Source organism: Nelumbo lutea, chromosome 1 (assembly GCF_056320005.1).
Source record: "Nelumbo lutea isolate HS-2025 chromosome 1, American lotus-T2T, whole genome shotgun sequence".
NCBI lineage: Eukaryota > Viridiplantae > Streptophyta > Magnoliopsida > Proteales > Nelumbonaceae > Nelumbo > Nelumbo lutea.
In genome coordinates, this window is record NC_142684.1 from 82,455,531 (window position 1) to 82,527,274 (window position 71,744).

General features: G+C 40.2%; 2 protein-coding genes and 2 long non-coding RNA genes across 12 annotated transcripts; 1 reads left to right on the plus strand and 3 right to left on the minus strand.

Annotated features, from left to right (window-relative positions):
- The first annotated feature begins 16,386 nt into the window (after positions 1-16,386).
- LOC148875734 (formiminotransferase cyclodeaminase-like protein) lies at positions 16,387-19,125 on the plus strand. 4 transcript variants are annotated; one of them, XM_088965199.1, is made up of 3 exons: positions 16,387-16,662; positions 17,580-17,994; positions 18,477-19,125. In XM_088965199.1, exons 1-3 carry the CDS (start codon positions 16,639-16,641, stop codon positions 19,001-19,003), a joined length of 966 nt encoding a protein of 321 aa, XP_088821325.1. In that variant the 5' UTR covers positions 16,387-16,638; the 3' UTR covers positions 19,004-19,125. The 4 variants fall into 4 exon arrangements, with proteins under 4 accessions (XP_088821325.1, XP_088821326.1, XP_088821323.1 ...); XM_088965200.1 differs by having other exon boundaries at positions 16,511-16,662; positions 18,498-19,125; XM_088965197.1 differs by having other exon boundaries at positions 16,652-16,858.
- Positions 19,126-20,430: 1,305 nt separating this feature from the next.
- Positions 20,431-43,136, minus strand: LOC148875735 (beta-glucuronosyltransferase GlcAT14A-like). 3 transcript variants are annotated; one of them, XM_088965202.1, is made up of 6 exons: positions 42,801-43,073; positions 42,611-42,677; positions 41,170-42,077; positions 26,562-26,637; positions 26,345-26,460; positions 20,431-21,485 (listed from the first exon to the last, which is right to left on the minus strand). In XM_088965202.1, the coding sequence occupies exons 3-6, from the start codon at positions 41,768-41,770 to the stop codon at positions 20,938-20,940; spliced, it is 1,341 nt and encodes a 446-aa protein (XP_088821328.1). In that variant the 5' UTR covers positions 41,771-42,077; positions 42,611-42,677; positions 42,801-43,073; the 3' UTR covers positions 20,431-20,937. The 3 variants fall into 3 exon arrangements, with proteins under 3 accessions (XP_088821328.1, XP_088821327.1, XP_088821329.1); XM_088965201.1 differs by having other exon boundaries at positions 42,611-43,136; XM_088965203.1 differs by lacking the exon at positions 42,611-42,677 and having other exon boundaries at positions 42,801-43,071.
- Positions 43,137-49,833: 6,697 nt separating this feature from the next.
- On the minus strand, positions 49,834-55,451 carry LOC148875736 (uncharacterized). 2 transcript variants are annotated; one of them, XR_016106375.1, is made up of 6 exons: positions 54,360-55,451; positions 54,181-54,264; positions 53,930-54,048; positions 53,772-53,829; positions 53,566-53,656; positions 49,834-50,524 (listed from the first exon to the last, which is right to left on the minus strand). It is a non-coding gene; the product is annotated as an uncharacterized LOC148875736 (long non-coding RNA). The 2 variants fall into 2 exon arrangements; XR_016106325.1 differs by lacking the exon at positions 53,772-53,829 and having other exon boundaries at positions 54,360-54,892.
- Positions 55,452-63,935: 8,484 nt separating this feature from the next.
- Positions 63,936-68,145, minus strand: LOC148875737 (uncharacterized). 3 transcript variants are annotated; one of them, XR_016106123.1, is made up of 7 exons: positions 67,926-68,145; positions 67,193-67,470; positions 67,052-67,114; positions 66,588-66,749; positions 65,326-65,403; positions 65,020-65,194; positions 63,936-64,487 (listed from the first exon to the last, which is right to left on the minus strand). It is a non-coding gene; the product is annotated as an uncharacterized LOC148875737 (long non-coding RNA). The 3 variants fall into 3 exon arrangements; XR_016106174.1 differs by having other exon boundaries at positions 67,193-67,439; positions 67,926-68,105; XR_016106225.1 differs by lacking the exon at positions 66,588-66,749 and having other exon boundaries at positions 67,926-68,123.
- Between the last annotated feature and the right edge of the window lie 3,599 nt (positions 68,146-71,744).

Below are 71,744 nucleotides of genomic sequence, written 5' to 3' on the forward strand. Positions count from 1 at the left end.
AGACGTTCCCTATGCCTCAGCTGTAGGGAGCATCATGTATGCCATGTTGTGCACTCGCCCTGACATTGCTCAGGCGGTGAGTGTGGTAAGCAGATTCCAGGCAAACCCAGGGCAGGAGCATTGGACTACTGTGAAGAACATACTCAAATACCTTCGAAGGACAGAAGAGTTTTGTCTGGTATTCGATGGTAGTTCACTGCAAGTTCTAGGGTATACCGATGCCGATTTCCAGTCGGATCCAAATGATAGAAAGTCTACATCTGGGTATGTTTTCACTATAGGATCGTGTGCTGTTTGCTAGACAAGCAGCAAACAGGGGTCCACTGCAGACTCCACAACCGAGGCCGAGTACATTGCCGCAAGTGAAGCTGCCAAGGAAGCCGTGTGGATGAAGAAGTTCATACACGAATTGGGAGCGATTCCATCCAGCACATCACCCATCCCGTTGTTGTGTGACAATAATGGAGCGATCGCCCAGGCTAAAGAGCCTCGGGCTCACTCGAAGTCAAAGCACATCGAGAGAAAGTACCATGAACTGCGGGAGATCGTTGGTAGAGGGGACGTCCTGATTCAAAAGGTAGCATCAGCGGATAATGTGGCAGACCCATAGACTAAGCCACTGACACAGAAGGTGTTTGAGAAACACGTGGAAAGTATGGGACTCCGACTTGTACCAGATTGGACCTAAGTGCAAGTGGGAGCTGTTAGACAGTTTTTGTATGCCCTTAGCTTCAATCTGATTTGATGTACTTTTGTTATTTAGTGGAAATAATTAAAGTGCATGTTTGATTCATGTTGTTTGGTTTAATTCTGTGTAAAACCCTAAAACTAGACATTTATAGAGACTCGTGTTAGTTTTAAATGTTCACAGCCGTTGGATAAGTCTGGGGAGATTTATCCTACCAAGGCTGATACTGGTGTGCCACCAAGTGTTGGGATGGCCTGTCTCAGCCACCAGGGTAAGACCCGAGGCACATGCAGTATGGGATTACTTGAATCCTTGAACCGGACCAGATTTCCAGTATTGCCCTGGACCTTGGATATAGATGGGCAAAACTGAAAAGTTACACCTGACCCCTAGACTCGATTATGACACTTCACTAGGTGTTGGATCAGGCTGCCTTTGATATGCCAATCAGTGAGATCCTTAGCGGGGATCAAAACCTGGGTATGTTGGGGCAGTTTGAGAATTCATCTAAGTGGGTGATCATAGTGACAGAATCAGCCACTTTGTCGGACAAAGGGTAATGATCGGGAATGCACTCTCTCTGATGGAAACCAAACTACCGGCAGTTGATTTCAATCGTTGGAATTTTGTTTTGCAAAATTAATATATTTATATATATATATGTACGGTTTCAAATTGTTTGCAAATGGTTTTAATTCCCGGGATCCATGTGAGAGGAGAGTGCGGCACTGTTCCTTGCAGCCGAGGGAGAGGTCCTCTCTTGTCGGGCAGTGCTTGATCATTAAGGGCTGAGAGGTTAAGTGTAAGACCATTGAGGATAATACCTGATGGGCTAATCTTGCACCTGCCCACAGTCCCTGGGTTTTTATAAGATGGCTTGGCCCAGGGACCACTTAATGTAAGTGTTGGGCCCATAGGGTCCATATGATGGACTCAAGGGGTTCATTGAGTTTTTCAGTGAATTCGGATGGGCCTTGTATTAAAGGCTGGGCCGAACCCATGTGGCTGGTGTGTAGATCAATGCTTAGGTCCCACGCCATACAAAGAAGCCCAACTGGGCAGCAGATTGGAAAGTAATTAGACACTGAACACTTAATGGGCCAGAAGCCCATTTCGAGGTGGGCTGAAATTATCACCCATCCTTGGGGCGAATCTGAGATTAATGTTAGTAAAAGGATTGGGCCTTTAACCTTATCCACTCTTGGAGACCAAATTCAAATTAGATTTGAATCTGGTAACCTCCTGATAAGATCAGGAGTAAGCTCACTTTATCTGCAGATAGGATTAAGATTATCCCCTATCCAAATACTGATTTGGATTGGGATAACTCCTAATTAGGAGGTTTTTTAATCCTGAAGAAAAGAGGAGAAACCCTAACCAAAAAGGAGAGAAATACAACATATTTCGAATCAAGAAAAATCGCAAGAAAGGTTCCTGCGAATTGAGATCAGATCTCATACTCCAGAAAAAAGAAAAAAAGGCAGTTCAGCCTTTTCACCTTTAGAGTTCTCCTCCTGCCGCCGCCATCTCTTTTGCAAGATTAGATCTTTGCAGAAAAGAAAGTCAAGAAATCTGTTCTTGACATCAGTCTTGCAAGAAAGACTGAAATAGATTCAATGTTTAGTGCTTCTAGAGGATACTTGCGTAGGATCCAGTTTGTAGGATGCACCCTGCTGGTTCTGTTCCATCCACAGCTGTGTCATCTTCAGCAGGAACGGATCTTGGAGCATTCTTTGGGCGTGAACACCAACTTTGGGAGATAGTGCTTCTCCGGATCAGGTATATTCCTCCCATTTGTCTTTTGGTACAGATCTAGTTTGATTATGGTTCAAGTAGGATCCTTGAATATTGTATTCTAAATTTAGGGAATATGATTCCTAGTTGGGAGAAGGTAGGAGAATTTTTGAAATTCGCCCACCCATTCCGCAACCTTTATGGCATCCATTAGATGGATCCTACCATTCCTTCAGCAGGTAGGGGAGTGTGTAGGATCTTCGGTACAACTGTCTGTTTATCATGACGTATTTGGCTGCCTGGCGCTCTACCCTCCTGGCGGCATTACGATCTGTTGGGAGGGTCCCATGTAGTAGGGAGCCTGTGAGCGAATCAATCCAGCTCGGCTTTGCTTGAACGACGGGAGCGACCTCCTCTGCCCCGCTGAGAATGCTAGGCCGAGGCAAGTTCTCTTTGTACACAGTACTCATGGTGTTATCTCCCGTGCTGGCTAATCGTGATAGGGCATCAACCTCAGCGTTCTTTGATCTCGGGATTTGCTGGATGAAGTGTGACCGGAAGTTGAGCAGAGCCTCTCTTACTTTGGCTAAGTATGCTACCATGGTTGGCTCGTGAGCTTCATACTCGCCTAGACCACGAGCTGGAAGTCACTACAGACGACGATGTGCTTGGCTTCACTTCCTTTGCCAGATCCAGCCCGGCTAGCAGCACCTCGTACTCTGCTTCGTTGTTGGATGCCGCAAACTCAAAGCGTAGTGCGTACTCCAATTTTGCACCGCTAGGCCCGTGCAGAATGATCCCAGCTCCGCTGCCCTGCCGAATTGCCGAGCCATCTACATGAAGGATCCAAAGTTCTTCATCCTAGTTCAGGTTTGGCCTAACTAGGAGAGATAACATGTTGGTTGCTACTTCACGACGCTCGAGTTCAACCAGCCTGGGAACCCCAAGCTCTCCCTTACTGGGGGCCTCGTGTTCCACCGGCCTGGGGACTTCGGAGCTAAAGGTGCATTCTGCGATGAAATCTGCCAAGGCTTGGGCCTTGATAGCAGTTCACAGTTTATACTGGAGTTCGTACTCGCTAAGCTCAATGGCCCACTTTGTCAACCTTCCCGAGACCTTGGGCTTGAGAGAAACTTGCCTCAAAGGTTTGTTAGTAAGGACAACGATGGTGTGAGCTTGGAAGTATGGGCGGAGCTTTCGGGCTACTATAACCAGTGCATAGGCTAACTTTTCTATCTCTGGGTACCTTGTCTCTGCTCCCTGCAACACTTTACTAACATAATAGACGGGTCATTGGACCCAATCTACTTCTCTTATTAGTACCGAGCTGACTACCTCGTCACTTGCCGAGAGGTATAGCTCTAAAATATCACCCACTTTAGGTCGGGTTAAGAATGGGATGCTGGCGAGGTGTCTTTTGAGCTCGTCGAATGCGAGCTGGCACTCTTTGTTCCATTCAAAGCCTTTTCTTTTTATGGACTTAAAGAAAGGCAGGCAACGATCTGCTGACTTGGACAAAAAGTGACTCAAGGCAGCTAACCGGTCGTTCAGCTTCTGAACCTCCTTTAACTTTCGAGGTGGTTTCATTTCTAGGATGGCCATGATTTTGTTCAGGTTGTCCTCAATGCCTCGCCGGTTAACGATGTATCCTAGGAATTTACCCGAGGTGACACCGAAGACACAATTGTTTGGATTTAACTTCATATTAAATTTATGTAGAATTTCAAAAACTGAATGTAAATCTTGTATTAATTCATGTGAGAATTGGGTCTTGACGACCATATTGTCTACATAACACTCTACTTTTTTGCCAATTATTGGCTCAAACAGTTTGTTTACAAGTCTTTGAAAAGTGGCCCCAGCGTTTTTCAACCCGAAGGGCATGACCTTGTAACAGTACAGGCCAAACTCAATTACGAAAGTAGTTTTCTCTTCATCAGTTGGGTCCATCTTGATCTGATTGTAGCTCGAATAGGCGTCTAGGAAGTTCAGCAACTCATGCTCCGAGGTCGCGTCGACTAGACGGTCGATCCTGTGAAGTGGGAAGCAGTCCTTTGGGCAAGCTCGGTTCAGGTCAGTGTAGTGGACGCACATGCGCCACTTACCGTTGGCCTTTTTCACCAAAACGGGGTTGGCCACCCAGCTCGGGTAATGAACCTCTCTGATAAAATCGGTTGCAAGGAGCTTCTCGACCTCCTCGTCGACTGCCCTCCACCGCTCTAGGGCTAAGTTGCGTTTCTTCTATCTAACGGGCCTAACTACAGGATCAGTGTTGAGCCTATGAGTTATAATGTTGAGGTCTATGCCGGGAATTTTTGCCGTTGACCATGCAAAAACATCTAAATTTTCGAGTAAGAAACTTACCGGTTGAGATCGCAGAGGATCTTCAACAGAAGCACCGATCTAAAGTACCCAATCTGAAGTACCCGATCTGGGTCCTCTGTCGAATCTGGGATGGGGATGGTCACTTCGGTAGGCGTGGCTCCCTCCGCGAACTACTCCGCAGGTCGTTCTAGCTCGAGGTCATCTTCTACCTTGGCCTTTCCTTTGAGGGCGGCTACGTAGCACTTGCGGGACTCGAGCTGATTACCTCGCGTCACTCCGACTCCGAAGCCTGTAGGGAACTCCATCACTAGATGGTAGGTGGAGACTACTGCTCGTAGGGCATGGGTGATGGGCCGACCTACTCTTGCGTTGTATAGTGAGGGGGTCGCGAACACCAGGAACTCGTGGCTGAGCCTTACCACACTAGGCCAGGTGCCGACCTCCACAGGTACAATGACTCTCCCTAAAGGCCTAACCTCCTCGCCGCCGAATCCCATGAGTGGAGTGTTTGTAGGCTTCAGGTCGCTTTCTTGGAGTCGTAGCTGATCGAAGGCTGCCTTGAAGAGAATATCTGTCGAGCTGCCCAAGTCGACTAGGACGCACCTGACCTCAAAGTCATTGATCTTAATCTTTATGACGAGCGTGTCGTCATGGGGGTAATGGACTCCTCGCGCATCGTCTTCGGTGAAGAAAATCGGTTCCTCCTTCCTTGACCATTTTGAGGGGTTAAGCTCTTCCCTGGCGACCTCGTGGGCTGATGACCGAGCTGCTACCGAGGTGCAACCAACGACAATTGATCCTCTGACAATTACATGGATGCTCCTCCGGACTGGTCTCTCATCGAGAGGCTGCCTCTGCGGTTGCTCCACTTGTCTACTGGACTTGGGAGCTTCCTTACTCTACTCCCCGTGCTGACCTTCTTTATTACTATTATTATGCTGTAAAAAATTTCTCAGATATCCGCAACGGATAAGTTCTTTTATATCGTCGTGGAGATTGTTACAGTTTTCGGTACTATGACCGTGATCTCTATGAAAACTACAATACAAGTTTTTGTTCCTAACATTGGGATCAACCTTAAGCCGAGGTGGCCACTTCACATATGGGGCATCCTTGATCGCCATGAGGATCTCGGCCCGCTTCGTATTGAGGGATGTATAATCCCTTTCTGCTACCGAAGCTCGGAAAGGCTGAATTGGCTTTGCCCCCCGAGTTAGGTCCTTCTTCTTCTTGCTGTCACTTGGAGCCGGGGGCTCTGGTTCCCTTTTTCTTTTTTCAAGGGCCTGCTCGCCCTTCTGGTTGAACTCCTCCTCAGTCCCTATGAACTGATCTGCCAGTTTGAGGAACTCGGTCACGGTCTTGGGTTGGTTGACCACCACGTGCCACCTGAACTCCTTGTGGGTAATGCCCTGCTTGGTCGTAGTGAGCCGAACTGCAGGGTCTAGGTCGGGTATTTGCAGGCAAGCGTCATTAAACCACTTGATGTAGTTTCGAATGGACTCTCCTTCCCTTTGGACTATGCTGAGGAGGCTTTCTTGGGTCCTCAGACACCTTTTGCTGGTGACGAAGTGGGAGGTGGAGACCTACACGAACTGCGCTCAGCCCCTTATTGAATCTAGCGTGAGGTTTCGGTACCAAGTGTGGGCTACTCCTTTGAAAGTGGTGGAGAAGGCCACGCGCATGCAAGACTCGCTCACTCTAGCCAAATGCATCTGGGACTGAAAGGCATCCACATGGTCATTGGGATCAAAGGACCCATCATAATTGTCCAGCGGGGGGAGCTTGAAGACCCTTGGCATGGGGACAGCAAGGAGCTCTGGTGATAGGGGGGAGGGAACTGAAAGAAGCGGTGTAGCTTTTACCTCGCTCAAACTCACCTCTACCTTGCCTCTGAACTTGGGCAGGTCGCGGGTGGCAGCTCGGCGACGCCTTTGCTACTTCTTAGCCGGCTCAACGTTGGTGTTATTGGCCTCGGTATTACTGAGCTCGATGGGCCCAGGGAAATGCTCAGATGGCTATCGGTAGCTGCGAACAGAGGGACCTTGTTCTTGGTCATCGGCTAGCACTTCGAACCGGTTTTCAGCAAGCAAAGGTTCAAACTACGAGTGCCGAGGTGATACCGGCCTAACCGGCTAGGAGGCCCCCGACCTAGCTGTAGGCCACGAGGCGGGGGTAGGGGGTCTTTACTTCCTTCCATGGGATGATACTGAGGTCTCTCCTCGGTGGAAAGGAAGTTCACTTTGGCGGTGAGGCTTGGTTGGTTGCGCAACTGGATGCCTAGGAGGGAGTGAAGGAAACTGTTGTTGATACTGGTGCTGGGCCACTTTGTGCGGCACTTGCTGCTGGTGGAACTGAAGTTGCTGGAACTGTTGTATTTGGGCCTACATGGCTCGCATGCACTGCATCAGGTCTTCGAGCTGACCTTGGCTGGCCATCGGAGGGAGGATGATGGGTTTAGTGAAGGTAGTTCCAACGTGTTATGGACGCACGCAAGCATAGGCAACAACACGCACCACCCGGCAGCAGCACTTAGGAGACGCATGCACCATCTGGCAGCAGCACTAGAGAGGGTCCCACATGACAGCTCAGTAGGGTGGGTCCACACTTATCTTGCCACAACATTCTGACGAGATCCTATGCCCGGGCCCATAACATTCTGGTATCAGAGCCTACCATCATGGGGGGACAGGAGCCGTTGTCTTCCCGGGTCCACGAACTAGAACACAAACCTCCATGCAGAGACCAGCATGGAGGTTCGTGAGGTCAAGGATGATGTCAGGAGCTTCGACGCTTGCTGGAGACGTTCTAATCCAATAAAGAAAGAAATTCAGAAAGAACTGCCACCAACAACAGCCATAGGCCGGACTGGGCAGAAACATCCAACGAACATCAGATCGCTGCCCCGACTACCGCTGTTATCCCCAAATACAGTCGGCTAGAATTTCCATCCTACAACGGCACTAGAGACCCACTGGGATGGTTGTATCACTGCGAGTAGTTCTTCCGCAACCAGCGCACCGATAACAGAGACAAGGTCAATTTGGCCGCTTTCCACCTCATAGAAGAGGCACAACTCTGGTTCTACCGTCTAGAATGGGAAGAACCCGGGCTTAGCTGGGAACAATTTAAATCCTATTGCCTCCTCCGATTTGGACCCCCGCTGACAAGTAATCCATTGGGCAAATTAATCAACCTCAAACAAACTGGAACTGTGGCAGATTATCAACGCCAGTTCCAAACCCTTCTCACCAGAGCAGCCTCGGTACGCCCAGACCAGCAAGTCGACATGTTTACAGCAGGGTTAGTGGAACCCCTAAGAGTGGACGTTGAGATGCAACACCCTCCTAATCTATCACAGCTATGAACCTCACATGTGCCTTTGAAAGGAAGATGCAGCTCTCCCACGAGAACCTTAGTATAGGACGATCGGCATCAACATGGACACCTTTGAAGACAACAGGAGTGACTCCCTCTTCGATCACCAGTAGAGAACAAAGGCTTCCTACGGGTAACCCCTCCATATCAGCATCAAGCATGGGAAGTAGCAGGACTGCACCCCCCCTTAGGCAGCTGACCCGAGCCGAGATGGCGGAATGGCGTGCAAGGAGGCAGTGCTTCAACTGCGATGACCTATACTCTGCCAGGCACAAGTGCAAGAAGTTGTTCTATCTTCTGGTAGAGGAACCCGAAGAGGACGAGGACGAACCTGCAACATCAGAACCAGAGATCTCCCTCCACGCCATCACGGGGATCAAAACTTCCCAAACCATGCAACTAAGGGCGTTGATAGCAGGGCAACCAGTCCGTATTCTAGTAGACTTCGGAAGCACTCACAACTTCGTCAGTAAACAAGCTGCCCGTCAGTTAAATTTACCCATAGAAATCAGACCACAGTTACAAGTAGCCATGGCCAATGGGGAAAGAGTTCACAGCTCCGGTATCTGCAAGGACACCGAAATTCAGGTCGGATCAGAGTCCTTCTGTGCTGATTTATTCGTACTCTCCTTGGACGAATTTGACATCATCATGGGGGTCAAGTGGCTGATCACGTTAGGGCCCATCCTTTGGGATTTCAGCACCCTGACAATGACTTTCCACCTGGATGGGAAACCGGTTACATGGGAGGGAACCAGAATAAGAACAAAGGCGCAGCTGCATACACTCTAGAGTGAGGTCTCATGCGCAACGGATATGGAAAGGCTCCTTACAGATTTCTTTGCAGTATTCAAGGAGCCCAAGGGGCTTCCCCCTTTTAGAGCCTGTGACAACCGAATTCCTCTGATAACTAGATCAAATCTCGTTGTTGTCCGGCCCTACCGCTACCCACATCGGCAGAAAGATGAAATAGAGAGGCAGTGTGCAGACATGTTACAGCTAGACCTGTTCATGGGCCGGGTGGCCCGACGGGCCGGCCCGGCCCGGCCCGGCCCCCGGACGGGCTTGAACAGGTATATAGGCCCGCGGGCTTAACCTCAGGCCAAAAAACCCGGCCCGCAATAAATTCAAGCCGGGCTCGGGATTTGCCAAAATAGCCTAGCCCGGCCTAACCTATAACTAAACCTAAAAACCCTAGTTGAATACCCCTCTTTTTTTCACCTCTTTCCCTTCTTTTTCCAACGAATTCTTATTCTCCACATCCTCTTTCCCTTTTTTATATTCTTTTTTTAATATAAATAAATTTTGAATTTATACTTTTTTTAATGTAAATAAATTCTGATTTATATTGATTATTGAATAGGGAAAATTTCTAATTTTTTTTATTAGGTCGGGTTTCGGGCTTTTTATTAGGGCCGGGCTCGGGCCCAAGTTGTAGGCCCGTTGGTCGGGCCAGGCTCGGGCTCGGGCCTCATATATTTCTGTTAATGAAGAATAAAAGCCCGGCCCAAGCCCGGCCCATGAACAGGTCTAGTTACAGCAAGGAATCATCCGCCCCAGCCGCTCCTTCTTCTCCTCTCCAGTTCTTTTGATACCCAAGCAAGACGAGACTTGGAGATTCTGTGCAGACTACAAGGAGCTTAACAGTCAGATGCGATCAAGGATAAATTTCCCATCCCCGTCATAGAAGAACTGTTGGATGAGCTCCATGGCACGCAGTATTTCTCCAAACTAGACCTCCGATCAGGATACTTCCAGGTCCGAATGACTCTAGTGTTGGACAGTCTTGTATGCCCTTAGCTTCAATCGGATTTGATGTACTTTTGTTATTTAGTGGAAATAAATTAAAGTGCATGTTTGATTCATGTTGTTTGGTATAATTCTATGTAAGACCCTAAAACTGGACACTTATAGAAACTTGTGTTAGTTTTAAATGTTTACAGCCATTGGATAAGTCTGGGGAGATTTATCCTGCCAAGGCTGATACTGATGTGCCACCAAGTGTTGGGATGGCTTGTTTCGGCCATTAGGGTAAGACCCATGGCACATGCAGTATGGGATTGTTTGAACCCTTGAACCGGACCAGATTTCCAATATTGCCCTAGACCATGGAGACAGATGGGCAAAACTGGAAAGTTACACCTGACCCCTAGACTCGATTATGACACATCACTAGGTGTCAGATCGGGTTGTCTTTGATGTGTCAATCAGTGATATCCTTAGTGGGGGTCAAAACCTGGACATGTTGGGGCAGTCTAAGAATTCATCTGAGTGAGTGGTCATAGTGACAGGATCAACCCCTTTGTCGGACAATGGTAATGATCAGGAATGCACTCTCTCTGATGGAAACCAAACTGCCGCCAATTGATTTCAATCGTTGGAATTTTGTTTTGCAAAAAATAAGATATATATATGTATATATACGGTTTCAAAAGATTTGCAAAAGGTTTTAATTCCCAGGATCCATGTGAGTAGAGAGTGCGGCACTGTTCCTTGCAGCCAAGAGAGAGGTCTTCTCTTATCGAGCAGTGCTTGATCATTAAGGGCTGAGAGGTTAAGTGTAAGACCATTTAGGATAATACCTGATGGGCTAATCTTGCACCTGCCCACAATCCTTGGGTTTTTATAAGATGGCTTGGCCCAGGGACCACTTAATGTAAGTGTTGGGCCCATAGGGTCCATGTGATGGGCTCAAGGGGGTCACTAAGTCTTTTAGTGAATTTGGCTGGGCCGAACCCATGTGGCTAGTGTATAGATCAATGATTGGGTCCCACACCATACAAAGAAGCCCAACTGGGCAGCAGGTTGGAAACTAGTTAAACACTGAACACTTAATGGGCCAAAAGCCCATTTCGAACTGGGCTGATATGATCACCAGTTCATAGGGCGAATCTGAGATTAGTGTTAGTAAAAGGATTGGGTCTTTGACCTTATCCACTCTAAGAGACCAAATTCAAATTAGATTTGAATCTGGTCAGGAGTTAACTAACTTAATCTGCAGATAGGATTAAGATTAACCTCTATCCAAATACTGATTTGGATTGGGATAACTCTCAAAATATTGGGAGGTTTCTTAATCAAGAAGAAAGAGGAGAAAACCCCAGCAGAAATATCATATTTCGAACTAGGGGTTTGAGTAAGCAAGAAACACATCCTGCAATCTGAGATTTGATCTCTCACAGACTCCAGAGAGAAGAGAGTTCTGCCCTCTTCATCCCTGGACTTCTCCTCCTTCAGCCGCCGCCACTACCTGTTGGAAGATTGGATCTTTGCAGCAACAGGAAGTCAAGAAAGCAGTTCTTGACAATAGTCTTGCAAGATAGACAAAAGGATTCAGTGTTCAAGGTTTCCAGAGGGTTCTTGTGAAGAATCTAGTGTGTAGGACGCACCCTGTTGGTTCCGTTCCATCCACAGCTGTGTCATCTTCAGCAGGAGCAGATCTTGGTTACTTCTTTGGGCGTGAACACCAACTTTGGGAGATATTATTTATCCGGATCAGGTATAATACTTCATGTTTCCTTTTGGTTCAGATCTGGTTTGTTTATGGTTCAAGTAGGATCCTTGAATAATGTATTCTAAATTTAGGGAATATGATTCCCAGTTGGAAGAAGGTAGGAATTTTTTTTTTTGAAATTCGCCCTCCATTCCGCACCCTTCTTGGCGTCCATTAAATGGATCCTACCATTCTTTCATTTAGAATATATAGAGAAAATGGCCTTCAGAACACACCATGGTCACTTCGAATTCCTGGTCATGCCTTTCGGTCTTAGCAACACCCCCTCCACGTTCCAGGTCCTGATGAACGAGGTGTTTGACTCCCATCTCCGCGAATTTGTCTTGGTATTCTTCGACGACATTCTAGTCTATAGAAAATCGTGGGTAGAGCACGTACAGCATCTGCAGATCATTCTTGAACTCCTGCAACAACATCAACTCTTCCTCAAGCGATCAAAATGCTCCTTGGGGGAATGTAGGGTCCTTTACTTAGGACATGTGATCAGTGGTCAAGGGGTCACTGTGGATGAATCCAAGATTCAAGCCATCAAGGAATGGCCTAGACCGCAATCCGCCAAGGCTCTCCACGGTTTTCTAGGGCTGACAGGCTACTACCACAAGTTTGTTCACAATTACGGACTACTAGAGGCCCCACTAACAAATCTGCTCAAGAAAAACGCCTTCCTGTGGGATGGTACAGCTAATGCAGCCTTTGTAAAATTAAGAGAAGCCCTCTCCTCCACACCGGTTCTACAATTGCCAAACTTTGATCTTGAGTTCATAGTGGAGTGCGATGCATCCAGCACCGGCATAGGCGCCATACTACAGCAGCAAGGGCATCCAATCGCTTTCTTTAGTAGCAAGCTGGCCAACCACCACCTTAAGTTGCTCGCCTGCAAACGTGAACTTATTAGACTAGCTAAGGCAGTGTAGCACAGGGGCCTTGAACCGTGCCGAAGATGCCTTGTCCCGCCAAGAAGAAGATATGCTCCTCCATGCAATCTCACAGCCCCGAGCCTCCCTGCTGGAAGACATTCGGAATGAACTGCCACAATCACCCGAATGGAACGATCTGATCAAGAGAATACAAGCCAGAACGACCAACCCAAATTGCTCCGTGCACGATGGTTTGGCACTATACAAGGGACAAATTTATCTCCTGACCAACTGCCCCTTCATTCCCTCCGTTATCTCCAGCATACACAACGCCACGCATGAGGGTATCCAGAAAACACTGCACCGCATCCATGCGGATTTCCACTGGCAGGGTATGAAGGCTTCGGTACGGGACTTCATCCAGAGTTGTTTGACGTGCCAGCAGCAGAAGTGGGAAAACTTGCATCCAGCAGGCCTTCTCCAACCTCTCTCACTCCCCACTCAGATCTGGGCAGATATTTCCATGGACTTCATCGAAGGCTTACCCAAGGTTGGAGGGAAATTGGTGATATTTGTGGTGGTGGACTGCTTCTCCAAGTATGCTCACTTCCTTCCCTTATCTCACCCCTACAGCATGGTTTCAGTCGCCCACACCTTCTTCGCCCACATCTTCCAATTGCATGGGCTACCCGAATCCATTGTAAGTGACAGGGACCCGATCTTTACCAGCACCTTCTGGAAGGAGCTCTTCCGACTGTAGGGAACAGACCTAGCCTTCTCCTCCGCTTACCATCCACAGACTGACGGCCAAACAGAAGTGGTGAACCAAACAATAGAGATGTACCTCCGCTGCCTTTTGGGAGACCAACCCAGACGTTGGGTGGAGTGCCTTCCGTGGGCCGAATACTGTTACAACACGTCCTACCACTCCTCCCTTGGCATGACTCCCTTCCGGGTGGTGTATGGCCGAGACCCTCCCTGTCTTTTATCTTACGAACCCGGTTCAACACGGTTGGAAGAAGTGGATCGCAACCTCCAAGACCGCGATGCCCTCCTGGCCGAAGTCTCCTTACGCTTGCAGCAGGCACAGGCGCGCATGAAGCACGCTTACGATCAGCACCACCGTGAAGTCACCTTTGAGCCGGGACAGTTCGTTTGGCTGAAGCTCCAACCCTACCGGCAGCTCTCCCTCAGGCGTCGAGTCCCCCCTAAGCTAGCCCCCAAATTCTATGGGCCCTTCAAGGTTCTACAGCAGATCGAGAAAGTTGCCTATTAGCTCGAGCTACTGGAGCACAGCAAAATCCATGACACCTTCCATGTGTCCCTACTAAAGTCTTTTACAGGGACTCCCCCTAATCAAGTGCCTTCCCTACCCCCTCTAAAGGACAGTAGACCTATCCTCCAACCTCGAGCTCTTGTCCGGTCACGCATCAATTAGGGTACCTTCGAGGTACTAGTGGAATGGGACGGACTACCATCAGCTGAGGCCAACTGGATCCCCTGGACCGATCTTCACAACGCCTACCCAGATCTCAAGCTTGAGGACAAGCTCGTTGTCCAGGAGGGGTGTGATGTTATGGATGCACGCAAGCATAGGTAGCAGCATGCACAGCAGCACGCACCACTCGGTAGTAGCACTTAGGAGATGCGCGCACCATTCGGCAGCAACACTAGAGAGGGGCCCACACGACAACTCAGCAGGGTGGGTCCACACTTATCTTGCCACAATAGCTCTACTCGCCAACTCGCCGCCAGCTGCATTATCCCTCATCCCTTATCCTTATCTTATCTTATCTTCTTAGTAAGAGTTCTATTTGCCACTAGAAGTAGGAGTTGTGTTACCATTAGAAGTAGGTAATTTATTTAGAAGTAGGAGTTTGAGTTTGATATGGATTACCCTAGCCTAGCCGAATCCAACAAGGAATCCACTTTTGTAATCTCCTATTTAAGGAGCTATGAGTTGAAATAAAGGCATTGAGTTTTCGACCAAGAAAGGTGTAAGAAGAGTTCGGGTGATCTCTTGGACAAACCACCCACTTGGTTGCCACAATAGGGTCTGTATGCAAGGGGAAGGGCAAGGGAAAGCAAGAGTCTCTTCCGGTGGACCGACCTATGACGAGATCCTACGCCCGAGCCCATAACACAACGGCAGAGGGTAATGGAACGGTCACGAGTGCCACCGTCAGGGGCACATTCAGACTAGGTACCCCGTCCATGGAGAGGGGGACAGTGAACTGCCCGATGCAGACGATGGGTAGCTGGAGTTGTTCCTCTAGGGTGTTTTGGCGTCCGGAGTTGCTGGAGGAAGCCATGGTGATGATGAGTTCTTTGAGGGAAGTTTCACAGAAGTTAGAGGAAGGCCTTTTGAAGCGTTCCCACAGACGGCGCCAAATGATGCAACACAATCTGGGCACTCCTAGCTGGCTAAGAGTTGGCTCCTAGCAGTGATGGACGGCACCTGAGAGGAAGAAGAAGGTGAAGGGTTCCCTGGGAGCTCTCCCAGAGGGAACACTCCGATGGCTAAGTTAGATCTCTGGGGAAAACTCAAAGAAGACACAGAGAGTTAAGAGTGTTGAAAGTGCTAGCTTCAATACCTTTGCTTCGTGAGGGTTGGGGTCCTTTTATACCGAAGCTCGGTCACATCAGGTGTAACAGCCACTGCCCTAGCCGTTATCGCCAGGGCAGAGGTGGCGGGTGCAGGCTGCTGCTACAGGCTGCTACTGCAAGGTACGGACTGCGACAAGCATGCCATGCATTTTAGAGACGGTAGGCAGAACGCCACCTGGCAAGGGATCCGAGCACTGCCATCGGATCCGGTAGGTACGGATGTCAGGCAAGCACGGATGTCAGGCAGATCTCCCTACAGTCTGCCGAGCTACCATACATTGAGCTACCTGGGGTGGATTTGTCTTGCACCGAGGTGCTGAGGTATATCGAGGTGCCCGCATTGGAGGCGAGCCTTAAGCAAGTTCGAACAGGAATCTCGACGGTGCTGCCCCGAGGTGTTTCTCCCTCGGGACACTTAGCCAAAAGCCGGGGTGCTCCCTTCTTAGGAAGGGAGAGCTCGGTTCCTGAGAGGAGTTCGGGCCCTGAGAGGGGTTCGGGATCTCCTACACTTGGTGGGCGTCAAGGTTGGTCGGGCGCTAGTCCCCGACGAGTCACTTAACCCGCCGAGCGGCCAATGTTGGACTCGAAGGATCCTTCCCGTCGAGTCACGGTTGTGCTGTTAGACTGAGCTGTTCGTCGAGCCAGGTCACGCACACGTGTCCGTGTGCTATGAGTTCAGGCCAAATCACCCTCCATCAGGTGTGTTGAGAGGATCCAACCATTAACAGATTGTCATTAAAGCAATTAGTGAGCAAAACCCCATACATACAAGTGTAATTTAGTCTAATGAACTCTTTATCCTTTGTACTTTGTGATCATGTTGCATGCCACGCTGGTGCAACTGCAGGCATACTTGGACTATTCGGTAAATGGACCATCATTAAGGAAGCATACAGGACAGGAGTTAGGTTCACAAGCCTATCTACCCATTTCCCAGCTTCTTTCTTGGAAATCTGCGGGCGTTTGGAGAAGAAAAGACAGAATACACTTGCAGCTGGTTGTGCTGCTTTAGGTTCACAAGCTTATCTTCTCTACCAAAAGTTTATGCATGCTATATATAATATGATATAGAGACAAAGTTGTATTCCTTCTTGACAATTTTGTAATGGTGCATGGGTGGTACTTGTACAAAGGATGTAAAATTGGATCGGATTCAACTTGATTCAAATCTCAAATTTCAATGAATCTGGATTATCTGAAGAATTGAAGTTTGGATATACCCTATTCGAATTCTAAATGGACACAATCTTTTAACATTTATGTCTTGAACATGTATAATTTACAGTGATCTAATTAAGACTTTATCATATGTGAAACTCTTCACATGGCGCTTGCTTGCTACTACAGTACTACTCATCTACCACATTAATAATTAAGAATGACCTATATTTTATATTTACTTGTGGGGCCTTGGTTTTCTGTGGATATCCAACGTCATGGTCACCAAGCGTGCACAGAAAACAGAACTAATAATTTATATAAAGGATATCTAGTCATCAATTGTGTTGAAACAGGAGCAGATAAGCGAAGGTCCAGAAATGGATTTGAACCAGATTTGCAAGGTAAGGTCGTCTCTTCTGTATTTTTCCTTGTTGTAGACTCTTTACAATGTGAATGCATTTCTTAGTTTGCATTGATAGAACGCCAAGTTGCTCTTCCAAAATAAAGAAGGGAGGGAGTTCTCAATCCCCTTTCCTCTATCAGTTTTCTCTCCCTTTTTCTTTTTGTCTGGCTAAAAGATCAGAGAAACGTTCTTCAGTAAGTAGTAAATTAAGAATTGATCATTGAAATTATTGTTTTATTTCACTCATAATTAAGTTGCTTACTCTCAGGGTAGCATAGAATAGATTTGGGTTTTAATCCTGTCTTGGGTTTTCTGACATGCTAACAACTACCAGACGATCTGTTTGCAGAAAAATGATGCCGATGGTACTAGTTTTCTTTTAGAATCCTATCATCTAGAGCTAGAGGCTAGAGCTTCTATATCATAAGTTTCCCCTCTTCAGTCTTCGATCTCTTCTTAATTTTTGCTCCCTAACTTCCCAGGCGATGAAAAGGAAAAATGATTGATGATTAATCCTCCTATTCCAAGATCTCTTTCTTTTCTTCATCCAACTCCGAGAAGTGGAAACCTGAAAATATGTGTACAGGTCTCATTCTGTACATGTGTTTGTTAAACGGGTTGAGTAGTCAGTTGTCAAGTGGCTCCAACCCTCATTTACTGGTTCAGTAAAGACAAATCAATAATTAAGTTGAGCCAATTATCAGTTATCAAGTGGCTCCAACCCAAGTGGACCGTCACAATTCTTTGCATAGTTGATAGATACCTACTACGTACAAATCCAGTGATTAATTTACACAGGAAACAAGTTAAGTCTGTTTTTTTTTTGGTTAGTGCTTTGTTTGCTCTGTTTATTCCTCTGATTAAATGACTGCATCTGCAATTCTGCATGCTTTACTTTGCTTGGACTAAATTAAGGACAAGAAGAAGAAGACGGTGCAGCAATCCATGCTGCTATGCTGCAAGCTTTACATCTCTGAAACACGAAACAATTCGGCTCTTGAGTCAATCGAACGAGCTGCCAGGCTCAACCCAGAAACCGTAATCGTAAACAAATTCCAAGATGGTGTTTACAACAGGGTGAGGTTCACGCTTGTTTCTTATGTCGCTCATGATAGCACTGGGAGTCCCATCTATAGCCCCTTGCAGCAGACAGTGCTGGCCATGGTGGGAGCAGCTTATGAAGCCATTAACCTGGAGCTGCACTCGGGAGCACACCCAAGGCTCGGAGTGGTCGACCATATCTGCTTCCATCCCTTGGCTCGAGCTTCCCTGGATGAAGCAGCTTGGCTTGCTAAATCAGTGGCCGCTGATATTGGCAACAGGCTCCAAGGTACGTTCTGCCTAATTACTACACACTGACCCGCTGGCGAATGGGTCCCATTTAAAACAATGGTCATGTCAAAAATAAGCAAGCCCAATCAGATAAGTCTACCGAGGTCGGATGCATCCACTTTTTTCTCCAATCAAATGCAGTAAAATCATATCTTCTGCTCATCCATTTATATATATATATATATATATATATATATATATATATAATAGATAAAAAGAAAGAAAATAGAATTGGTTATTTTACTATTATTTATTATAAGTTTAAAGTACGTCTCGTATCATATCGGCAAACCACTGATATTTTAAATACAAGATCCCTGACCCTGATCAATTTAAAAAATATATAAAAAAAATAAAAATAATATTTTATGATATGGAAATACAAACAGCTGATATCCATGTTCTTGTGTATTATACTTTTAAACCATGATATATTATTAGTATTAGTATTAGTATTGGTAAAATTTTGAATACACGCAGTGCCCGTATTTCTGTATGAAGCCGCACACCCTACTGGCAAGGCTCTTGATAGCATTAGGCGCGAGCTGGGCTATTTCCGGCCAAATTTCATGGGCAATCAATGGGCAGGCTGGGCTCTTCCTAATGTACTTCCTGAGAAGCCAGATGAGGGCCCGACTGAGGTGTCTCCGGCCAGAGGCATCGCCATTATCGGTGCAAGCCCGTGGGTAGCATTGTACAATGTACCAATCATGTCCGCAGATGTCTCAGTCACCAGAAGGATTGCTCGGATGGTAAGTGCGCGGGGCGGTGGGCTTCCAACTGTACAAACATTGGGTCTTGTCCATGGTGAGGATTCAACCGAGATAGCATGCATGCTATTGGAGCCCAACCAGGTTGGAGCTGACAGGGTGCAGCACCGAGTGGAGATACTAGCTGCTCAGGAAGGATTGGATGTGGAGAAGGGGTATTTCACTGATTTTTCACCAGAGATGATTGTTGAGAAGTATATGAAAGTGGTTTCTGATAACTCAGAGCATGTGGGTTGAACTCTATTTCAGCAACTGAACCCATTGAACGCTCACTGATAGGTTCTATAACTATGTACTATATAATAAAAGAATGTCTGCAATGTCAAGCACTACACCATTAATCCAATCTGGTGTTTTGTCACTCCTTTATTGGTCCATTTACTTGATCTGAAAATATCATAAGTTGGTCCTCAGAGCCGCGGCGATGGCCACAGCAAGCCCCAAAACTTTACTATTGGATTTCGAACTCATAAGTTGGTTCTCGGCTTCAGTCAGGGCAAAGTCCATTAGATTATCTCCATATTTATGTGCTTTATTTCATAGAGAGATATTCCCAATGCCAGGTTGTAAAAGACTGTTAGAATGGTGTGGTAACAGATTTGTCCTAATAGAAGCCGCCAATCTCCTCTGTTTGGTGTACTAATGAGCACAATACTTTTGGGCTATGCCTTGCATTGGCTGCCTCACCCTCATATGTTGGTCGATTTTTCTTGCAAAAAAGATGCCATCTCATACAAGTATAAGAGCACGTTGACAAGAAAATACTAACGATATATGGTATATATTATTTGGATTCAACTTTTATAATTTGCACTCAAGTATCAAGTGTAATATAATATGTAGATATATAGATTGGATATAAATATATCTAAAAGAGGCCATATAGTGTAATTTATCTTTAGGTGTTTTTAGAAAGAGAGGGTGTGTATGCACAATGGTTTCCAACTTGAGATATGAAAGAGGAAAGTGACAGCAGCTGCAGTCTTTTGAATTGAAAACAAGGATTTGTTTGTTTTACATTATTTTTAAAGTGAAGAATAAATCCATTTTTTCTGATGGATTAGGCAAAAGGTCAAATCACATAAATCTGTCTTTTTTTCAGCTGAGGGCAGGTAAGTTGATATGTCTCACATAAGAAATAAATCCATATTTGCTAATACATAAGAAATAAATCCATAATGTTACTTTTTAGATTAAACAATTATTATATAACTTTACCTAAAATTAATAAAAACACCGATCAATGCGAGTGTTCTTCAAAAAACACTGTGCATTCAACCAAACAAATGACTAACCAAGACATGAACGAGGCCTTCAGAGAGCGGGAAAAAATCTTATCTAATGCAAAATTTGTACTTTTGTTTCATTTCCACTCCAAACAGTTGGAATAAATTTTGCATCTCATGAAAATTTTGCACTTCTACCTACCTCAGTTCTCTCTAGAACACATCATACATTATTCCTAAAAATATTACCGTCCTACCTACCATCTCCATTCTTGCATACAAGGCTCGAACATCTTATTTCGTTTATCTCAAACAAATAAAACAATACCAAATTTGAAGCAAGAAAAGAACCACATTAACACAGCCTATCTGCAGTTTGCACTCCCATGCATTACGCTAATGTAAATTTGCAACCAAACTTGAGCCAAAATGACATGATGCAGGGAAAGGCCTGTTAAGGCTGTCTGGATTTAAACAACCAATTTTCTTTTTTTTATAACAAAGAAAAAATTTGGCTATCCATGTTTGACAGCCAAACTAATATAAAAATCAGAGTGAAGGTAGTTTGCGTACAACCACCAAAAAGGAAAAAACAAAGGAATGTACAAGAAGCTAGTAACAAGAAAAACACGCTGACGTGTTCACTCTTGATTGGATGCATAGCCCATTGTATATGCCTTTGTTTATAGTAATTCAGGGCCATTTCGGCTTTTTCCGTATAACATCTCAAGTAGAAGACCGCAGTGCCGCACCGACAACTTTTCTTTCTTCATTAATCTGTAATCACTTCTTTGTTGCTTCCTTTGGTTATTGGCTCCACCTCCACATGCCCGAGCCAACCACGCGGGCACGCTTTGAAGCATTCCCACCATTCTTTAAAGCGCCCATTAACTATATAACCAAGTCAATTTACATCAACATCAACCATTTACATCTATTAATGCATCAATGTACACTTCTATTAACTGATTCTGACGTCTGAAATGAACAACGCTTGCTATAAAGATCTTCAGACAAAAGCTTCTGAAACAATTCTTTCAACCTCTCAGCACCTGGGCCTGGACGAAATACTGAATCCTCACCTCTCAAGGAGCAGGGGTCAGCCCCTCCATCAGAGCTTCCAATGCACCATGCACCAGGAGCAAACCTGCCTTCAGACCTACCCAGAAGCTCTTTGTCAATCTTGTCCAAGACTGAGTCATCCTTGGTGAACTTCCGAGCGAATGGGGCCCCACTTTTTACCATGTTATCAAAGTCTTTGATTGTTAACAAGCGAGGATGCTGCTTTGGAGGATTATCCCAAGCAATGTAGTGGAGGTCATGGCTCACAGCAGTTTTGTTGAACTCCTCGGTATTGCAGATGACAGTGTGGAAGTAACCTTCCGGGGAGGAGACAAAATTTGTGTAGTACATAAGGACAGTACGAGGGAGGTTGTCCCAACCCCATATGCAGTATTCAAGGAAGGATCTACTAAGCATTATCCATGCCGAACCTGAAAATAGCATAAAAGAAAACTAAATATCTAGAAATTTTCAATTAAATCTGAAGAAAATATTGATGGAAATTTTCTAGACGACTGAGGTTTGTAAAGATTAGGTTAATCATGTTCTGGCAAGCCACCAGAAGCAGCAAACAAGTAGGTGGATGAACCCAATGGTTTCCACATCAAACCAGCTTCAATAAATCTTGGAGTCTGAGTTACCATAGATGACATGAAAAATTCGATCAAACGATAACAAGGTATATATAGAAGTTTCTTGAAGGCACATAGAGAAATATATTGATGTGGTAGACAAGATTCAAGAATAAGTGAACCACTGGACAAAATCTTTCAGTCATGGAGTTTTGATAAAAGAATTCCACTAGGCAGCAAAACTGGCCCAAATTTTGAGTACTACTGCTCCTTGAGAGTTTCAACAGGAGGACTCAAAAGACAACTCTTTTGCAAGGATAAAGGTAATGAACCTGTTTGTGACTAAGAATACACAATCACCCAAAAATAGAACATTAGAGTGCGAAGGTTCTGGGGATTTTGTCGCAACCTTGTAAGAAGAATGCAATGTACAAGGGCAGTGATACAAAAGATGATGAGAAGTAAAAACAGTAGTGCAATGGCATCATCTTCAACCACAGTAATTATTTCTTTCTTTTAGCTTGCCTCACAAGTCTTAGCTCCCATGATGGTTAGTGTTTTTTTCTTCTATACTTTACACAATGGTTAGTTCAGGTGGTGTGGATTCCACCTTGCCAACATAAACATTCCAGAAGAGATAAGGTGTGTTTTGGGATCCAGACAGGCCAATATCTGCAAATCCCCAATTTTGATTCCAAAAGTTGGGAGGAGCAATTACCTGGAGAGCTTACCAATTTTATACTAGAAATTTATTCAAGGTGAAGACAACTGTTCGGGCTGACATGATGGATACTCATGATGAGGAAAACACTCAGGTTGACATGGTAACGAGGACCAAAGCCCAGGCTTTCTTCTATTTTTTGGTTGTCGATGTGGCTTTCACCTCCATTGGAGTGGCATGCTGTACACTCGACCTAATTAGAGAGTTAGCAGAGTTAGTATAGCAAGGTACACACAGGACCCACTGCCATTAACCTGCACCTCTGAAAAGCAAGGGATACCAAGCAATCAGCTCAACTATGGGGTCATTGGCGACCAAAGCTCAGACTGAGACTACAAAAATTCTAGATAGAAAACTGGAGCTTAGTAAGAAATTGGGTGAAGGAGCATTTCACATGCTCAATGAAAGGAATTGTCAGGAATAAGACCAAGTCATTAGTAACCCTGTTTCGAAGGTTGGTGAGGAACAGCCATCAAAAGCCATTTAAAGTGAGGAAGAAGATAATGAAGAAATTTGCAGCTTTACAATCATGCTTCAGGATATACTGGAAGAACCAATTGCAAGAGAAGGAAAACAGAGGGGAAAGATTGGAAAAGGGCAACCTTGGCTATTAGAATACTAGGGAGAGGATGAAATGGAGAAAGTTTTCTTGATTGGTGTGTGTGTGTGTGTGTGTGTGTGTTTGTGTGTGTGTGTGTGTGTGTGTGTGTGTGTGTGTTTGTGTGTGTGTAAGCATTAAACATGACAAAATGACAAAACAGGGTCATGTAGCTGAACCCATAAGTGGACGAAGCTTAGATGAAGATGACAATGATCAGAGTAAAGTTATACCCCAATTAATTAGCTCTTATGACTTCCTTTTAAGTTGGTTGTTGAGATCATAGGAGGAAGAAGGGTTCCTGGTCAGATTTTAGGTTCACGGTCCACAATATATGAAGCCCAAATATGGATATTGATACAGACAGATAAGGAAAACATGGTACAACCCTAAATTTCCTAAGATCCTGAAATATAGATATGGGTTGTCCCATTTAATATGTTTCCTACAGCCTATATCGAGCTTTTGTATCTAGTTTTCTAATCTAACTGTCATTTCTTAATACTTATATCTCACTATTTTTAATTTACAATATGGGTTACTCCATTTGCCTATATCATGCTTTTGTCTTCAGTTTTTTGAAGATGTGTGTCATTATTCGATGATTGTATCTTGTCCAAATCAACTTAGCTTTTAACATATACAGTTTTTATGGTATGGTTTGTTAAAACATATGATTTTACTTTTTACATATTTTAGAAGTGTTAACGCTACCAAAAAACACTCTAATTGTCAATATCAGATACCCTAGAATTGTCCATGTTGATAGAATAACATAAGTTTAATTTGTGTTTTTCCCTGGTTCATTATGCAATCCAAGTTCCAGTTGCCATCAAGGAACCAAACATAAGATGGATAATTAGATATATGGAGTTATGGTCATAAGTTATGTATGCAAGCAATTAGGGTTCCATACAGATATCAATATGCAGAAAATTTTGTCAAATAATATGATGAGATTAAACTGTTAGAACTCATTTATTTTTATTATTTTCTTTCTTTATGCTAATATGTCATCATATTTACATGTTTTCTGAGTTGTACACACAGCAGGGGTACATTTGTCATTGTACATTTATCATATAAATAATAAAGCATAGGTGTATGCCATATATGTTTTTTCTTTTTCTGGACCACCAGAGGTAAACAGAAAGAATCTAGGGTCATCCTGTCACTGTTGACATCTCCTACGAAATAACTTGGTAAGGCACGTTAACAGGGTGCCACCTGTATGAACTTGATTTAAAAGCAGTGGGACGTCCAGCAAGAGATAAAAATATAGTTTGAGAAAGGAAATTGATTTTGTGCAAAAGAGAACAAGATGAAAACTAGTAAATAATAGGCAAAATCTATGGTGCAGAAACTACACCGTGAAGCAAAAAATGTGAACCATGATCATAGTTGTCAAGGCAAAGCCCAGGCAACAAGGCACCCTTGGAGGCTCGTGTTGCCGAATCTCCAAGTAATTTTGTATATTATGTTATAAAATACTTTTATATTGTTCATTTTTTGATATTATAATTATAAAATAGATATCATTAAACTAAAATCTTCATTTTTTGTTTATATACTAATTTATTTTTATTATTTTCTTATTTGTTTTTTTGGTTAATTAGCAATACTTTTTCCCCTTTTCCCCTTCACCCCCCCCCCCCACCTTTTTCTGTTTTCCAAAGTGCTGGTTGCGGGATTTGATTCCACATCAATGCTGGGACTACCCAGCTAACACACCAACGAGCCAGCCCTCGATCGGTGTTATTTTCTTATTTGTTAGGGTTTAATCAACGCAAGCATTGCTAATTGCTGTATTGAACCCCCAAAGACTTCAAAACCTGAACCAATAAGGAGGAACTTAAAGCTTTGTCTAACCAATACATCATCATCTTTTTTTTTCTTCTTTTCCTATAACAAAAATAGGGGTTCAGCCCCTATAATTTTTGAATTTTCTTTTCTTTCTTCTTTTTCTTCTCATAAATATGTTGATTTTCCAGACTTTAACATGAAGCTTATACTTATGAAAATTATGGATAATTATTAAGGGAATCTGGTTATGGAACCTAGGGAACTACCCTAGTATATATGGTTTTTACTGAAAAAAATCCATCACCTAGGCAACTAGACGACAAGGCACTCCCCTATCACCTAGCCTCGCCTTGGCACCTTGAAAACTATGACCATGATAAAGTGGCAAGTCATAGTTGACATCTTTAACTTGTTGAAGCCTTTAATGGTAAGCACACCTGGTGAAACATAAACCAATGAAAAGTAAGTAGCCTGTGTGGCATCTTTAACATGATTGGGTGAGATTTAACGTGTCACAAATGTTCATTTCTGTACCACAATCAGAACTCTAAATGATATACTTTGATTTTATAAAACCAAAAAGGCAGCCATTGCTACACATAAGGTGAACCAAATTGCAAACCAGTTCCTTGAATAGCAGTTTGCAATGTACAGAGTGCAGTAGCAAGCAGTGAACATGTTATGTCATGTGGATCAATGTTTTAAAAAGTGGAGCTGTGGCACAAGGCCTTCCACCATCCTAAGGTGTGAGGCATAACCAGAGCACAAGTGTAAGCCTCCTGGGTATGGTTTTTCCAATAAAAAATAAACAAAAATAAAAATAGTAAATATCCCATAAAATAAGAAAAATTACGAGAAATTAGACAATAATTAAACCATCACATTTAACTATAAATTGATGCAATGGGATTCATTGGCAACAGGATTCATGTAGCCAGCCTCATATAGTTGGGATAAGGCTAAGATTATGATGATGATTTAAATATACAAATGAAGTATCATCACATGATGTTTCATTAGTCATCAATATATCACTTGCAATGTTGAAAATCAAAATTTCAGATTGCACTACATTATCCAATATAGTTCTGTTGTCTCACATTCAGATGATTGCAATGCTTTAAAAGAAATCAAAGCCCCCACTTCTATTTATAACATTTAATTATAAACATTACAACAAACAAGTTTGGAGGGTTTTTCATCCTTGGTATTATGTTAATAAATAATGGGGAACACAATAAAATGGTGCCCCGTGCCCCTTGTTTATAACATTTTATTATAAAAATTAGCTTAAAGGTACAAGCATGAGTACACCTCCTGTATAAAGTGAACAAAGACGTATGCCTTTATACTGTCTCCAGGCATTTCCTTAGCACCTCGCCTGGAGGTGCACCTCCAGGCATATGCCTTCAGTGCCTTTTAAAACACTGATGTGGACTTAAATTTCAAGCTTGCTTGCATCAATTTCAAAAAGGAATTTCAGTGGAACATTTCATCGTAGCAATCAAGCCAAACGAGTGTCTCTGTGAGGAGAGTTTGATACAATCAAAGGGAGGTGAACACATGCAATTGAGAAAATAGATAACTGTAAGTTACCTGTAAACAATTTGAAAGATGTTGGAAGGGAACGGCGTTGAGTAGTCAAAAAAATATCAGATTTTTTCGATAAGTAAAGACCTGGGTCAATGATGATTGGTTTTGCCCTCTGGTTCCTGAATAAGTTTGTGAGATTTTTATTAGAATACACACTAAAGTTGAATTAGAAAAGAACATAAAATGGAAATGTGCATTTGGTACAGTTATATGTACTTACAATTTCCACCCAGCAATTGGTGTATGTTCAATAAAATTGAGATCCCTGGACAGATTGGCAAAAACATGAAGCAGATCTGTGCAACAAAGGAAATTTTGATTTATTTTCCCATAAAAACAAGCCAAATACATAAATGCCTATGCATGTGTACTTTTCTGTATTTCTAGGAATAATAATGCAATCACCGAGGATTATATGATGAAGAAAATAAGCCAAACTCAAACTTCTACAAGAACCCTTTTTTTTTTATAAGTAACTTCTACAAGAATGTTATTTTTTGGATTATAAGATGCATATATGTATAAGTACCTTTGTGTATTTTTAGGATAAGAATGTAACAAGGTAGGATCAGTGTTTTAAAAGTGCAAGGCACAAAAAAGGCACAAAGGCCAATTTGTGCCCAAGGCGCAAGGCAAGGAGTGCGCCTTTTTGAAGCAAGGCACAAAAATACAAAAAAAAAATGCTAAAGAATAAAAAATGTCAGAAAATTCAAAAAATGCCAAAATTTTCAAAAAAAATATTAACTTAAGTTTTAAAATAAATGTTTAAAAAAACCTATTATCTAAAATTAAAATACATAAACATAACATGTAAAGCATATTCAAATGAGAATTTAAAAATAAAATCGAACATATAAAACATTTTCAAGCAACAAAATGGCTAAATCATTCTTTGCGGATTTCCCAAGATAAGTATATTCGGAATGCCAGCTCCCTAAGACCATAACTTTTCACCTAGAAGTTCAAATAAGTTCTACTTACTGTTTTGAAGATCTCCCCAAGAACTATGATTTGGAATCAAAATCTGGAAAAAACGTCACCGAAGGACTTGTTTTTGGTGGCCTAAAGTTGGATGGCGTTCAGCCTGTTACAATCTAAAATCTAACATAATTCATAATCTACAAATCCAAATGCTACAAGATTGGATTTGTTGGGGAGAAAGATCCATGGAGTTCGTGCAGGCAGGTCAGTGGAGGAGATCTTTGAAGATAGAAGCAAAAAATCTCATGTTCGAAGAGATGAGAATCAAGGGGAAGGTAAGCCTAAAGGTAAGGGAAGCGAAAAAGGGTACAATATTGCTGGAAGGATTAGAAGTGATCGAGTGGCTAAGAGAGTTCATAGCTGGAGCCTGTTCAAAAGGTAAGCAGATAAACTGGCAGGATCTTAGTACATTAGAAGGGAGAAGATATGTTGTTGAATGTAAGAGGAATAGAAAAGGTTTCTTCATAGCTTTGGCTGAATTTTTTGGTAAGGGACGAAGGCAACTGGTGTGTCTACCAGCAGGAAAACAGAACCAAGGTTGGGGGGAAGTTGACTGGTTGCTCAAAGAGTTCTTAGTCCAAAGAGTAGCAAATGATAAAAGAGGCTCCATAAGGGAGGAGAAGGCATATCTCAGCAACAGAAGGGTAGAACAAGGGCCAGTCGTCATGGCAAAAACAAAAGGCCAATGCAGAATGGTGGGAGGTCTAGAGAGAGAGGAGTGGGATAGTAAGTTTGTGATACAAGCCAAAGAAAAGGTTAATGATTGGAGGAGGGTAGCTGACTTACTGGCAACCAGGTTGAAGCTGAAGAGTGTCTTCATAGTAACCCCCTTCGACAGCTGTAAAGCCATCCTAGATCCAATAGAGAATGAGTTGGAAATATCAGCTACCAATGTTCAGGCTGATTTCGGATCATTCAGTCTTTAAATGGAATCCAATATCCAACTCCAAGGATTTTTTTGTCGAAGATGGTGTGGTGGTGCGTGTAATAGGCTTGCCATTTCATCTATGGAAACAAGAAATAGCAGAGTCTATGGCTGTATTGTGTGGAGGAATCTTGAAAGGAGCTTTCTGGGGTGATCTTTACTTAGTAGCAATCCTGCTAAGTGGTGTGAAGCCAGAAGACATTCCACAAAAGATAGAGGTACGAACAGAGGGGAGCTTTGTCTCTGTGTGGTTAGCTTCCTCCATTGAAGTAGGGCTGTGGAAGGAGGCTCGTATGGTAGGAGGGGAGGAGGAAGAAGAAGCATTACGTGGACCTATGAGATTGGTTAATTCTAATGGGAAGGAATGTTTCACTAAAAAGGGCCAACAAGTTCTGGGAAGCCAAAAAGCTTTAGGGCAGTTGGAAGGTCAAACCTGGAGAAAGCAAGATAAGGATATGACAAATGGCAGATCCTTTGCGCAGGTGGTGTCAAGGGAAACAGACAAAAACTTACCAGTGGCGAAAGGGAGAGGGCTGAACCAGTAACCTCAGACAGGGAAGGTTGCTGGCTCGACCATTAAAACAGGGGGGCGTAACTTTTTAAGAGGTCACGTGGGACAAAAAGACTTAGAAAATGGATCCAGTCGAGTGGATCCCTTTTGTGGTGGGTTGGAGAAGGCAACTCAAGTAAAGGTTTTAAAGTTAGGTCCCTATAGTCTTGAGCCCAAGGCCCATTACAAGACAGATGGGCCAAGGGACACTTTAAGTAAGCACGTGACTGGGAGGAGGATGAGCTGATAGACGAGACTAAGTGTCTATCTTCTTCTACCCCGAATCCCTCCTTTCAATCGAACAGATTAGGCGCAAAATCTCAAGACTCTCAGTCTCGAGGCTCTCTACAATGGGTTCCATCCAACCTGCCGAACCGTCTTTCACTAGATAGGCGCAACCCGAGATACCTGAAGCCTAGTGATTTGAACAGAACAGGGTCTAAAGATTGGTTGTGTGAACAAAACAGCAGTGACGATTCTGATAGAGATGAAACGTTAAGTTTGGGAAGTCTGTCTCCGTAAAGCAACAATGAGTTACTTGAAATAGAAAGTTTGCATACAAAGCTGTTGTTTTTAGAGGAAGAGACTGAAGAGGTAGGTGGCGGGAAGACTAGAAATGGTGAAGAAAATGGTTCTAAAGTTGTGAAAACTCCTCCCTTCATCGAGGGAGCTGACCCTGAGTCTAATGAATTACAGGATGTTGGTGGAGAGGGACAAGAATCGGCCGTGAGGATGGATGTGAGTATTCTAGTGTCGGAAACACAGAGAAAGGTTTTCCAAGTGGGTAGGTCATCAGGAAGTGATTCTTTCACTATGTCTACTTCACAACCTTGTCCTAAAAGGGAAAAGGCCTTAAAACCATTTGTCGCCTGTCAGCACTTCAATTCCAGTGATTCTAGTCCTACCCCCGTCCTACCAGGTATGGGTATCAATTCTTTTATAGGTACTGACTTGTTTTCTATGCCTGTAACAGATATCCCAGCTTCCCATCCAAGAGGTTCTGATGCAAGAGAGAGGGTGATAGTGGAAGAAGGAGAGAGGGTGTTGGAAGAAAGTAGTAAGGAAAAGGCGGACATAATTTGGGAGCTGATTTGTACAATGATGGAGGAAAATGAAAAGGAAGGACTCTTAGAAAGATGTTGTAGCCAAAATAAGTATGAGCACGGTAAAATTCTTCCTCAGACATTGGCTGGAAAGGATGGAGAAAAGAAAAATGATGATTGTTGTATTAGGAAGGGAGGGGGGGGGGAAGGAACAAATAAGAAAAAAATATCTGAAGTGGAAAGGCTAATTTCAGACATTGAGGGGGATTTAGAATTCAGTGGTAGAGGGGATAGGAGGAAGGGCCTAAAATGAGGAGACTATGGCCTTTTCATGGGTTTTTTGCTATTTTGTCTCGATGAAAATTATTAGCTGGAATGTAAGAGGGTTAGGGAGTGCAAGAAACAGAAGGGTGATCAAAGACCTACTCTGAAGGGAAAAACCCGATATTGTGTTGTTACAAGAATCCAAAATGATGGAATTAGATGGGAGATGGGTGAGGAGTTTTTGGAGATCTAGAGGTTTAGGTTGGAGCTCGTCTCCTTCTTGGAGAGCCTCGGGGGGGATCATAACACTGTGGAGGGAGGATGTGGTGGAAGTAGTGGAAGAATTGATAGGCAGATTCTCAGTTTCCATTAAGTGTAAGAATGTAGAGAATGGGTGTGTATGGGTCTTAACCAATGCTTATGGCCCTAATTCCTATAGAGAGGAATGAGATGTGGGAGGAACTATATGCAATCAAGGGGTTATGGGATGGTCCTTGGTGCTTGGGCGGGGATTTTAATGTCATTAGATTCTCTAATGAAACCAGTAATCCCCAACAGGTAATTTCAACAAGCATGAGGAAATTTAATGGTTTTATTGAAGAATGTGAACTGAAGGAAATACCTCGGATGCAAGCCAGTTACACTTGGTCCAACCTTCAGGAAACCCCTTTGTGTTCGAATCTGGACAGATTCTTATTTAACCTTGCCTGAGAGACTAGTTTGGAAAACTTGGTTGCTAGAGCGTTACCCAGGGTCACCTCCGATCACTGTCCTATCCAAATAGGTACTGAGTCATTTTCTATAGGACCCAAACCTTTTAGATTCAAAAATATGTGGCTTACCCATCCAGATTTTGTGAAAAAAGTGAAGGAATGGTGGGGTGAGGAGGAGAGGGGGGTAAGATGGAAGGGGATCAAGTTCTATAAGAAATTAAAAAGGCTACGAGCCAAAATAAAATAGTGGAATAGAGATCAGTTTGGTAGAATTGAGGAGCAAAAACTGTGCCTAAATTCTCGCATAGAGAACTTGGATGTAAAGGAATCTCAAAATGGGCTGACCGAGGAGGACAAAGTGTTAAGGAGACAATTGAAAAAGGATTTGGAAGAGTGTTATTGAGGGAAGAAATCAGTTGGAGACAAAAATCTAGATACAAGTGGATTAAGGAAGGCGATGGGAACACTAGATTTTTCCATGATTTGGCAAATGGGAGACGAAGAAAGAATCTTGTGACCAAGCTAGAGATAGGAGAGGAGGTAATTATCAACCAGGATGACATAGCCAGAAAATTTGTGGACCACTTCAAATCGATTTATAGAAGACCTCTGAGTGAGAGAGCAATCATGGAAAGGGTGGATTGGCCAAGAATTGATGACAGAGTGGCAAGGTGGCTGGAAAGGGATTTCGAAGAAGACGAGATTAGGAAAGTTGTCTTTCTAATGGATAGATCCAAGGCTCCGGGTCCAGATGGCTTTACAATGGGCTTTTATCAAGACTGTTGGGAGGTGGTGAAAGAGGATTTAGTTGAAGTCTTTAAGGAATTTGCAGACAATCACACTATAAGCCCTAGAATTAATGCCACCTTTTTGGTCCTGATACCTAAGAAGAATGATGCCAACCACCCAAAAGATTTTAGGCCTATTAGTCTGGTGACAAGCATCTATAAAATTCTGGCTAAAGTGCTTTCATTGAGGATCAAAACAGTCATCCCTTCTATCATTAGTGAAACACAGGGGGCTTTCATTCAAGGGCGACAAATAACAGATCAGATCTTAATTGCGAATGAGTGTGTGGAGGAAATGAAAAGGTCTAGTAAGAGAGGATTCATTTGTAAATTGGATCTTGAAAAGGCCTATGATTTGGTGGACTTGAGTTTCTATTAGAGGTTATGCAAAACTGTGGGTTTAGGGACAAGTGGTGTAATTGGATCTTTGGGTGTCTTAGTACTTGTCACTACTCTATTCTGGTAAATGGTATAGTGAGGGACTTTTTTCCAGCTTGCAAGGGTGTCAGGCAAGGGGATCCACTCTCACCCTTCATTTTTACCTTAGTAGCTAATGTGATTAGTAGGATCATTACTAAGGCTGATAGCGAAGATGCCATTAAGGGTTGGAGAATAGGGAGACACCAAGTCCCCGTCACCCACCTTCAGTTTGCAGATGACCTAATGATCTTTTGTGAAGGAGGTCTTAGCGAAAAGGTAGCAAACCTAAAGGAGCTAATAAAAGGATTTGAAAGTATCTCTAATTTGACAATAAATCTGGAAAAGAGCCGCATAGCGGGTATAAATTTGGAGGTAGGGGAGGTCGAGGCTATTGCGGAGTGTCTGGAGTGTTCCACCTTTGCTTGGCCTATGTCATATTTAGGGCTTCCTTTAGGGGCAAATCTTAGGGAGAGTAGATTTTGGACCCCAGTGATAGAAAAGTTTGAGAAGAGATTAGCCTCATGGAAGAGGAATTATATCTCTTTAGGAGGGAGAATTACCCTAATAAGAGCTACCTTGGCTAACTTACCTACCTATTATTTGTTTGTTTTTAGGATACTAGTTAGGGAAGCTAGGAAACTGGAGAAGTTGATGAGAGATTTCTTATGGGAGCCGGGACAAGAAAAAAAGGATCACCTGGTTAATTGGAAAATTGTGTGCAGAAGTAAAGAAGAGGGGGTTTGGGACTTGGGAGGGTAACTAGAAAAAATCAAACTCTGTTAGGGAAATGGTTGTAGGAGATAATCCTAAGAGTGTTAGCTTTTGGGCTCCGATAGTGGAGTGGTTTGAGAAGAGGCTAGCGGCCTGGAAGAGGAGTTATCTTTCTTTAGGTGGAAGAGTCTCTCTCATTAAATCTACCCTGGCTAACCTTCCTGTTTACTTTCTATCAGTGTTTAAGATACCCTCAAAGGTCTCAAATCTTTTGGAAAAATTAATAAGGAACTTTCTCTAGGAGCCTGGAGAGGAGAAGAGAGATCATAGAGTGAGTTGGGAGGTGGTCTCTAGGTGTAAAACACAAGGAGGTCTTTGGATTGATAATTTCAAGAAAAGGAACATGGCTCTTCTGGGAAAGTGGTTGTGGAGGTTCTCTTTGGAAAGAGATAAATTGTGGACTAAGATTGTGGCTAGCATTCATGGGTTGGAAGATATTGGCTGGGATTCTGGAATCTTGGCAAGGGCTTCAGTTGCTTCTCCTTGGAAATCCATCCACAATCTGCTTCCAGTTTTCTCCCCTTGGATCAGGTATGGTCTAAACTCTGGTAACCGAATAAATTTCTGGGAACATCTTTGGGTCGGGGATTTTCCTCTGAAAGACGAGTTTCCTTCCCTGTATGCTCTTTCAGACTTGAAAAATGAACCCATTTCTTCCTTCTTAGTCCCTTCAGCTTCCACTTCGGGTTTTGGTTGGAACCTTGGCCTGCGTAGGGCAATTAGAGATACGGACCTGGATAGCCTGGTAGCTCTGCTAGCCTCCCTTGAGGGTGTCTTCCTAAACCCTGCTAAGGAAGACACCAGATTTTGGATCCTTTCTAGCTCTGGTACCTTTTCTTGTGCTTCTTTCTTTAAACCTTAACTCAGCCTCCTACCCCCCTGGGGTTGTCCTTTCCAGTTAAGGAAATTTGGAGCATACCTATTCCTCCTCGGGTGGGGTTTTTTTGTTGGGAAATTTTCCTAGAAAGAATCAACACTTTAGACTTACTCCAAAGAAAGAGACCCAACTATTGTCTACTTCCTAATAGATGTGCTCTTTGTAAAGCTAATGGGGAATCTGACTACCACCTCATGGTCTCTTGTAAAGTTGCTAATTCTGTTTGGGAATGGGTTTTCTCCCGTTTTGGGCGTTCTTGGCATCCTCCAGAGACTATCCAAGGTTTGTTTTCTCCTTCTTTTTTCAATTGGCCTAAGAAGCGAGGGAAGACTATGTGGAGGTGTATCAGGGCAGTGGTTTGCTGGTCTTTGTGGGAAGAAAGAAAGAAACGCATTTTTTCTGACAAGGAAAAAACTTTGGAAGATTTGTTAGATCGAATCCTCTTAAGAGCGGTCTACTGGCTAAAATCTTTGGAGTTGTTCTCAGATTGTCCTATGGATGACTTACTAAGAAATTGGAAAGAGATTGCTTTCACTGCTAGATGCAAGAGGACTCTTTGTCCGTTCTGGTCCCCTCCCCCCTCGGGCTTTATAAAGCTGAAATTTGATGGCAGCAGTGTAAGGAATCCAGGGCCCTCTGGGATTGGAGGAGACTTCAGGAATGAGGAAGGGATTGCTACTGCTTTATTCTCTGGCCCTATTGGAGAAGGTGACTCTCTTAGGGCTGAGATCCTTGCAGCGCTTGAAGGAATTCGAAGAGCAAAAGATCTAAATATTAGTCGTTTGATTCTGGAAGGTGACTCGAAGGTGGTGGTTAATTGGTTGAAGGCAGAGGACAGTGGTTTGTGGAACTTTAACAATGAGAAAAAACAGTTCTTATGGCTGGGAAGGGGCATAGAGATTCAGTACAGCTGGGTGAAGAGGAGTGCCAACTCATTTGCGGATGAGTTGGCCAAGCAAGGAGTGAATAGGGAGGCTGTTTTTTGGGCTAGTTTTTAATTTTCTTTGCTTTCCCTGTGCTTTCTGTTTTTGGGGAGCTAAGTTATTTTATATCCCTTTGTATTCTTTTCCCTTTATTCTCTTAATTTAATGAAATTGATGTTATTGATAAAAAAAAATGGTTGTGGCGATGGCCTTTGGAAAGAGAGAAAGTGTAGCATGAGGTGGTGGGAAGCATTCATGGGAGGTCAGAGAATGGATGGGATGTTGGTGTATCGAGGCAAGCTAACCTAGCAGCACTTTGGAATGCTATTCACAACACTCTTCCTCAATTCCTCAATTTTATCAGGTATGAAGTTTGTTCTAGCAACTCTGTCCATTTTTGGGAGGATATTTGGGTAGGAGACACACCGTTAAAGGATTTGTTCCCTTTGCTATTTTCTATTTCTTTGTACAAAAAATAGGTGGTCTCAAAATTTGTCTCACCTTTGGGAACACCCTTAGATCCTACTTGGGATTTTGGGTTTCGTAGAGGATTTAGGGATGATGAAATTGATTCTCTTTTTGCTTTGCTTGGTTGTCTTAATCAGGTTTATTTGGATCCCTCCAAGCCAGATAAGAGGGTTTGGACTCCTAGACCCAATGGAACCTTCACTTGTGCTTCTTTCTTCAAGTCCATCTCTCAACTTTCTACTCACCAACCCTTTCCGTCAAAAGAAATTTGGTGTAGGCCAGTTCCCCAAAAAATTATGGCATTTTGTTGGGAAGTATTCCATGGGAAAGTAAACACTTTAGATAACCTACAAAAGAGAAGACCTTTCCTCTGTATTTCTCCTAATTGGTGTATCATCTGTAAAGCTCACGGTGAGGATTGTTACCATCTATTAATATATTGTCCCTTTTTTGCAGACCTTTGGGCTTGGCTACTTTCGTTGTTTGGGGGTAGTTGGAGTCTACCAACAGAAGTTCACATGCTCTTCAACCATTCTACCTTTTATTGGCCTACAAAAATAGGGAGAATTATGTGGAGATGTGCTCGTGCTGCCTTGATTTGGACTCTTTGGGAAGAAAGAAATCTTAGAATCTTTCAAAAAAAGGAAATGAGCAACCAAGATTTGAAAGACTGTGTTAAATAGGGCAATACATTGGCTGAAGACCTTGGAAATCTTTCATCAATTCTCCTTTAATGACCTTTGGAGAAATTGGTCAACAGTAGCGAGGTGTTCATCTCTAAAGGACAAATCAATTAAAAACCGGCCTCCTCCATCCAAAGGCTCACTAAAGTTGAACTTGATGGAAGTAGCATGGGTAATCCAGGTTTATCCGGAATAGGGGGGTGCTTTGAGAAATGCGAAGGGAGAGATTTTGTTGCTTTACTCAGGTCCCTTGGGATTTGGGAACTCCATCAGGGCAGAACTTTTAGCTGTTGTACAAGGGGTGCAATTTGCAAACCAGCTGGGGGTACAACACCTAATAATCGAGGGGGATTCCAAAGTGGTGGTGGGTTGGTTGAAAATTTCTGAAGAGGCTATGTGGCGATACAAGAATGAAATGAAGAAATTTAGTTGGTTGACAAGGAATATGTTGGTCACTATACAGTGGGTGGGGAGATCAGCAAATACTTTGTCAGATATGTTAGCTAAGCAAGGGGTAAATAGGGAAGAATTATTTTGGGCTCAGTTGTGATTCTTGTTTTTTTTTCCTAGTTTACTTGTAAGATTCAAGGAGGGGCTGCAGCTCGCGCCTCACGCTGGGATGATGTATGAACTCACTCTAAATTTGCTTCTGAATCAATAAATTTATTATTATTCATCAAAAAAAAAACATTTTCAAGCATGTAAAACCCACAATCTCTTTTTTTCCTCAATTGCATTATTTCAAGTAGCTAATGTGGTGTAAAACATATTACATTCCTGATTCTACGAGCCACCTTTGTGCCACACCCCTCAATGCAAGCCCAAACAAATCCATGTTAGGGTCTTAAATTCTTAATTCTCATATAAAAATAATGATTTTATAATTATAATTGCTTTCTAAGAAGATATTTTATTAGAATGAATGAATGAACTATATTGTTCAAAACCCTATTTGCTAATATTGTTCATTGACTTCATTCATTCACCCTAATAAAATACCTTCTCAGAAAGCAATTAAAATTATAAAATCATTATTTTTATGAGAATTAAGAATTTAAGACCCCAACATGGATTTGTTTGGGCTTGCCTCTAGGGCCATGGCATGGGGGTCCGAGGGCGGAGCCCCCGGCCCAGCCGCTAGGTTCAAAAAATGCAAAATATTTTCAAAAGGCACACGCCTGGGCTGAGACACAAGGCACATCGTTTAAAAGGGTTGTACCTAGGACTCGCCTGTGTGCCTAGGCGTGCCTTTTAAATCACTGGGTAGGATTATAAATGACACCAAATGATGAATGTAATGAGAAAACTCAAAACTGCCAACATTAGAATGCCAAACAGTTTTAAGTTTGAGTTAAACACCTATAAATGGTGGATTGTCCAGAGTTGTAAATAGAAAAGGATTGGCTCAATGTTGTTTTGAAGATTTTGTTCTGATCATGGTTCAAAATTTCAATTTCCCTATGCATGGGAGGCTTGTAAATTTCATTCCGATATCTGAAAATTTTGAGGAAATTGGGAAATATTAACAATTGAAAGAGTATGGAACTTATAAAACTTTAGGTGTTAAAAAAGGTATAATTACAAATCTTAGACAGGGTACAAGGCCTAGATGAGGAGGATGTTATGGGCCCGTGCGTTGGATCTCGTCACGGGTCGGTCCACGGGAAGAAAGCCTTGCTTTCCCTTGCACCTTCCCTTGCGTGCAGACCCTATTGCGAAAACTAAATGGGTGATTTGTCCAAGAGACCACCCGAACTCTCCTCACTCTCCTCACTCAAACTCCAACTTGAACTCAAACTCCTAATTACTTACTCCTAATGGTAACACAACTCTTACTTAAGATAAGACAAAGATAAGGATAAAATAAGATAAGGGATAAAGGATAAGGAATGGTGTAGCTGGCGGCGAGTTGGCGGGCAGAGCTGATGTTAAGTGTGGCCCCACCCTGATGAGCTGTCATGTGGGCCCCGCCCTGGGCGGCACGCGCGTCTCACGGTGCTACTGTCGTGCGATGCATGCTGCTTCCGTGAGGTGCGTGCTGTTGCCGTGTGGTGCGTGCTGCTGCCTAGTGCTGCTGTCGTGCAGTGCGTGTTGTGCGTTGCCAGGCGGTGCGTGTTGCGTGCGGCCGGGCGGTGCATGCAGCACGCTGTCGGGCGGTACGTGCTGCGCGCTGCCAGGCAGTGTTGCTGTGTGCTGCTAGGCGGTGCGTGCATCACGTCGAGCGGTACATGCTGCACGCTGCCGGGCAGTGCGTGCTACGCGCTGTCCGGCGGCGCGTGCTGTTGTGCGGCGCCGCCGGGCGGTGCCTGCTGCTGTGCGGCCTGCTGTGCGTGCCGCTGCCCATGACTGCACCGTAGTGCGCTACCGGTTGGTGTGTCCATAACATCACACCCCTCCTGGACCCCGAGCTTGTCCTCAAGCTCGAATTCCGGATACGTGGCTTGGAACTCCGCCAATGGATCAAACGGCTGCACACTATCTCTCAGTCCACCAACAGCATGAACAACAGGGACTGCCCCGTAGCTCAATGCATAAAGCTGGTTCAGTCCACATGGCTCAAATCGAGAAGGCATGAGTAGGATGTCTGCACCCGTAGTTATTCGATGGGCCATTTGCACAGAGGAACCAACCCAACCCCTGATTTTGTCATGGTGTTGACTCTCAAGATGTTTGAGAAGCTGTTCCCGGTCAGGTCTCCCAGTGCCCAACATGACTAGTTGCACATCCTGGTCCACCATCCAAGGAATGGACTCAGCAACAAGATCAACACATTTCTAATGGTCAAGCCTACCAATCAACCCAATCAGAGGAACATTCTCCCGAAGAGGAAGACCAGCTCCCTTTGTAGAGCTGCTTTGCATTGAGGCTTGCCAGTCTGAAAAGTCTCCGTAAGGTAATTGGTGTAGCCATCCGATGCCAAGTAAACATCTAACTGTGGGTTCCCTTCGTTTGCATCAATCACATTCACGATGCCCTTCCAGCTCCCAAGCATAACCATGGCTTACAGTGACTACACGATCTGCTGCTCTCAGGCCAGCTATAAGGACATTGAAGTGTTCCTCATCTCCTGGGTCATATACTTTGAAGTAGTTTTGTGGAAGATCCACGTAACAAAAATCGCGTACTAGACCACGACCTCGGTGTGCTATGTTGTGGATCACAAGAATGCACCGGGTATGCTTACAGAAGAGAACCTCAAGAGCAGCCTCCATATCCTGCTCATCCACCTTATATCTCTTGTGCACTCCTGTTTCTTGGTCTTCCGCACAGTTACCATACCATGGTGCCACGACCATAACTCTATGTCCGTGTCAAGCCAAAGCCTTCGATAAAGCCCCAACAACATCGCCAAGCCCACCTATCTTCAACCAAGGTGCGCATTCCACAGGTACCAATATAATGTTCGTGACATTGTCCCCGGCCAAAGGAGGAGACTTTACAGTTTCATCCTCCGTGCGCTGATCCTTGGGAATAATTGCGGCTGTAGGGGCAGCGATCTGTTGTTCGTTGGATGCCTCTACCCAGTTTGGACGGCAATTGTTTGTGTTGGCGATTCCCTCATAACTCCCTTCTTTGTTGGAGAGGAATGCTTCCAGCAGGCGTCACATCTCCCGAACATCTTCCTTGACTTCACGAACCTCCATACTGGTTTCTGCTAGCCCATGTTCCAGTTCGTTGACCTTGAATGATAGCTACTCCATATCGCCCGTGACGTTTGGCTCTGATACCAAATGTTATGGGCCCGCGTTTAGGATCTCGTCACGGGTCGGTCCACGGGGAGAAAGCCCTGCTTTCCCTTGCGTGCAGACCATATTGCGGAAACCGAATGGGTGATTTGTCCAAGAGACCACCCGAACTCTCCTCACTCTTTTCTTGACTAGAAAAGAGAATGCCTTTATTTCAATTCGTAGTTCCTTAAATAGGAGATTACAGAAGGAAATTCCTAATTAAACTCAAACTCCAACTTGAACTCAAACTCTAATTACCTACTCCTAATGGTAACACAACTCTTACTTAAGATAAGATAAAGATAAGGATAAGATAAGATAAGGGATAATGGGATAAGGGATAAGGAATGGTGTAGCTAGCGACGAGTTGGCAGGCAGAGCTGATGTGGTAAGATAAGTGTGGCCCCACCCTGATGAGCTATCATGTGGGCCCCGCCCTGGGCAACGCACGCATCTCGCGATGCTGCTGCCATGCGGTGTGTGCTGCTTCCGTGAGGTGCGTGCTGCTGCCGTGTGGTGCATGCTGCTGCCTAGTGCTGCTGCCGTGCGGTGCATGCTGCGCGCTGCCGGGCGATGCGTGCTGCATGCTGTTAGGCGGTAGGTGCTGCGTGCTGCCAGGCGGTGCGTGCAGCACGCTGTTGGGCGGTACGTGTTGCGCGCTGTCGGGCAGCACGTGCTGCTGTGCGGCGCTGCCGGGCGGTGCCTGCTGCTGTGCATGCCGCTGCCAATGACTGCGTCGTAGTGCGCTGCCGGTTGGTGTGTCCATAACAGAGGAGGTTCTTTAAGATAACCTCTACCTAAAACTATGAGGCCATATTAACTATTACTATGATTTATGTTATTATATAGTTATTATTAAAAGCTATTTATTCAAATGAAATTTTCAAAAGAGCTTTAAACTCTGAAAACATAATCCAAGTACATCTAAACATCTTTTTCCTAATTTTATGCAAATACGTGGCTTGAGAATTTTTTGCACCTCATGATTGTTTCTAATTGTTTTTGGAAACTTTAGTGAAATTTACTCCGAAGGATTGTTTCCTGTGTGCATCTCCATGTCTCCATATCTTTGTCCTAAAGGGTGAAGAGTTAGACTTGAACAAGTCCAAAATATCATTAAGAGGTAATCATGAATCATCAAAAAGTGAGATAAATTGGTCTTGTATAGCCAACAATATATAGGATCAAAACAGAAAGGTGATTGACATTCTCACCTGATCTGAAGCATAAGATGCACAATATGAGGTGAGGGAGACCACATTTTCCACATAAGTTAGAATGATAACAGAAATATGGTTTTGGTTTTTAATCAAATCTTTATTGTTAACCATCAAGAAAAAAACATATCTTTGTTGTTGATGTTTTAGGAGGAAAGAAAATTTTCTTAGGCACTTAAAATTTAAAGAATTAAGAGATATAAAGAAACTAAAAGTTAAAAGACTGGACAATCAGAACTAAGTAAAGAATTTAAGTTTTACAATGTGTTGTTTAGTAGAAATAGGGTAAAAATAAGAATCTCAGAATTTTAAACAATATAACAAAGAAATGAGGATCAACAAATAAAGGTTAATTAGATTTTTGGTTTTGATAAGAGTATGGAAATAGATGTTATCAAGTGAAGAAATGTATGTGGAGACCATGAATATTGCTACAAAGCAAAGAAAAAGAAATAAGAAGCAAAAAACAATACTGACCATCTTGTGTGACAAGAGGATAATCTGAAGCACTGAGGTTAACAAACCAGTCCCAATCAATGCTTTCCCTCAACATAATAGCTACAGCCTGAAGGGTACAAGCAATCATTGTAGGGCCCTTGTAAGTTACCAAGTTCGACTGTTCCATTACACGCACATTCTTCACTTCTCGAAATGTTGGATCACTTTTTATAGTTGTCGTCAATTCTATTCTTTCGCGGGGAGGAGCCTCAAGATCCAAATGCAAAATATATTGATTCCTGGGGTGATACACAGCCTGTAAAGTCCTCCTCATTCTCTGGGTATCACCTTTTGTTCCTGAAATGAGATAAGCTATTCTTGGTGCTTCCATGTTTGAACGTCCAGCCTGATCAAAAGATATCTTCAAGTCCGATTCCACAAAGTAGTCACTGGAATCCTCCATTGGTGAAAATGAGATAAAGTCAAGGGACAATGGATCTCCATCACTGGGAGAGGAGAAAATCCCAAACAGAGTAGCCAAAAACAGAGTAAGGGAAATGAGCAGACTCGCAAAAAATGGAAGAATCCACCTCCTGTCAGTAAATGCCCTTCCAGAATGAGGATGGGCATTTTTCCTCATGCTTGTTCAAACTAAAAACGGTCTCTTTAACAATCCGTGACTTCTTACCGTTACAATCCTCGAGACAGACAATCCAAAACGTCTGATACAAGAGGGAGCCTCCAGAAATAACAACAAGGAAACCAAAGAGAAGCAAAGAGCTTCCGTAGCAAAACCAAAGCCACCGTTTCCGAGGGATGATTAACATTTAAGCCGAGGCCTACTGACTTACAGAAAGAGACATAGATTTCCAATAAAGCTGACAGATTCAATGTTAACTCTTAGGTCCAACGATGTTCACCATTTATCACCAAATATATAGTCCTCCCTGTAGAATATAAAACGGAGTTTGGTGAAAAAAAAAAAAAAAAGAAAGAAAGAAAGATTTGGAGCTCAAACTCGTCTCAAACTTTAGTAAGGAAGAAATAGGCATACCAAATCAAACAGAAGTTCAATTATTTTCCAGACAGAACAACAAAACGAAACCTGAAGGAGCTCATCTTCTCAAAGTGAGCAAGCCTTCAGTAAAAATAGCATTTGAAGAAATTTCATGGTAACAGGAAATAGTGCAACAACAAAAAAACATAGTATAATAGCTGGATTTTTCTTTCTCAAGAAATAGCTATAGATCGAAAGTTTTCTTCATAAAAAGTTCCCGGATCTGATAGGGGGAAAACCATACACCATGCATTAAATAGCTAAATTTTAGGAAAAGCTGAAACGTTGATTGCAAGGTTAAGATATTTCAAGTAGCAGCAAAAGAGGGGGAAAACCATACACCATACATTAAATAAAAGAAAAACAAAAACAGCTAAGGTTCAGTAAAATAAAACCGCAGAAATTAGAAGCAGCATTGCTTACAAGAGAAAAAACGAGTCGAAGCAAATGTATGCCACAAAATCGACAAAAGCATCTCCGAACAAGAGCCCTAGTAGATTGAATTGAACTGTTGCATATCAGATCTTGAGTTTCAGATAAGAAAGATTAAAGCAGAGAGGAGGCGACAGACAGAAAGAACAGTTCAGGAGCCGTAATGAAATAAAAGAATGACCTTTAAAGAATCCATGGATGGAAGAATTTGGTAGAATAGAAAGACCTCAATTAATAAACCACCAACACGCTAAACAATTCATGTTGGAGCCTTGTACGGACTTTTGGACTCTGAACACGGTCACTTTCTCTCTTCTTTGTTTTTTTTTTATTAAAAAAGGGAAAAAAATTCAAACACAGGTGGGTGCACAGTGAAGTAGCTTTTCCCGGTTAAAAATCCGGGAGAAGTCAGACATTTATGTGGAGAAGGGTAGGTTTGTGCATTCGTGCGCAAAGAAATGGCCCCGAAGCTAGAGATTTATTGACACGAGTCTTAACGGAGACGGCAGAAGAGAGGTAGCTAAAAGCCTAAACCACAAATAGGTCCCGCTTAATCAGCTGGGCCAAAAGTCCGAAAAGTCGGCACGCCGAGTAAAGAGTAAATCATCTTATGACACTAGGCATTGACGCATTGTGTCGGTACTAGGTAGGTCCCGCAACTCTCATTGCTCACTATTTGCTGTTATGCGGTGTAAGGGGGCTTTTAGCGTTTTGCATGCTTTTTTATTGTTTTTAGGAAAATCTATGATCATATCGGATGAGATGAACCAATCAACATTTAATTTTTGTTTTCAAAAACAATTATTTAAATCACATTTCAAAAAAAATGTCACCCTCCCCCTTCTCTCTTCATCTCCAAATTCCAATCCCATACCCAGCGTTGATGCCAACCTTATTACCAAGAAGCAATCGGAGTCCCGCTACAGAGAGAGACAACCTTTATTGTCGATAGAAAATGGCTTCTCCAACTGCAATCGAGTCCATTGTCATCTTCAAAGATCAATTTCGGTTCATATTACTATAATTGCTAATTCGTATAATACAGCATTGTACTGGTAATAATGGTCTATCTTGGTAGAGCTCCAACTCCAACATAACAAATCGTAACAAAACAAAAACAAAATACCAAAATCTCTCTAGCTGGTAACAAATTTAGAAATATGTCCAACCCAGAAGAAAATACAACTCAATTACTTTTTACTGATTGGCCAAGTGTTTCAGCTTCTGTGTTAGCATTCAGTTCCTCTGAAAATACAACTCAATTACTAGTTCCCTGTATGTGCTTATTCTCAACTTCTCAAAGCATTTTTTTCACTTACAATGCCTTGTGTTTGTTGATTTTTGGTTTACAGACTACAGTTATACCACTAGGAGAGGAGGAACTCCATTTGGTAGCCATGTAATCTAGGAAGAATGATAAACAATATTTATGTTTTTGGGGTTTTAATGTTGCACCAGTGCTTTACAATTCTTGTCTTGTCATGCTAAATCTTACATGTCTTGGCATGGTATTTGATCTTGATGAAACACTTGTAGTTGTAAATACAATGCGATCATTTAAGGATCGAATTGATGCCTTAAAATGCATTGCTGGCATGTTAGCAGAGGTTAAGCACTATAAGGATGACAATATTATTTTGAAACAGTATACATAAAATGATTAGGTTGTTGACAATGGAAAGGTGATTAAAGTTCAATCTAACATTATTTTGACTCGCATAAATCCTGGGGTATGTATTCACCAAATCCAAATCCTTGGGTCAAATCCATAATCCAATTATGGATTTACAATTTCAAAAGGAGAAGTTCGACCACAAGAGGGAATTCTAAGGAGATAAGAATGGGTAATGAGAATTTGGTTATGGATAAGTTAAAGAGTGTTTTAAATTTTAATTAATATATAAAAAATAATTACCAGTTACTTAAATAAATTCGGTAACTGCTATATACGTGGAGTAATAGAGGTTTTAGATATGGTATGGTTTTTCATATCATAGTCGGACCCATTGTTTCTTTCCTTGATTTTCATCTCAATTAATAAATATTGAGAGCGCACCAGAATTTGAATTTGAGATATAGAATAGAAAATGTGAGCATGACAATGCTAGGTAATTTGGGCTTGGGGAATAGTGTAAATGTGCTTCATATGTATATATGTATATAGGGAATATAAACACTATGGGCCTTATAGGGAATAGTGTAAATCTGATTCGTATGCATATATGAACTCTCGTTGAATTTTGATGATATTTGGTAAGATTGATAGTTTTAACCATGATTTTCAAAACCGGATCGGACAGGATAGTTGGATTGGAAAAACCGGGAACTGGTCATCTGATCAGTTCCGTTTTCCCTAAAAACTGGATTTTCTCCCAAAACCGTTGATTTTGGTCACTACTGAACTGGGCAGTTAACGGTTCAAACAGTTTTGACCTTTTTTTTTTGAGACTTTTTAATTTTTCTGTCAAAATGGATCGAGCATTTGGTTCAAACAATTGGGCCATTCGACCCAGTAACCGGACCCCTGACTGGTTCGGTTTTAAAAGCCATGGTTTTAACAAATTTTAAGGCATGTTTGTATTTAAAATGAGAGTAAAATTCATATGTAAAGGTATATTTCACATTAGAATTCGTGCTTACATCCATAGCAATTAAGGTTGTATTGCTTTGTGATACATTCTCTTTGGTTCATAAATGCAAAATGGTTTGCATTTGTAAACCCAATTTGTTCTCTTCTTGTTTGTTTAAAATCGACATAAAGAGTTCTATGGTGGCTCTCTCTCTCTCTCTCTCTCCATCTATCTATCTATATAATAATAATAATAATAATAATAATAATAATAATAATAATAATAATAATAATAAAGTAAATCTACTTACATCAAGATCGTAAGAGTACAAGTGTGTTCCATTGAATGGATACATTATTGCACTCTCCTCACAATACCAAAATGTCAAAAAAAAAAAAAAAAACATTTTTCCCCTCTTAATCATTTTACTTTTGTATGGTAAACAAACACTCACAAAATCCGAATAGGGGTACATAAATACCTAGTTTGACGTTTGTATTACAAACAAATGCAGCCTAAGACTCAATTAAGAAGAAGTTCAAATACAAACATGTAGAGTGCAAAACGTTGCATTTGTATTATTTTGTATGTATTTGTACACTTTCCAAACTAAGCCTAAAAGTTATTTGACAATAAAGCAAATTTATCAATGCAAAATTAGACCACTTTGCATTTACTTGGACCAAAATGCACTACATATTTGCATTTGCACTCTTCCCTAGGCTCAATTTGTTTTATGATGTAAATTTCTTTTGCATGAGTGCAAAAGCATGACTGTAAATTTTAGTTCACTTTGATTCAAGATAGGTTTCATTTGGTTTGTTCCTGAAGCAAACTTACAGAAATAATGTAATCTCACTTTATATGAAGATTCCACTTGGCTTTATTGGTAAAGCACTAACAAGGATCAAAGCTTGGATACATTAGGGAAATGCATACAAACCACATAAATACATTAACAAAAACAAATCTAAGGCTAAATTATCTATGAATATATAAGACATAATCACATGATAAATGCCCACTTTAATAGGCTATATGAAAAGAAACATTACAATCAACAATACTAGGACTTTAGAACATGTACACATCATACAATAATTATCACTCTATTTCAATTTTTGTAATTATAATTTTTATTTTTATTAAAATTTTGAGAAAATTTATTTATTTAGTATTTTTATAGATAATAACTCTATTTTTTCAAATAATAAACATGTTTCCATTTTTAACATATAATTGTTATATTTTACATATAATTCTAAAATAAAACATACGAATCATTTAAGGTAGATAAGATAAATTATTTTTATAATTTTCAGCTTTTGTTAAATTTTTTGGGAAAATTAAATCTTGAGTTTTTTATTTTAGCTTTTATAATTATATTTTTCATTCTTTATTAATTTTGTTGGAAAAAATTATTTATTCAGTATTTTACATAAATAACTATATTTTATTCAAATGATAAATATGTATTCATTTTTAAAATATAATTTATATGTAAAATAAAACATATAAAATATTTTTATTTTTTATTTTTTATTAAAATTTTAGGGAAATTAAATTTTAAATTATTTTTTCTATTTTAGTTTTTATAACGGTAATGGTTAATTTTTATCGAAGTTCAAAAACAACCCCAAATCATTAAATACCCAATTTCATCAAACTAGGCATGATAAGCTTTCATATTGATGCGTATTAAATCGTATTCATCAATACAATGTGATATGGCTTGATACAAATGCATACCATGCTAATACATACAACTCATGAAATAGGTATCTAGTCATGGCATATCTTATATCCATGGCTTTTGATATGAATACGACACACTCTACATCAAGAATATCATATTAATACTTTTAAACCTCTGATACAATTTATTGATAGAGTGAATAGATCTGTCATTTCTTGAAATCACTCTTTTGATTCAAAATAGCATGTAACATATAATCCCTTATTTTGGTAATGGAATAGATAAAATAAATCAAAAAATGGAATTTTGTTCAAGAATGAAACCTTATTGGATTGTTCATATCTAGTTCATCCTTTGAAACCATATTACAACCTGGATCTAATGAAATAGGATAAGGGGTGTTATGGGGGTAGGGAATAGGCTACCCCCAACTCACTTTATATGAAATAGAATAGAGGTAGGAGGTAGGTTGTTCATTTGGGAGAGTGATTAAAGTAAAAGAATGTAATCACCACCTAATAAGAGATACAATCAAGGAAGGGTGAGGTTATGAAAATTTTGCATCAATTTTAGGTATACAAAGTTTGTAATGCCAAAGAGTACAAATGGAACAAAAAATGCAAATTTTGCATCAGATAGAAGTGTAAATAATAGTTACAAACAAATAAATGCAAATCTGAACCAAGCATAAAAATTGTATCCAGTTCTGAGTTCATCTAGGAAAAGTGCAAATACAAAAATATGTTCACTGCAAATAAAAATGTTCATTTACATGAACCTTACATATCTGTATTTGCATTCTTCTCAAATGGAGTGTGGCTCAATTTGAAAAGAATATAAATGCAAATATGTAGAGTATAAATACGAGGTTTAGAAATACAAAATACAAGCTTTGTACCATATATATTTGTATTTGTATTCATACCAAACTGAGGCTCAGTTTAGGAAGAGGGTGAATACAAATATGAACGTGCAAAACCTTGTATATTCATTTGTTTTTATGGGCAGTCTAGGTGGTGTTAAGTTCATGGCTATGAAAAAGGATGGGCTGGTTTATTTTCGGGTACAGTTCAAGGTTCTATGGTTCCAAAATCATACCACGACAATGAATTATTTTAAACCAAACAACACAAAAGACACTTTTCTATTCATGGTTCATTTTTGGAACCATGTTATATGAATATTGATTTTCAAAACTAAAAACATGTAAACATTGATGGTATGACTCGTCTATATATATACTTTCACAATTTAACTTTGTACTTTCATTATTGTGCCATTATTTACATACATTATGATTGATAATGACTGAACCTCTATGTTGGTAGGCGAAACACCATATAATTTTACATAGAAAATCATGTTTCCTTAGGGTGCATTTGGAAATGATGCAAATGGAGTGTAAATCTCAGTTTAAGGTAAATTTGCACTCTGGTTTATTTTTGCCAGTGTTTGACAATATTACATTTATGCATTGACAAATGACAGACTAATGCATATTTATATTGATAGTAAGATATAAAAGTATATCAATAGGCTCCTTTTGTTTGCGATACAAACGCCAAACCAAGGTATTTATGTACCCCAATTCACGTTTGCGAGCATTTATTTGATACATAAAAAAGTAATGATTATCAGTGAAAAAATATATTTTCTAACACTTTTTTACTCTGAAAAAAAAAACATTATTATGCCTATTTTTTGGATACAATTTTGTGTTTAACTTTTTTACCAAAGTTAAGGCATTGGAGCATAAAATAGTTGGAACATTTAATGATGGGCCCACACTTTGCACCGATTTCAAACAAACAAGATGAATGCAAAATTGGTTTAAAATGTGAACCGTATTTGCATTCATGAACAAAAAAATGGGTAAACATGTAGTGTACATTTTTGCGTTTGCCTTGCAACCAAATGCAACCATAAAAAAAGAAGTAAATTTGCATTAAGTGAACTTTTGATAAAAAAAAAGCATATCCTTTATTGGAATTCGTGTTTGCATCCATTACAGCTAAAAGTTTGTTTGGTAAGAAGGTAAATTTGTTAGTGCAAAACTAACCCAACTTTGCAATTTATATGGACCATTTCTACATATTTGCATTCACACTTATTTGCATTGTTTCCAAACACAACTTTATCGAAAATTATAAAAATTTGCACTAAAAAAAGGCAATTTTGTTGGTTCTAGAATAACATTCAAAACCAACAGTAACATGTTGGATGCCCATTACCACCATGGCGCATTTGTGAACCAGACGAAACAGTAAAACTACCAATAACAATCAATAAACACACACTTAACCTCTTAATTATCAATAATTTGGCTCCTTCAAGTTTTTTTTTTCTTTTTTCATAGATCTTCTGACCTTCAAGCTTTAAGATATGGGAGAAAAAAGCTAAAACCAAACTTTTAGGTGGTGTTCGGTAGTGTATAAATATCGTGGACGGGACCGTTTTGGTCACGTCCACGATAAAATATGATGTTTTGCTATGTGGATGGTCCCCGTTCACAAAATAGTGTGAATAGGGACGGGCCACACTATGGTGTGGACAGTTTGTGGGAAAGTTTCAATGTAACACATGCATTACATTGATCCAATTACTCATTTTATTTAATCTTTTAATACTTTTTAATATTTTATCAATAAAATAATAATTTTTAATGTTAATTCTAACACAAGTCCAATGATTCTCCTTTTCAACTCTTTTTTTCATTATTTAAATATTAAAATTTTAATATTTTATCAATAAAATAATATTTAAAAAATATATATTTTTTAATATTTAAAATAATATTTTTTAATTATTTAAAAAAATGCAATTATTGTTTACATATTGATGCATTTTTTTTCAATTTATTTATCATATAAAATGTAAAATTAGATATTTATGATAGATTGTGTAAATCTTCCATAAAATATACATAAGATACATGAAATCAAAAAATATAATCCACAAGAATGTCACTTTAAGTATATACTAGTCCGATGGACACACTTATCTACAATTGAGAGCAACTATGAATTATAGTGTTATAAATTATTTCATGTCATAATTTTACAAAACAACCCTTAATGGAATACCAAAAAATAATAAATTCCTTGAATCTTTGAATTGACAGCGCGATCAAAGATTGGGAGTGCATAGATTGAGGAGCAGGCTCAAGGTGTAAATATAAACATTACTAGTACAGAAAAGGAAATAACCTATATGGGTGCCTAAAAATTAGGCCCATTGGATAGGGTACAACATTGGCCAGGTTCAACTAACGGTGAGAACAAGCCTGGCCCATGTAGTGATTCGCCAGATCTGACTAAAGTTGAAAAGTTGAAGAGCATTAATCATAGACCTGCCACTAGAACTAACTTTGGGCCCGACGGCGACGGTAGTTGTGTGACTAGGAGAAGGCCGCTCAGCCTAGGCTCCTCTAGGTTCTAGTTAGATTGGCCTTCTCGAAGTCACCTGGGCATCAGTTGCAAAATAACAAGATAGGAGTTGGCATCCCGCTTAAGCTGTGGAAGAATCCATTTTAACGGCGTTGAGAGGACGAGAGGGCGTTATGTATTGGCTGATAATTGAATAATCACCCATGGAAAGTCCATGCATGATGCATCCACAACCCTCCACCAAAAATCATCTCTGCCACATTCAACATTGTCAACCACAACCACAAATCTAAATTGTAGAACCCACATTACCTAAACAACTATTTCACAAAGATGATTAGATCGCTGAAGCATTAATGAAACAAATGAAAATCATGAATTTCTTCAACGTTCAACAAATACAGACCCTAGTTGTCCAACTGACATCTGATTACCTTGAACCAGTTATTGAGGTAGAACCCAATTGGGTGTTATTACCCGGGAAGATTGGACCAAGTCTTGTGCCATTGTGTTCGACATTGTCAAAAGGGATTCAAGCCTTTTTTTCAGACAGTGGAACAACTATAACTGTTACTCCAATTCAAGGTTCAAAATATTGATACACCCGATACGTCGGTAGGGGCATATTGGGCATTTTGATACTTGATTTTTTACTTTTTTTTTCCAAAACTGGTTCAGGGGAGCTAGTCTAGGACCCCTCTATCCCCTGAACCGGTCAGACCTCCGATACACCCACTATAGGGGCATATCAGAAGGGTCCCAGAATGATACATATCAGCTGATACGGGCCAATACATAACGATACTTTGAACCTTGCTCCAATTGGTTTGTTAACAATATAATTTCCCATAAAAAATTTGATGTAGTGTCTGGTTGATCCTTTTCAAAATTCATCAGATGACTTCTATAGATTTGAAAACCTCTCCTAATACAAGCCCCCATTGAATCCAATAGGGATGGCAGTTTTCCCCGTCCCTGACAGGTACCCGGGCTCCTCGACCCGACAAGGTCGAGTATGGGGAGTACTTTGGCGGGGTCAGGGTTAGGGATGGGGCTATCCTTGAATCCCCGGTCGGGTTTAGGGATGGGGAATGCAATCCCTACCCCTGCCCCGGCCCTGACCCGATTAATATATGTATATATATAATATTATTATATTATATATTGTTCATTTATTTGTAAAAGATTAAAACTTAACAGACAAAAACTATTCATTCTAAAAACGTAAAAAACTCTTGAGACTATCTCTTGAGTCTTGACTACCACTCGACAAACAGAGGTGAGAGGACAAAGAGTCTCAAAGAACCTAGTTCTTCTTCCTTTGTCTATCACTGTCGATCGCCGTCACCATCACCCGTCAAATATCGGACATCTATTATCGTCGACTACCATTCGACAGAGGATAGAGAAAGACTCAAAGAAGAAAGAATTGGCAAACTAAAACCCTAGTTCTTCAATCTTCCTTCGTCGCCGATCGCAACTCGCAATGGTCCTCTCTCTCTCTCCTTCTCTCCCAAAGTCCCTCTCTCCCATAGTCTCAGTCTCTCTTTCTCTTAGTCTCGGGTAGAGGTGTCAATTGGACGGATTTGGTCCAACCTAATCTAGTCCAATGTGAGTCCACTTATAAATGGACTGGATCTAATTCAATCCAAATCCAATACAAACCAAATCCAATCCAATCCATTAAGATGTAAATGGATAGGATCCAATCCAAACCGAATGAGATATCAAAAATTATATAAAAGCATTTTTAGCATTGAAAAAGCACTTTTTGTAAAAATACTTTGATAAAAATATTTTCATAAAAGTGCTTTTACAAAAGCACTTTATTGAAAGTACTTCAAACAAGTGCTTTTGTAAAAGTACTTTTATAAAAGTACTTTTATAAAAGTATTAAAGCACTTTTGTAAAAGCACTTTTTGAAAAGTACTTCCATAGACTTTTATAAAAGTACTTTTGTAGAAGTGCTTTTGTAAAAGTACTTTCATAAAAGTACTTTTATAAAAGTATTTTCGTAGAAGTGTTTTGATAAAAGTACTTGAGAAAAACACTTTCGTAAAAGTACTTTTATAAAAGTACTTTCGTAGAAGTGTTTCGATAAAAGTACTTGAGAAAAGTGCTTTTGTAAAAGTATTTTTGTAAAAGCACTTTTCAAAAAGTACTTCCATAGACAGTACTTCTATAAAAGTACTTTCATAAAAGTGCTTTCGTAAAAGTATTTTTATAAAAGTACTTTCGTAGAAGTGTTTATAAAAGTACATTCATAAAAGTACTTTGTAAAAGTGGTTTTCAAAAAGTGCTTTTATAGAAGTACTATAAAAGTTCTTTCATAAAAGTACTTCCATAAAAGTTTTTGTATAAGTGATTTCACAAAAGTGCTTTCGTATAAAAGTACTTTTGTAAAAGTGCTTCTATTAAAATGATTTTTTATAGGTGCTTTTATAAAACTACTTATGTAAAAATGCTTTCATAAAAGTACTTTTGTAAAAATGCTTTTGTAAATAGTAAAAGTACTTTTGTAAAAGTGCATTTATTAAAGTGATTTTTTAAAGGTGCTTTTATAAAACTACTTTTGTAAAAGTGCTTTCATAAAAGTACTTTTATAAAAATGCTTTTGTAAAAGTATTTTTATAAAAGTGCTTTCATAAAAATACTTTTCATAAAAGTACTTTTATAAAAGTGATTGTATAAAAATGTTTTTGTAAAAGTGCTTTCGTAAAAATACTTTCATAAAAGTGATTTTATGTTGTTTTCAGTTTCGATTGATTTCAAATTGGACAAGGGTTTGGCCTCATGATTGGATTATTGGAAATTTGTTTAGGTCTAATTCAAACCAATAAAAATATAGACCAATTTATTTTTTATTGGCCCAATCCAATAATTATAATGGACCGTCCAAATCCAATTTGATAAGGTTTGGATCGGATTGGATCCAAACCAAAACCAGTTGATTGACACCCCTAGTCTCGGGGATTCAGGTCTTCGACGGGGAATTAATCCCCGTCAGGGTCAGGGATGGGAATGTAATCCCCACCACGAACCTGCTCCGTTGCCATTCCTAGAATCCAATGGGTACCCTGCTTCAGTAAATCCAAATCAAAATACAATTCAGAAGCTTTTCGGTGAGCTATGCTGATTCCACACGACATATGTACATATTTTTGTACAACTTAGAAATAATTGAACATTGGTATTCCCAAGGAGAATATAGTCCTTCAAACTTACTATCTAACCTTCTTTTTCTTTAATACAGGTTTCAGCCACAACGAGATAAAAATGCAACAGAAAGCATACCTTACAGAACACAGAAAGGTTCTCTCAACTGTCTATTGCATTGAAGACCACTTGTTCTCCCATCAATGAATGTTCCATTACCAAATATCACCTGATTCATTATACGTGAAACTCTTTTTAAATCCACTTTAAAATGCCAGACTCACATCAAGACCGTAAACCAAAACCTAGGCATAACAAACTTTAAGAAGTTAACCAGGCCCTACCACAACCCCCTCATCCAAATAAGAAACAGCTGCTGAAGGTTGAATTGTATATAAAATTCTGTGCCAATCATTATACAAATGTCCACAAACTTAAGAATAGATACCTAAAATTAAAAAAAAAAAAAAGAATAGATGCCTAAAAGAAAGACAGTTCTCACATCTTCCCTTTCAGTTGATCCTGTATAAACTTGTCCCATTTTGAAGATCCACCTATAAACTCCAGCCTCCAACTACAAAAGCCCCTTTATAAGCTGAGCATGAACAAGGCAGGGTAGACCTGTCCAGACAAACAAAAGAAACTAAAAAAGTTTAATGAAATGAAACCAGATTTGCAAAGAGTAGGGGCAACAAAGAGGTGATAGAGACTTCTTGATAGCAGTAGAAAGATAACTCCCAAAAGGAATCATACCCAGGTTTGATATTGGAATCATGGAAATCTTCCAAACATTCAAATGACTGAACGAAGATGTTTGTATTCCAACCATTCAAGTGTCTATGAAAGCAGTACAACAAGTAGCACCATTAGCCTCCACTTCATAACATTTTTGATAAGCAATAACCAAAAAGACAACCACCATGTAACATTACCTCACCATAGCATCCTTGATTCCTTGTCCATGACCATGTGATATATGGCTACAAAAATCTTCTTCAGTGGTGCCACCACCATAACAAGCAATTTCCAAAAGTGCACCCAAATTTCCATTGCCAACCCCGTAAGCCACATAATATATATGCTTTCCAAAGTTGCTATAGTTATGATTTCCCCTCCAAACACTAGACTCTTAGGATTCTCTACATGGGAGAAAGCCTCATCTGAGAGGATCAATAACATATTTATAGCAATAAGCGCCCTCCAGAAGTGAAATTTCTAACTGTTATGTAGGAGAGAAGAATGAAAGAAGAGAGAGAAGAGAGAGAAGAAGAGAGAACAGAGAGCTCAAAGATATTGCTGGCGGCGCAGCTTTTTAATATATATACTAGGGCGACAACAACTAAAATAAAAAAGGAGCAAAAGTTCAATAGTACCCCTGCGGTACCATACATAGGAGAAAATAACAGCTGTTAACACTCCCCCTCAAGTTGGGTCATAGATGTCAATCATGCCCAACTTGTTACATAAATCATGATGTCTTGAGTGGTGTTGTCCTTTTGTAAAGATGTCTACAAGTTGATCCTCAGAGCTGACATAAGGAGTACACACTTCCCCTGTGATAACTTTCTCTCTGATAAAATGCTTGTCGACTTCGATGTGTTTAGTTCTATCATGTAGCACAGGGTTAGCAGCAATGTTTATGGCTGCTTTGTTATCACAAAATAGGGTTATAGGTCTGTCCATTGGAAAACCCAACTCACTCAACAAATTCTTTATCCACATAATTTCAGCCACTCCATGAGTCATTGCTCGATATTCAGCTTCAGCACTGGATCTAGCCACCACACTTTGCTTTTTGCTTCTCCAGGTAACTAGATTTCCTCCTATGAAGGTGTAGTAGCCACTAGTTGACTTTCTGTCATTTAGGGATCCTACCCAATCTGCATCAGTATACACTTCAACTTTCAAATGTCCATGCCTTTGAAACAACAAGCCAACACCTAGAAACATTTTAAGGTATCGGAGGATTCTTTCTGTTGCTTCAAGATGAGTGGTCATAGGGGCATGCATGAACTGGCTAAGGACACCAACTACATAAGCAATATCTGGGCGGGTCATAGAAAGATATAACAATTTCCCTATAAGTCTCTGAAACTGTTTCACATCCTTGATAGGTTCACCTTGGTTGTCACCTACTTTATGGTTAGGATCATTGGGGGAATCAACTGGCTTCACTCCCATTTTTCCTGTATCCTGGAGTAAATCTAGGACATACTTCCTTTGGGAAATGAAGATATCCTTTTTGAGCAGGCAACTTCAATTCCTATGAAGTATCTTAAAGGACCTAAATCCTTTACTTCAAACTGTGTGGCAAGAAAACTCTTCAACTTTTGGGTTTCATCCTTCCAGTCGCCAGTGATAATTATATCATCGACATATACTATCAAAGCAGCAATTTTACCTTCTCTTTTCACAAACAATGTGTGATCAAATTGACATTGCTTGTATCCTTTCTACTGAACCAGGCTCTCAGTGATTGTTTCAACCCGTATAAAGACTTCTTCAACCTGCACACTTTTGTTCATTGCCTTGAGCCTGAAAACCAGGGGGTTGTATCATGTAAACTTCCTCTTCAATGTCACCATTCAAGAATGCATTCTTGATATCAAGCTGATGTAGATTCCAGTCAAGATTAGCAACAAGAGAGAATAGAACTCTAATGGAGTTCATTTTGGCAAAGGGTGCAAAAGTCTCTGCATAATCAACTTCGTACACTTGTATAAACCCCTTTGCCACTAAATGGGATTTATACCCTATGTTTGACTGTGAATACCCATTTACATCCAATTGGATCATTTCCCTTAGGAAGATCTACAAGTTCCCATGTGACATTTTTATGAAGGGCATTAATTTCTTCCTTTATAGCATTTGTCCATTCAGGTATTGAAAGAGCTTTTGCCACATTCTTAGGGATAGGGACATTGTCAATGGATGTGAGAAAGGCTCGAAAAGAAGGTGAAATGTTTTCATAGGAAACAAAGTGGGAAATGGGATGTTTAGTGGTGCACGATCTAACACCTTTCTTGTGAGCAATAGGAAGGTCAAGGTTGTTAGCAACGGAGGTATCAACTGCAATGGGGTCAGGAACATCAATGGGAACCAAGATACTTGAGTGGGTATGATCCGTCTCCGAAGAGTTTAATGGCATTGGAGGTACAACTTCTAGTTTCTCCACAGCTCTTGAATTTGGTTGGCCTTTGTGACGACGGAAGAAGACACGAAAAGGAGGAGGATCAGGAAGATGAGGGAGTTTGGGACATTCATATGGAGTAGTAAACCCCGGGCCACTTCAAGGAGGTGTTGGTTCTTTCTTTCAGCAACACCATTTTGTTGTGGTGTTCGGGCACAAGAGCTATGGTGAAGCGAACCACGTGACGCAAAAAATTCCGTGAGATCACTATGAAAATACTCTTTGACATTATCTGACTGAAAAATTTGGATTTCAGTTTGAAATTGGGTGAAGACCATCCCGCTGAAAATCTTGGATAATTTTGGGTACTTCATCCCAGGTCCGCATGGGATATACCCATGTATATCTAGAATAATCATCGATAATGGTAATAAAATACTTGTAGCCACTCTCAGATGGTAAAGTAACAGCGCCCCACACATCAGAATGAACAATGTGAAAAGGAAATTCAGATTTATTTTTTGAAAGAAAATGAGTTCTACACTGATTACTCAATTGACAAGTTTGATAAGAGAAATTTGAAACAGATACTGACTTAAACAATTTTGGAAACATCACTTTCAAAGACTCAAAAGATAAATGACCAAGACGACAATGCCATAAATAAACTTGCTCTTACAGGACTGACTCTTAAACTCTGTGACTTGAAGACCAGCCTTATTCTCCAGCATGTAAACTCCATCAACCATACATCATCTACCAATCGCCCTCCCCGAGGTCAAATCCTGGATCACACAGTAAAAGGGAAAAAGGTCACTGAGTTGTTTAAGGACTTAGTAATACTACTAACAGAGAACAAATTAATGGAAAATTTGGAACATGTAAAACATTAGAGAGGGTAAGGCCAAGAATGAGAGAAATGGTTCCTTGACCAGCTATGGTAGTATATGATCCATCAGCTAGTCTCACATTGTCTCTTCCAAAAAGATGGTGATAGGTTTGAAAGTAAGAGGACATACCAGTCATGTGTTTTGACGCTCCAGAATCAATGATCTAGGGAGTTTTAGAGTTATGAGAAGCAACATGGAAAGCTGTGGTAGAGTTACCTGATGTAGATGCAAATGAAGTTGAGGGAGGAGCATCCATCTGACGAATTGCTCTACCATAGAGCTCTAAATAGTCACGGAAGGAATTTACAATATCCTCCCTTGGGTCATATCCAGATGAATGTGTTTGAGTCACAGTATGAATGGGGGGTTGATTCTCCTGAGTAGCCATGTTTGCCATAGTGTGTTTTCTTGTACCTTGCTGTCCTGATTTTTTATTCATATCTGAACCTTGCTTTATTTAGATCTTGAGCCCATTTCGGCTTCCCATGAAGATCCCAACATGTGTCTTGGGTGTGTCGGGGTTTCTGGCAATGAATACACCACAATTTGTCCTTGTCATCCATCTTTTTCTGAAAATCTCCCTTCCTAGAAGTATTTCCCCCACCAGTAGTAACACTCCCTTTCGCTGCCAACACAACTGCATCTCCTCCAGAATTGTTCATCAAATTCCTTTTGCTTTCTTCTAATTGTACAAGAGCATAAACTTCCTGAACTGATGGAAGATCATTGCTACCTAGGATCTGAACTCTGATAGATTCATATGTAGGGTTCAAACCATGTAAGAAAGCAAACACTCTCTACTGGGAGATGAGTTTTTTGTACAGTTTTGCATCTTCATCACACTTCCAGTCCACACTCTGATAATGATCTAACTCCTTCCAGACAGAGGTCAAGTCTGAGTAGTACACAGATAGACACCTCTCCCCCTGTTTACAAGTAGACGATTTTGCCTGTAGTTGGTATATTTTTTCATAGTGTCGCAATTTCAAATATGTTGATTTTGCTTGTTCCCAGATTTCATTTGCCATTTCAGCCCACATGAAATTCCTTCTTCTTTGAGGTTGCATAGAAACTAAAAACCAGGACATGACCATGCTGTTTTCCTGGTTCCATCTGTTATATTCAGCACTCCCAAAATGTGGTTCTTTGATTCTCCCATTAATATAACCTATCTTTCCTCTTGCAGTGATGTACAGCTTGATCCCTCTTGACCACTCTAAATAATTTAAACCATCAAGAGGGATAACAGCCATGGGAAAGGATAGGTCCACACCCCCACTCATTCCATTCAGCATTGAGGAAACACTGGATGTAGCAGAATCTTCACCACTCATGATTTCAGATTCAAGAAACAGTTCTTAAATGGGGTACACAACCTTAAAATGTTGTTATAGGTGCTGTTACAGCACTAACAGGTCATCCCTTGACTTACAAGTTCAATACAAGTGTTGCCACAGTGCGTACAGGTCATCTCTTGACATACGCATCAACAAGACTACTGTTACAGCAAGTACTGGTGACTTTCTGACCTTCAGTTCACCATAAAAGCTGCTGTTGCAGCACACAAGAGGTACTGGTCACTTTCTGACCCACAGTTCACCATAAAAGCTGCTGTTGCAGCACACAAAAAAGGTCCTCACGACCTACAGTTTCTCAAGGATCAGTCGACCCCACAAAAAAGGAAGGAAAGAGGTGTTGATCACCTCACATCCAATCGACAGACCTAGTACAGGTTCTGCCCTGGCACACGACCAGAAAAAAAGGTAAGAGAGAGAGAGAGAGAAAGGTTACTTCAATGTGTGAGATCTTCAATCAGCCGAACAGCAGATAAGGGCAGCAGATCTGGAAATCTGGTGCGAAGAAGAAAAAGGACTGTTCGCTCAACTTCTCCTTTTAGATCTGGTAGTCCTGCTCTGATACCATGTTATGCAGGAGAGAAGAATGAAAGAAGAGAGAGAAGAAGAGAGAAGAGAGAACTGAGAGCTCAAAGATATTGCTTTTTAATATATATACTAGGGCAACAGCAACTAAAATAAAAAAAGGAGCAAAAGTACAATAGTACCCCTGCAGTACTATACATAGGAGAAAATAACAGCCGTTAACACTGCCAAATCTCCAAAGCCACTTCAATGGAAGAGATTCATCAGCCTAAGCGGTCTTAGCCACAGCCCACCTTTGTCTTTCAAGGTGCTCCTCCCTCCAACTAGGTGGTACTTCTCATCATTAGGGCAATCCCAAAGGAAATCCAACTCTTCTTTTCCTAAGGCTGCGAAAGGTAATACCAGGATTGACAATAGGAACATAAAGTGGATGGAAATATCCAAGACTGATTTTTCACCAATTTCAGTTCACCACCTATTGATAAGTAAGCCTTCCTCCAAACTCTATTCCCCTTAAGTTCAATCATAGAGTCTCAAAGAGCTGAAGCGGTAATTATCACCTAAAGGCAGATCAAGGTGCTTGTCCAGGAAGACACCACATCTACAGCCCAATATCCATGCTAATTAAGCTACATTGGGAACATCAGCTACTGCAAAGTGTGAACAAACTTCTGCCTTGGGCCTACTGGGTAAGTCTGCTAATAAATAGCCTCTTTTATTGTTATGAGTTTAGCCTAAGATCTTTAAGAGCCAACGTAACCATGCTTCCATGCCTTCCAAAATCTCTCTCCCTACACAAACACAAATTGATACAGAGAGATGAACATCATGGTCCTTTTGAGACTACTATCCAAAAGGTTGGGAATGATCTTATAAATGATACCAAACAGGGTAATGGACCAAGAATCATTGATACCCTCAACACCTTCTTGTGGATCAAAGCAATAAAGACTGAGTTGGCTACTATTGGAAAGAATCCCCAAAAATGGATTCATCCACCATTTTCACAAAGTCAACACCAACAACATCCCAACATTGTTTATTGATGTCGATCAAGATGATACATCAATGTCAGAGAAATAAAAGAAAAATGGGATGCAATCATCTAATCCCCCCATAATGAGATTAGACCCAATTAACCTCAACAAAAGGCAAACAATGTGCTCATTTAACAATCAGAAATACATCATAAACACAAAATTCAACTTTCTAATGAAAAGGCATGAAAATTCACCAGTCGCCACTTAGTAATCCTTGCCCAGATAACTCATCAGCTAAGGAGTTGGTAGGCTGTGGATTGAACTATATGATCTGTTCACTTTGGAAGCCAACAATCTAGCCTCCATAAGAAAACGTCGAAGGATGTAAGGGGTGGAGGATCCACTATGCATCCATCAAACTAAAATCTTTAAATACCCCTTACCCAAAAAAAAAACAAAAAAAAAACAGAAAAAAGTCCCCTTCAACCTACACACTCTACCAAACTCCATAAAGAACATTATTTTGAGATCCTGCAGCAGGGAGATATATATAAACATTGTTTTAAAAGGCTTAAGCATTGAGGCATGAGATGTACACCTTGAGGCAAGGCGTACGGACTTTGCCTCAAGGCGTAAGGCATAGCTTGAGGCATAAAAAGGCATAAGCCTCAAGCGTCAATGATCATTTAGTAATTTAATGCAATATATATATAGTATATGTATAATGCATTTTTATAGTTCAAACTACAAAATATAGGGATGAAGCACTTCAAAAATCATGAGCCAAATAAAAAGAGTAAGAATGAAAAACCAATAGGTCAAATCAAGTTCTATTACTTTCTCTTAGTATTTTAGGAGAGTTAAATATGAAAAGGGTCAACCAAGATCTTAGTTTCTCTTGGATAAATCAAGTGAGATTTTTTTTCTTATTGTTCTAAGTCTGACAACCTAAGTTTGTTAATTTTCTCAATTTTTCCTAATGGATTTATTTTCTTTTTATTGTTCTTTTTAACTAAGTTGTTTCATTTCTTCTAAACTATTTGATGACCATAAATCTAATGCCAATTATATGGATGATTCTTCATATGTTTCCTTTCTTCTAAATTGGTCATTTGTATAATTTGAGAAACTTGCATTTTGAAACACAAATGTAAAATGTTTATAATTTTAGTTTATTAGTTATTATTCTATTTAATGCTTAAGTGCTGAAACTTATTGCTTATAAACTCCTATTTTATGGATATTTGAATCTTCTATCATTCTAACCTGGTATATCATATGTTATTTGTACTACTTTATAAACAAAATAATTTTTTTCTTAAGCTTTGGGGCATACGCCTCATGCATACGCCTCATCTTTTTGTGCCATTATGCCTCAACTATACTTTCAGCCATTTAAAACCTTGTATAAAAACATTGGCAGGCCTACTCTCTGAAGAAGTAGCTATCAGATTTGATGTTAACTGCTCCTTGGAGGTAGGAACTGACACTAAAAGCCTTTCTGTGTCTCATTTACCTGGCTATCTCATGCCACTGCCATAAAATGATGAAGAAATCCCTTAATTCCTACCTGGTCCAGGCTCAACATGCACCTGCAATAATAGATGCAAATGGGAAACTCTAGTAGCTGATTTGTATTGGAGAAGGTCCTTAAGTTTAACAGTATCCTAACATTTTTTGTGGAAGCTAATTCGAAAACCATCAAGACCCAGAATTTTGTTGCTGCATAAAGCATTAAGGATCTGTAGCACTACCTCCCCATCACAAGATCTCAAGCCAGTTAATTTTCCACATTTGTGATGTATTCACAAATCACAATTGATCCCATCAAGCTTGGGCTAGAAGCGAGATTTACAATGAGTAGAGATTTTTATAATAAGTGCAATGCCAACTAGATACTTAAAAAATGAATGCACTATATGTATCAGATATTTCTTTTTTCTACCAGCAACAGTAAATAATAATTTCATTGATTTAAAGACTAGAAAAATTCCAGCATGCCAAGTGTTTCAAGTGCAGGAAAAAACAACACACTAAAGACCATACTATCTGTTGAAGATTAATTAGTTTTATGATGTTTTTCTGAGTAGATGTTTTATGTTAGTTGTTAGATAGGAGGTGGGAACCACAGTAGTTATGTGAGTCCAAATTTTATTATGTTTTTGAGTGTTATATATGCTGTTTTATGTTTTGCTACCCTATAAGGGCATAGTTGTCTTTGTACTGTTCTATTACTTTAGTATAAATAATAAGTGAAGGGGGCAGCCAGATTATTGCTCTCTTTTCTTTTCAACTTCTCTTCTTCTCTTCTTCTCCTTCTCTCTTCCTTCTCTCTTCCTTCTCTCTTCAAGAAACTACTTTTCTTTCATATTTTCTAATTCAGCAGATTTCTACTCTATCAAAATAAGAAACATCACTTTATAATACGATTGGTTGAACTTCGCTAATGTTGAAGGTGCAAGGTGATGGAAAAGCACCTAAATGTTGCATGTTTACAGTGGTTTGGCTCTAGTTCCCAGTTTAAGGGAACTACTTTATTGGTATTTGAAGGTGAAGCAACTGTACTGACATATGTTATGACTCAACCAGATACTTCTGTTTTTTGTCAGCAACAAATTAGACATTTCAATGTTCTGTAAATTCACTATCCATGTGTACCCATGCCGTGTGATCATTTATCTAGTTAACAAAAACCAGATGTTTATACGGAAATAAAAATCAATAAACCTCATACAAATAAACATGGATCTAGAGGGCCCACATAGATCATTAAAGTGAAGAACAAACAACAATATCAGACTATCACACTCATCAAGATTCTAGGTCATATTGATCCATACAGTGTATTTCTTCTGGATGTTCAACATTATGTGATAGTATAGATAGTTATGTTCATCATGGTTCCAACCATTTTGTAACCTACAGTAGGATTGTTAAATGCCATCACCTGCTCTCTACATCCAGCTTACATGAGTAATAACATATCTCTATCTTTGATACTTGAAATTCATAGCAACTGGTGCCAATAATTACTTAATAGGATGTCTAATTCAAGTCCAAAATGCATGCAACTTACTCAGCATGTTCTGGAATTTTGGAGTTTGCACTTCAAAAAATGCATTTAGAGACTTTATGTTAGAAGTCAGAAAGTGAGATAAATAATCATCACATTTAAATCCCTCAAAAGGCCAAAAAATAGTAAAGTGTACAATTGATTTTTCAAGAAGTCAGAATGAGCAAGCCTCTGATGTATATCCAGGAGTTGAATCTTATCCTACAACGAAGGTCCTTTGTGCAGCCTCATATAAAGTAAGGAGATGTTCTTGGCTTCTAGCATATCAATTAAGCCTCACCTGGAAATTCGTCCAACACTCCAACTAGAGTATAAAAGAACTAAATAAAAATGAAGACCTAGTGATACGCATCAATTTTTCCCGCTTACTTGCAAAACACTGACACAATTGCCTTCCCAGACACATAACTATTTTACGTATGAAGTTTTGCAATCTAAGGCTTGTTAAGAAGATCTCATCAAGACCAAAAATAGTTACTTTTTATTTGGCACCATTTCAAACTAAAGTGTTAATGGAATTCCGTTGATATTTTCTAAGATTTTGAATATCTAGTATTTAATAATTTCTAATGCCCTTTTACCAATAAGGTAAGATTGTATTACAAAAATTAAAATGGGCAAGAAACAATTCTATGGTACAAATTTGCAAAGTATGAAATAGAAGATTGACTCATTTACAATGCAAAACCAATAACCACAAAAAGAACCATAACTAATTACATTATACTCCTTAAGAACAGAAGCAGAAAGATCAAAGGAAACAATAAATACTTGATCCTGTCAATCTGTTGCTCAGAAGTCCTGGATTATGGCCATTTCTTCCAAATTTTTGAGCACTTGAAAAAGAAGGGCAGGTTACACAGAAAGCAACAAAAAGGATGGAAATTTTCACTAGCCAAGCATATACAAGATCAATAGGTTTCTTTTGTTTCTTTTTTTTTTTCTCTTTTTTCTCTTCATTTCTTCTATAACAGGTGTGGATGAAATCAATAGGTTAGGAAGTCAAACCAGGAAAACTCAAGCATAAGTTTAGACAATGCCTTCCCAGTTGATAACTCCAGATGTTGGTGTCATCTCCTCTTCGTTGGAATGTCATATGTGTTCTTTCTGCAAGTGGTGTTGCACCAAAAAAAAGATACATTTTGGGGGACAGAAGAGAACCAAAGCTTTTTCTTCAACGAATGCACAAAAATAGAGTTAAAAATGGTATACTCAAAGAACAACTTAGCAGAGAAAAAATCTAAGGGAAGAAGGGACCAATCTGCAAATGGGGTTCAAACTAGGAGAGATAGATCTCTTCAAGAATACTGATAAGAGAGGCAGTTCCCTCAACCTCCACGTCTAAAGCTATGTTACCCCACATACAGAAAGGAAATGGATGGATGAGGAGTCAAACATGAATTTTAGACTGAGGTTGCATTTGTTTCTTCATAAAATGAGCATAAATTTTAGATCTAATTTGTTTTGATATAAATGGAAATAAAAACAAACTTTTGATTGTAAAAGTGATAAAATTATAGCTCATATATTTCACCTTGAAAAATTTTACATCGACTTTATGTTGGAAAAAAAAGCAGCCTAAGAAAACATCTGTTCTAGTTGTGCACATTTATAGCAACAAACAACCGTGAGATGATACCTGGACTGTATTTAGATGCCATGATGTCAACAATAAGGAAGCTTCCCCAATAAACAGAACAGAAAAGGAGTCACTTTCCACATATAAGAAATAGAATAACCAATTGAACTCATAACATGTTGGTCTCCCATGCTTTGACTGCTTCCTAAACCACTTGAAGGGAAAAGAGCAAGGCCTGGGAAAAATCATATGCAATATCAAAAGGGGTTGAGCCACAGTCTACCCCAAGACCTGGAGCTGAGTGACAAACAGCAGCAGCTTTCACCCATCATTTATGGAAAGAGTAAGAAGTATTGTAATACATACCCCCATTGTAGGTCCCCTGCTTTCCACAAGTTCACCATAACAATCATACATCACGACCATGCAATCTGGGCTCTGCATCTGCAGGGCATTCATCAGTAAGCAGACTAGAATTTGAGAGTTTAAGTGGTGGTTTAAATGGCAAGGAAAGTCTACTTCAAGGATGTTAGCACTCAGAAAAGTTAGCAAAAACCATTGATACAGTGAACTGAAAGGGTATGGATTAGCTTGCATTGTTTTTTAGCTGCAGTACTACAAATAATACTGGGGGAAAGAAACCCTTCATAAATTGATTGTCATAATTAAATAGATAGACCAAGTGATGCAGAGATGTAGGGTATCCTACAAGTGACCCTAAAAGATTATGTATAGGAAAGAAAATATATCAATGACTAAAAGTCAGGGCTTAATGGAGATGGTTGATCAGCGAAGCAAGATGACTTGAACCATGATTCAGAAATACCTGAATCACAGATTAATGACAATTGGATGCCCAACATTCAATCTAAGAGACCTGGCAGCCTAGAAAAAGTGATCAAGAATTAAAGAAAAATAATCTTGAATGTTTCTTAATGAACTGTTGTATGGTTGCTACATATTCAAGTACTCCAGAAATCAAGAAAAAAAAAAAAGAGTATCAGAAGTCTTTCCACACAGTTCACCAAGCACCCTATTCAAAAAATTGAAAGAAAGTGTCCCAATATTCATATTCAACTTAAATATTATTAATAATGTTTACTTAAGAGTCACACATATTATGGCCATTTAAAAGGTCCATAAAGTTACCACTTAATCCATTTCTAAATATGGCATATTGGCATCTTTTAATTAAACTTTTAAAAAAACATAACCATGAATAGAAATTAATGAATCCTGAAATCCTAATTAAAAATGCAAACTAGAGCAATTTTAAGAACTTCATGCTTTCTTTATTGCCAACAAGACCTGCATGTCTTTGACGTACATGACAAGCCAGCTCTTACAAGAAGAACCAATAACTCATTAATTAGTATTCCCAAGCTCATTATAATCCTTATGGGGGGGAGGGACATTTGATTAAACTTTTTGTGATTGAATAAAAATTTTGCATCTCAGAGATTTGGAATGACTCCCATCCAAGTAAACTGAGATACTGACAAATATTGCTTCACAATGAATTTGAAACCTCAAAAGTAGCACGAATTCTAAAGGGAAGATGCATGCAGTCATGTACCCCCCTCCCCCACCCACCCACCCACAAGACAACACCCCTGACCCTGACACACCTGCATAATCATTCACAAAAGGGTCCCATTAGTGGACAAGTTAAGACACATTATTGCTCCCCCTATCTCCTTTACACGTAAACTGTGGCACCATGTACACTTTGTTTGAGGTTTAACAGCAACACCAAGTACATCCAAATCAAGGCCCCCATCTTCTGCAATCTGAAAGATGAACAATATCAGAAAAAATGGAGCACAAAATTTTCAAAATTCCCATTGCATATTTATAACTTTGAGTAATTTACAGGAACTTTTCAGTATTGCAACCTAAAGTCTTGTAGGGAACCAAGTCCATGAGAATCCCTACTTCCAATTACTTCCTTTAAAGTGTCATAAGGAGCATCAGCAACTTCTCAAGCTGATAATTGAATCAGACGAAAACAAAAATTATCTCTAGCAACAATCTACAATACATGGCATAAATTTTCTTTCTGATGCCCTATAAATACAATCTAAAAGCTCACCTCAACCACTGGCCTTGGAAAAGCAAAGAATAAACAAGTGATGGCATGAATACCAGAGAAGAACTGCAAAACCAGAATCACATCAATATAGTAACTTACATATTACACTTCCAATATAATTAACTAAAAACATATACCAACCTGTTCACAAACTATTGCCAATTCTTCCCAACAACTTCGTCAAGTGCTTCACGTCCCCCAGTTTTGTCGTGACCATAGCCTGCACATCCACCTAACTGCTAATGCAAACAAGATTACAAAGAAGTAGCATACATAGGGACTTTGAACTCTGAGTATTTGGCACCACCATCCACAGTCATGAACTGAGTATTTGGTAACCTTCAAGAAAGCGGGAATTATTTGGCGCCACCATCCACAGTCATGAACTCTGAGTATAAAGAATCAACAACTTCTTCAAGCTGATTATAGAAGAAAATTAGGAGAAGTTGAGCATTGACGTCACAAATTAAGGTTTTGACCAATGACACGTACATTAGGCTTCAAGTGTTCAGCAAGATAGACTAGGGCTTTTATCTTTCAAGGCTTAACAAGGTAGTAATCACTGGCGAGAAAGACGTTAGCACATAGACTTCCTTTAATAAATGTCATTGACGCTTAAGATTTGGCGGATACAGTAAATGAATTCGGAACATAGAATTTGAGTTCTGAATTTAAAATTCGGATTGGAAAAGCAAAGTACGAATTATAATAAATGTCATTAATTGAGTTCTGAACTTAAAATTCGGAGTAGAAGAGTAAAGTACGAATTATAATAACAAGAAGCAAACATCGTTCTTTTTCGAAAAACAAATTCAGGTATTCGTGTTTCACGTGAAATGTGACTTGAAATTCATCACGAATCGAGTAACGGTACCTATGGAACGAAGGGATGACGATATACGGGAAGCGACACTCGAGCACTCGAACGGACTCAACCAAAACTCTTGAACTCGAACCAACTGAATCCTCAATCCAAGGCTTTGGAAGTTCTTCTCTCAGGCAAGAAGTTGCAGAGAGGAGATGATGATCATAATAATGATGCTCTTCGTAGTTTGCGGCTTGTGTGTGGACCGTGAAACATCTTGGACCTACGTGGTGAATCTAGTGATTGGTGAAGTCCAATAGAATAGAGGCGGGAACAAGGGGGCAATTTAGGTATTTTGGGGAAAGGGCATTTTAGAAAATCAGGCAACGCTATGGAGGGTGTTATGGACATTTTAACAAAACTGAAAACCTTTTTTTTTTTTTTTTTGGTAAAAACTAAAAACTGGAGGTTTTACGTTAAAAAGATGACATGACATAATAACAACGATACGCTAACGTTATTGACTTTTAGCGAAATGGACAGCAATTAAAAGGCCGTCACTTGACAGTGAGGCCCAGGACAGGACCCGGCAGGCAGGGTTTATTACTTATTACGTGAAACGAAAGATAGCGTGGCAGCGAGCGATGCCCTTGGGTCTCCCGTTGGTCAGCGGGAGGGGTTGAGATCTTCTATCAATAACACGTTTCAATCCTCTATCAACATCATCTCACACCACATAATAATGGGTCTCACTCTCATGTGCGGTGTTAAATTAAATTGGCAGAGGATCGGAACGTGTTTGATTGGTAGGTGATCAGACTCCAGAGAGAGGGACCCAATGGATTACGTGCTGCCTCTGTGACTCTGAGTACTGAGGATGATTTCAGGCAACAGGCTTAATGCTGCTGCTTCCCAGCCCTGAGTCTGAGGACAAGACAACCTGTTTATCGATCGGTTACACGGTGGCGGTCGTGGCGCTGAGTGCTACCGTTGGGTGGGTGTATATTTGAAACCCAATTGGTATTTCCTTGATTCCATCTTTTTAAATATATCGTATCGAAACTGAACCGAATCAATCGTTGACTGGTCAACCGGTTGAGGGGTAAATATATAAATTTAGAAAAATTGTCTAAAATTGATTATGAGTTTTAGTATTTTTCTTAAATTGACCATAACTTTTTAAAATGTCTAAAACTCATCATGTCAAGTCACGGGTGTTAATATATTATCATTTTAATATTTAGACATAAAAAAGGATAAAGTTCAAAAAAAATATTTTCAAATATAAAATATATAAAAACATAGAAATTACATAAAATATAAAAAATTATAGAAATTGTAAACAAAATAAAAAATTATTTTCAAATTATAGAAACTATAGAAATTGAAAAACAAAATCAAAAAATAAAAATTCTAGAGAAAACATAAAAAAAATTATAGAAAAACACAAATTGTAAATAAATAACAAAAATACAAGAAAATTTATAGATTGTATAAAATAGAAAAAATGTAAAAAATACCATTTTTTCTGTAACTCACTATTCGAGGGTAATTTGGTCATGAAAATTATTATTTATGCAGACATGGACACCTTTGTTAATAAGCATTAACGGTGCACTAACAGAATGTGAGTTTTGGAAAATAAAAATTTACTGACATGTTGAGCTTTAGACATTTTGAAAAGTTGTGGTGAGTTTAAGAAAAATGTTGAAAATTCATGGTGAGTTTTAGACAATTTCCTATAAATTTATTCAATTTATAACATTATACCCTTAACTTTGTGGTAGTATCAAGTTTGTATCCAAACTTTTAAATGTGTTATTGCAATACTTAAATTTTCAAAAAGTGTCTAGTTGTTCTAATGCTAATTGATCGTCAGTTATCTGATCACGTGATGATATATACAATTTAAAATGTTTGAAAATATCAAAACTATCCTTCAAAAGAAGAAATTGTTCATTATTTTCCACCTTGAACTAAGTATGTGCTTGGTTCCATTTATGTTTATTGAATAAACGTTTGTAATTTATTTGCTGGTAAAACTGAGAAATGCAATAATTACAACCGTTTATGACAAATCAGTCGCCACCAGGCTCCACATCAGTGTAACAATGAAAAAATGTCTAACCGTTTGTGGAAGCTTTAAAAAATAATTTCCACAAACGGCTAGTATGGTTGACTTTTTTCATTTTTGATGTATGAAGAAGAGCAAGAGAGAGAAAGTGCTGAAGTGGTGCCTATTTAGCACTCTTAATAAACGCTTATTGAATAAACACGTAAACAGAACCAAACACCCTCTAAGTTGTAGCAATGCAAGCTATGCAGCAAACTCGGGCTCCTCCGCTCAAAACCATGATGGTGTTTGGTATCGATGTAGCTTTTCGAAGAAACGATGTCGACTCAGCATTGGAGATGCATTTAACAAAAAAATGCCTAAAAAATTATTTGGTTGAGTCATTTATCTTATAAATAACTCTCTCAAAAATCATGTGAACCGTTTACTAAAAAAACCAATTTTAACGTTTTTCATTTTTAAGACCGATTTTTCAATGCTTGGCTTATATGACACCTAATGGCGTCTAGTGGCGTCAATTTGAGGTATAAACAAATCTGCAAAACATTTAAAGCAGTTTCCAAGATAAAATCGTACAAAACGTTTATCGCCATCGATACCAAACAACCTCTATGTGGGCGTCCGTCCGTACGACCTCAACTTCGACGGGATGTCATAACTCATCACCTTCTTAATCAAATCAAACGCCGTGTTCGGGTCTTCCATTGCAGCAGCCAATCTCGCTACACTGGTAAATGTGGCCTCATTTGGATAACTCCATCAATACCCATTTGTTGAAAAATCTCGAAACCCCTTCTTAGACCTAAATTCAAGTTCCTCTCATCATTCTCGCCGCCATCAACCGAAGAAGAATGAGAAGAAGAACAGAGGTAGAGTACAACATTATAATGATGTTGACTAAGTGGTATGCCCTTACTTGGAGCATCACCGTAAAGGTGAAGGGCTTCAACAAGGTCACCACGCTTCGAGCACATATCCAGGCTGATAATGGAGGCGAGAACGGTGAGCATATCTATTCTGGCCGTATAAAGAGAACTATGCTTTGTTGAAGAAAGCGAAGAGGAAAGCGTTCCTTGCGAGGGTGGGCATGACTGTGAGTGTGAGAGAGCCTGTGGACTACATTGCCGTTGGGATTGAGCATCCCAGCTCCAGGGTCGACAATAAAAATGTAATCGATCCTTTCGAAGACATCTACTAAAACTAAACCATTCTAATTCTAAACGACTGTTCAAAGAAAAATATCAACAAATCAAATGAGACAAAAGTTTCGTTAAAGTAGGGAAGCTCTTAAGTACGAGAGTTGTTATCCTCCCTGTGTATGTGCGGGTGAGATTCACCTTGATGCAAACATTTCTTGCCTTCCTGCCCTTTTTTACCTTGTATTGAACTCTTGATTTCTGGGTTGATTCTGCTTATTGTATGAATTGATCTGTAAATGCGATGCTATTTTAACTTTATAAACTAAATGCTACAAGCATATGCTTAGAGAATGTAAAACATCCAGGAGAAAAACACTAGCTTCGCAGACCCATTCACATCTTATTTGTTGCTGTACGAAGCAACTGAGGCACTATTTCTCCAAATTTAAATATTTAAGTTTCATTTAACTTGTTGTGGTACAAAGCAACCAAATCCATAACCAATTTGATACCAGAGGTGGTTGCTAGTTAGAGATTGGGTATCAATCATAAGAAAATTAGATGATAGGTGAAGGGTATTTTTATCCTTTTTTATGATACTTAATGTCTGTTAACAGTTTAGGAGTTACTTGACACTGTTTGAAAATTTGGGTAATGCAGGGACATGTTTTGAAA

What these genes read in the sequence shown, in the direction of transcription:
- LOC148875734 (XM_088965197.1), top strand. Translation starts at nt 16,715, where the DNA reads ATGCATTTCTTAGTTTGCATTGATAGAACGCCAAGTTGCTCTTCCAAA. An exon ending in GATCAGAGAAACGTTCTTCA is followed by an intron (nt 16,859 to 17,579) that starts GTAAGTAGTAAA and finishes GACTAAATTAAG; the next exon opens with GACAAGAAGAAGAAGACGGT. An exon ending in TATTGGCAACAGGCTCCAAG is followed by an intron (nt 17,995 to 18,476) that starts GTACGTTCTGCC and finishes GAATACACGCAG; the next exon opens with TGCCCGTATTTCTGTATGAA.
- LOC148875735 (XM_088965201.1), bottom strand. Translation starts at nt 41,770, where the DNA reads ATGAGGAAAAATGCCCATCCTCATTCTGGAAGGGCATTTACTGACAGG. An exon ending in TCCTCTTGTCACACAAGATG is followed by an intron (nt 26,638 to 41,169) that starts GTCAGTATTGTT and finishes TTTGTTGCACAG; the next exon opens with ATCTGCTTCATGTTTTTGCC. An exon ending in CCAATTGCTGGGTGGAAATT is followed by an intron (nt 26,461 to 26,561) that starts GTAAGTACATAT and finishes AAACTTATTCAG; the next exon opens with GAACCAGAGGGCAAAACCAA.